Here is a 72,089-nt window from a genome sequence, read left to right as displayed (position 1 = left end):
CACCCCAGGAGGACACCCAAGGATGGAGGGACCCACCCCAGGGACATTAAGGTAAGTTCAGGTAAGCATTTTTCAAAAAAAAAAATTGTGGCATAGGGGGGCCTGATTTGTGCCCCCCTACATGCCACTATGCCCAATGACCATGCCCAGGGGACAGAAGTCCCCTGGGCATGGTCATTGGGCAAGGGGGCATGACTCCGGTCTTTGCTAAGACAGGAGTCATTTCAATGGGGGTTGGGCGTCGTAAAAAAATGTCGCAAATCGGGTTGAGGCGATTTTTTTGCCTCAGCCTGACTTGCACCATTTGTGGACGCCCATACGCCATTTTCCCCCTACGCCGGCGCTGCCTGGTGTACGTTGTTTTTTTTAACGCACACCAGACAACGCCGGCTAACATCATTGAATAAATACGGCGCCCGCATGGCGCTTCAGAATGGCGTTAGCCGGCGCTAAATTTTTTGGCGCAAAACTGCGTTAGCGCAGTTTTGCGTCAAAAAGTATAAATATGGCCCCTTATGTGTCAGTCTCTGCAATCGCTTTGAAACAGCTGAAAAGTTTTGAATCAATTGGCGACAATATCCTACCATTCCCAAAAACATTCTCAACTCTTTTTGTGAACTTGGCAGTTTCATTTTCATTATCACCGCTATTCTTTCCCTTGAAATTCTCCTCGACCGTTTCTCAATCAAATGTCCCAAATATTTCACTTCTTGCTCACACTACTGGAACTTAGCAGGAGAGACCTTATGACCATTGTCTCACAGAAAATTCAACAATGCAATCGTACCCTCTCTACAACCTTCCTTTGTCTTTGATGCAATCAACAATTCATCAATGTACTGTACTAAGGTCGATTGGTAAGGCATTACCAATGACTCCAGGTTCTTTTTCAAAATCTAATTGAAAAATCGATGGTGATTCTGAAAACCCTTGAGGAATTCTACACCAACAGTGGACTCTGGTCATAAATTTGAAACAAAAGAGATATCTACTGTCCTCATGTAGCGGCATGGAAAAGAAAGCTTGGCACAACTCAATGACTGTGAACCATTCTGCATCACATGGAATATGATACAATATTATCACTGCTGGATTTGGCACAACTGGACAACACTTCACCACAATGTCATTTATTTTTCTCAAATCCTGGACCAGACGAATTTTCCCATTTGGCTTTTTCAAACCCATTATTGGTGAATTACATGGACTGGTCATCACCTCTTTTAAAACCCCTTACTCCAGGAATTGTTCTATCAAAGGTCCTGTCCCTTCAATTATTTCATTTGTCATCGGGTATTGTGCAGTTTGTGGAAACACCACATTTTCTTTCACTGCCACTTTGACACCTTCAACTCCTTTAATCAAACCAGTGTCCTTTCCTGAAAAGTCCCAAACTTTTAATTTAACTCTTTCCAGCAAATCGATCGGCAAATCTTTCTTTTTAAAGATTGGGAAGAAATTAATTAAATCTTCCAAATTGTAATCTTCATTTGCCTGCTCTTTGTCATCTGCCTGACCATCCTCAACATTCAGCGAAGCTAACTCACAAGACATCGTCCTTCTCCCATCACCAACTGACAAATCTTTCTCATCATCACTGTTGGTCTCAATTTTAATTCCCTCAGTTGAACACATGATCGAACAATTTATCTTGCACAGTAAGGCCCATATTTATACTTTTAAGCACCGCATTTGCGTCATTTTTTTACGCAAAAACAGTGCAAACTTGAAAAATGCAATTGTATTTTGCAAGTTTGCGCCATTTTTCTGTCAAAAAGCGGTGCAAATGCGGCGCTAAAAAAGTATAAATATGGGCCTAAGTCTCTTCCCAATAACGATACTGGACTGGAATCTCAAACAACAAACCTAGGGTAATCTCTAAAGTTTCCAATTTTCACAAGAACTGGTTCTGTAATGGTGTTGACCAAATGTTTATTTGCAACTCCTACTATCTGTCCTTTCTGAAACTGGTGTGTCTGGAAATTCTATTGTCCTTATTGCTGAGCGTGTCGCTCCTGTGTCGACCAGAAAACTAACCTCATGACCATGTACTTCACACTTCACATAAGGACCTCCCTGATCCACTTCTAATGATGCGGCCATTAAATACTCCTCCTCATCTGAACTATCCAACTGCCATTCAGCGTTTATTTCATTCTCACTGTGTAAAGGAAATTGTTTACTCTGATTCGTGACCACTTGCGAAAGCATAACCTGTTGCTGTTCCATTGGGTTCCATTGGGTTCTGTATCATGTGAACCTGTTTCGGCATGTGCATTTACTGTACAGGCACCACCTGCACCTGTGGCTGCATTTGTTGTATTTGCAGCTGTACCTGTTGTACCTGAGGTTGTACATTCTGCATCTGTTGCATTGGCTGTAAAGGCTGAAAACCTTGCATGTTATTCACGTTTTTCTGGGAATTTTGATTTTGACTTCCCATTCTAGGTCCTCTCATGCCCTGAAATGAATTGACACCATTTGTTGGCTGGACCATTCCTCCCTGATTTAACATTGGGCACTGTGTTTTCCAGTGTCCCACTAATCCACAAATGTGACAAGGTAACACCTTTCGCCTTTGCTGCTCATCTTGCATCACCACTGAACTCAAATCCACATTTCTACTGATTACCGGAATCATCATTCCACCTCGATCTCTGCCTTTGAACTTGACTCGGAAATAAACCATTTCCCTGTGGCAGTTGTTGAAAATTTATTTGCAATCCTGTCTGTGCAACCTTAATCTGCATCACCATCGCTTTCTCTTTCAGCTTTTTCTGCTTCAACTCAATTTCATCACTACAGTATTTAGCATACTGCAAAACTTCCTCAATCGGCCTTTATTGCCAGCAAATCAAATGATTCTTAATCGTTTGACTTACTTCTGGTTTCAACCCCTCAACAAATCTGAACACCAAATGATTCATGCTCTCCTTTTCAATTGTTTCTGCACCACTAGATTGTTGCCTTCAACAATCTTTTGTAATATGCATGAACTGATTCTTTCCCTTCCTGTGATGTTCTATCTATGCACTGCCAATCAACATTTCTCGGTGAAATTCTCGTTTTCAGAAACTCAATGACTTTATAGTAATGTTTAATTACTTCAGGAGATGGCGCACCTGTTTTTAAGTCCCTTTGCAGTTCGCTCATCGGTCAATCAACACTTCTCTTGCATTCAATCCACAAATCTGCTGGAACAACAATGTAAAAAATGCATTTACATCTTCCCACAGACACATGGAACATTTCACAAACCTATCTGTCTGCTGGTACCACTCCATTGGTTTCTCTCTCAGTTTTGGATAGTCACTTGTAAAACTTATAATATCACTCCTATTCCAAGGTACATGTATAAAATTCCCTCCTGGTGTTTCCCTCATTAGCAGCATTTTCATTGTGTCTCCTGTCTGTGTCACATCATCTTTCTTTGGTCTTTCTCTTTTCCTGTCTCTTCTGCTCTCCCATTTGTCTAATGCCCTCCAAACCTGCACTTTCTCAAGTAATTCTTTAAGATGTGTTCTCATTCCTGCAGATCTCATGTGAATACAATCTTCCTCCTCCAAGTTGAATCTCTAACTTCTTTTCAGAGTTTTCATTTTTGACAAGTCAATGTCATACTCGTCTGCTACTTGTAACTGCTGACAAACTCTGTCTGCTCCCTTTGTAATTATTTTACATAGGTTTCTCAACTGCTCTTCAGTATAGGACTCAAGTCTGTTCACTCCAATTTTCCCTTCTAAGAGTTCACTCCCTTCCATGTTCAATCTCACTCTGTTTATCGTTTCTTCCTCTTTATCTTTTCTCTCTTGTTGTTTTGAATTGATTGAATCTTCCAGCCATTTTTTTATTTCTTGTGCAGACAAGCCTTTAAATGACACTCCATTGGCTTGTGCACCTGCATCTCGCTCTTGCCCTGAACTCGCACATTGTTGTGGAACCATTGTTCCCAAATTCTCAACAGGTGACAAATCTATTAAAGAATGTGTCTCATTCAAACTTGGTCCTTGTCTATTCTGCACATTTATTAATGAATTCACTCCACTATTATCTATGCGAGCATATTATGGAGTTGCCGGACCCATCGTAATAAATACAGTAATTGAATCTGGATTAATCAAGGTACCAACTCTCTGTATCAGTCATGCACCCATGCTCTGCATCTGTGGAATCTGTATATGAACAGGTTCTCTTAAATTCATCCCTTGCTGACCTTGTGACAACACTAAATCAGTAGTTATTCTCACAATCTGAGCCTCTGGCTGTGTTTCAGCAATGTTCATTTCAAACTGTTGTCTGTTACTCAATGAGTCGTTAAAACTACTCTGCATCTTAACTCTCTCATTTCCTAGAATACTTTTTGCTGATTCTGAAATTTATGGTGCAGTAGGAATTGTATTACTAATTCTCCTCCCATTCGATCTATTATGATTCCGCTGACTCACATTTGGCAGAGATAGGTCTCTAAAATCTGAGAAATTATTTTGTCTTCCTCCATTTCATCATCATCATTTTTAGTCTTTCATTTTTTGTTCTTTAATGTCTGTTGAACCCTTTTTCTTTTTTTTTCCATCTTTTGTTTCAATCTCATCCTCCTTTGTTCTTGGAGGAAACAATCTAATCCAATGCAATGTTTCTACTCTCCATTGTTTCTGCTCTTCATCCCATATAGCTTCAGCTAATGTCTTTTCTACTCTTCTCATTTTCTTTTCAAATTTTGAAACCTGTTGCTGTTTTGCTACCAGCTCCCATATCGCTAGCGCTTCGTATTGTGCTGGCCTTGGTGAAGGTTTTAAACTGTACATCTTTGACCTCAAATTATCAAAAATTATCAAATTAAATGTACCATGTTCTGGAAAAGCCAGATAACCTTCTTTCTTTGTAATTTTGACCCAATGTTTCAACCAAAGACATGCTGCCACACTTCTCTCCTCAAACACAATATATGCTGGAGTGTTTTCTGGCAGAAAAACCTCTCCTTCGAGTGCCGGAATGTATTCATCACCCCTTAGCGCACTTCTCAAAACTTTGAAAAACGTCATTTTCGACTCAATTCATTCAACCCTGATGCCCACAATAAAAATTATTAACAATCTCAATTAAACTAAGCAAATACAAATAATAAACAAAATAAAGAAAGGACAACCAATCATGAAAAGTGACTATAATCCTACAATTCTCTTCAACCATCTCACCTTCCAATCGCGTTATTCTATTGTCGGACTGATTGATGAATCCGTGCGAGACTCCTTTTACCAATCAACCAATCCCAGCGCAGTACCAATCTTTCACAACCCACACGCAAAATCCATGCAATAGTAATTTGCGAGCTAACTTAAAATAAGAAAACAAATTTGCTCATTTACTACAGGTAGGGTACATACTCGATTTACCAATCACAATAGATCGGTCTATTAAATGAACGAATTACAACATAGACCAAGTGTCTCTCTACACTTATGAATATACTCCAGAGTCCCAGACCTCTCTCTTTAGGTCTGTCATCAACAACCACATGGATAATTTTTCCTGCATCAAACGCCACACTCAGATGAAGAACGCCGCTTCCCTACTCTCATGCCTATAGGAGTCCCCCACTCCATCTAATTAACTAATTTGTGTATCTCTACTCCTCTATATTAATATCCACCACAATCATCTGCAAATTAGCTAAAGCTGTGTAAGCGCAAAAACACTTCATTCAAATTCAACCAAACACCTCTAAGAACATACCCTTCAACCTAGGGGGGTCTCCAAGAATCGGGAAAAGTCACTTAAGGCAACTCATTTTGCTAAATCCGTATAACAACTTAGAAAAGAAAACAACAATCCAACAATTTTGTTCGCACCCAAACCTCACAACCTCATTATGGCATCATCAAAATGATGACGTAACTGTAATCTGCTACCAAAAACTGCTGCTGTGCCACAGAATCCTAGCTATTCTTTGCACTGAATAGTGGATTCTGCGCTAGAGGACGATGGATCGAAGCGACATAGGTTTGAGGGGATGTCAACAATGAGCAATGTGAGCATCAGCAAAAGTCAACACAATCTATAATACTAAACCTCACACAATAACCACACCAGTTTATTAAGAAGAATTATAGAATTTATTTCCCTAGATTAACAACACTAATGTCACGAAAATAACTCTCAAACACAAATGATAGGCATATAGGATCAATAGCGGTTGATTAGAGTGTCTTACATGTCTCATTTTGATTAAGACAACCAAACAAATTATCTCCAAAAGAATCACACTTATTAATAATACAAAAAACGGTAATAATGTCAAAGTATACATTAGCTCAGCATTCAAATGATCTCAAGATATGTCATGAGTATTTCAAATTAGTTCCCTCACTAACCACAAATTAACATCAACATGCTGGGCTTCATGTGAAAAGAAATTAGGGCCACATGTACAAATATTTGGAATAGCGATACCCTAATCGTGATTCCATGCAAATCGCAATTAGGGAATTGCAATGCCAAATGTAAGAAACTTCTTTGAGTTTCTTTTAAAGGAAAACAGGCTGCATTTAAAAAGAAAGAAAATGAAATATTTCAGTTTCATTTTTGAAGAGTAGGCAGTGGTCCGTGGGACGTTTTTGCATGCATTCACAAAGGGGAAGGGGTCCCTTAGGGAACCCTTCCCCTTTGCGAATGGGTTAGCACCAATTTGAAATTGGTGCTAACTGCGATTGTTTTGCGACCGCATTCACGGTCACAAAACAATCATGCAAACCATTTAGATTCGGTATCAGGAAGGGATGCCCTGAACATGCCCCTTCCTAATACCAAATCTCAAAAACCAAATTGAGATTCAGTAATAAGTTACCAAATCGCAGTTTGGATCTTGTATATTATAAAAAGCATTTTTCTAGTCGCAAACGGGCCGATTCTGCGAATCGTCCCATTTGCGACTAGAAAAATGTTTTGTACATGTGGCCCTTAGTAGCACAAATTTAGAAAAAACTCTTTAACTTAGTTAATAAAAAATATTATTAATGTGCAGTGATTTAATAATTAATTGCAGCTGGTACCTGAAAACCAAAAGAGACACGTCATACAATACAACGACATACATTACCAATAATAAACAGCAAATAGCTTGCTTCAGCCAGGGGGCACCATCAGTTATGTCATCAGAAGATTTGGGCCTTACGATAGTTAAACCCACTCAGCCAATAAGTCTCAAACCACTACTCTCCTCTCTTCTCCTCGTTCTCCTCAAACTCCAACTCTCAACTAACTTCCCACAAGGAATCCTACCCAGTTGTTATGCTGAATCCTAATAAGTTTATGACTGGTCAATCTATGGGGTGGTTATGCGTCAGCCAATCAACAACTAAATTGATGACCTAAAACACATCAATTCTACATTAACTAGAACATTTTCTTCAATGGTATGGTTTCCTCTTCCGTCTCGTCTGTAGCTCATCGCCTCTCAAATGCCTCGTCTCAGAAAGAAACTTTTAGAGTTTCTCTTTACTTCCATCCTCGAGGAAAGACCAAGACTCAAACAATAGAACATTTCAACTTATGCAATGCTAGGTTAAAACATGTAAGAGAAGAAAACACCACGGCACATCCCAGGATCAAGGTGAGAAAATTTTATTCATTGGTGTTAAATCAGGGTGGAAATCCTCTGATATCATGAAATGCACTGGATACGTAGTATGAAAGCACTGTACAATTTTCATGTTTGTGAAAAAACAGCCAACACTTGTTTCGTCATCCTTGACTTTTTCAAGGCTTGTAGTATACGAACTAAATGGTTAATCTTGATACAATTCCAAGAAATGGCGTCGTCCCATACACACACGGCATACACACATCATTGACACCTTGAAGCCTTACCATGGTCTCGGGCATTGAACTACATTTATACTACAACTTGTACACTATGCTGTACGGTTCAGATTTCTTGGAATTGTATCTACGAAAGTAATAACTGGCACTGATGTTAATGCCAATGCTGTTTGTTTCTAATAAGAGTGGGCAACAGGATAAAAGGAAAAGTAAAGGAAAATTTGTTGCAGGCAATAGTAGAAAAAGAGTATGTTACAAATGCAGTTCTAGATAACATCTAGGAAACAATCCTAACTTTTCTGCAGTGAACTAAAAGTGTAATACATGTAACATACAGGGTCAAAATGTGTAGATGTCTAACACTAAACAGTTTACATCTGTGAGAGTCAACACAGTGGAACCAGTCATGGATGTGTTGCAGGAAGACATGATTAACAATCTAGTATTAACAATTGAGGCAAAATTACTTCTACTTCTTTCAAAGCTCCACTGGTAACCACGTAAATTGGGGACAAAACATTAGAAGTCATGTCTGACTCTGGTTCACTCATAACGATACTGTCTGATGGGACATTTTTCTCTAAAAATGTTAACAAGAATCTTACTGATTCTGATGTACATCCCACATCCCAAAGCATTCAGAAGTCAGAACATTGATATGCTGGGTTATTTTGAAGATATGCTGAATGTATTAGGATGACAAATTATAACCTAAATTTATGTTGTTGTAAGAGGATGTGACATAATTGGCTGGAGAGACTTAAGAAAGATATGTTATATTCAAACCTGGAAGTAACAAACCTCTCGCTTTAGGTGAAATCCATTGCATCCATCGAAGTTGTTAATAAAAAGCTTTTAGAGAATCTCAAAAGCATTATTGGTAAGTATCCAGAAGTTTTTAGTCGATAAGAAGGTTATGTAAAAATGTGTGATTCACGATATTAAGTTAAAATCAAATGGAATCCCAGTGAAACAAAAAGTTAGATTGGTTCCCAATAGTGTGAGAGAATAATTGAAAACACTCTTGGATGAATTATGTAAGGACTATGTTATTCAACCTACAGATTCATAAGAGTGGATTTCGGCTATTGTTTTAACAAAGAAGAAAAAATGGCAAGTTGTGTCTATGTGCCGATTTGTGTTCACTCAACAGTAACATTGTGGTGGGCTGTCACTGGTTACCTAAGATTCTAGAAATGTTATTGGCAATTAGTGATGCTGAATATTTCTCCACCATGAACTTCAGATCGGCATATCATCAGGTAGCTTTGTCACCACATTCACAAGACCTGACTACATTTGCTACACTCTTCGGTGGCTTTACATTTATGAGATTACCATTTAGACTAACATGGCCTGCTAGTGTATTTCAGAAATTAATCAAAGGTGAGAAGCAAAGAAAGGCATCAAAGGTGTGCAAGCATTTCAAGATGATATTATTATCTATGGTAAGAGTGCTGCAAAACATAATACCATACTGGATAAAGTGCTGAGTGTGCTTAATGATAAGGGCATTGCTGTTTCCACTGAGAAAAGCTAATTTCTTGTTAAAGAGCTTGATTCTATGGGGCATACTATCCTTGCTGATGGCATAAGACCAAAAAAAGGTTGGATTAATGCAATCATAAAAGCACCTGCTTCTACAGATAAGGATTTGTTGTGGTCTTTTTTAAATATAAGCAAATATTATGCTTGTTTTGTCAAGGGTTATGCTATTTATGCAGAGTAATTGAGCAGAGAGTCCAGGTGTTGGCAGGGGAAGTCTTTGATGGCCCTGAGACTTCAAAATAGGAGGCAAGCTCAGTTCAAGCCCTTGGAGATTCTTCTTCCAGCAGGAATACACAACAAAGTCCAGTCTTTGTCCCTGTCCACAGGCAGAAGCAGCAACTACAGGATAGCCCACAAAGCACAGTTACAAGCAGGGGCAGCACTTCTCCTCAGGTCTTCAGTTCTTCTCTTTGGCAGAGGTTCCTCTTGGTTCCAGAAATGATCTAGAAGTCTGGAGTTTTGGGACCACTACTTATACCCCTTTCTGCCTTTCAAGTAGGCAAAAGTAAAAGGAAAGTCTCTGCTGTTCACAAGATCCTGCCTTGCCCAGGCCAGGGCCTAGACACACACCAGGGGGTTGTAGACTGCATTGTGTGAGGGCAGGCACAGCCCACTCAGGTGTAAGTGACCACTCCTCCCTCCACTCCAGCTCAGATGGCTCATCAGGATATGCTGGCTACTCCCCAGCTCCCTTTGTGTCACTGTCTAAAGGGACTTCAAAATAGCACAGCTGTCAGTCTGACCCAGACAGGGAGTCCACAAATGGCAGAGTCACAGAATGGTTTAAGCAAGGAAATGCCTACTTTCTAAAAAGTGGCATTTTCAAACTAACAATCTAAAAACCAACTTCACTAAAATATGTATTTTACAATTGTGAGTTCAGAGACACCAAACTCCAGGTTTCTATCTGCTCTCAAAGGGAATCTGTACGTTAAGCATATTTAAAGGCAGTCCACATGTTAACCTATGACAGAGATGGGCCTTGCAACAGTGGAAACCGAATTTGGCAGTATTTCACTGTTAGGACACGTAAAACACATCACTACATACCCCACCTTTAACATACACCGCACCCTGCCCATGGGGCTACCTAGGGCCTACCTTAGGGGTGCCTTACATGTATAAAAAGGGAAGGCTTGGGCCTGGCAAGGGGTTACACCTGCCAGGTCGAATTGGCAGGTTACACCTGCACACACAGATACTGCAGTGGGAGTAGGAAAAGTGTACTTCCTTCAAAGTACAGTGAATATTGCATTCATTGAGATTTGTAGTTGCTTTCATCTTTGTATTTTTGTTTAAGTTGATGAAAGGAAGATGTTGTATTGGTGTTTATAACTTTATTGTAGTAGTTGAGTATTTATGGTAACAAATGCTTCTCTAATGTTGTTTGTTTTCTTTTGACCTTGTGTGGCAATCTGTCTTGTTGCTATGGTTTTAGCTGTTGTCTGGTGGGCGTTCTATTTGGACTGCTTGTCAGGACAACAGCTACTGCCTGAGGCTTCTGCCTGTGCTTCATGGCCCTATTTATGAAACTTAATCAAATTCTTATCTGAACAACTTTAAACTTCTCTTGGCACATTCTTGGGTTGTCCTGTGCCAGTTTCTTCTCTAAAGGACACAGCACCCTGTAAACTGAGTTCTCTGATGAGCCACACACCTTACCAATTCAGAGACATCCAGGTAATACTGACATTTCTCCATCAGATTATCTTTAGGCATCCTGTTCTGCTGCAGGGTTTGTTATGCTTAGCTATTAAAGGCAAGCAAAATTGATTAACTGAGATTTTATTCATATCCTCAATCTGAACATGACATCAATGATGACGTTCTTTGATATAATCCATTATATCACCAAAACAATCACTAGCAACAGCATCTAAAGGAGTAAATACTCTGCCTTTGATCATGCACAGAGTGGGTTAGCCACAGTACTTAATCCTGTGCCCAGCTCTGTGAGCAACCGACCTCTACTGCACACCACCTTTCATTTAGAGATTTCAACTGTTGAAAACAGCTAACATCTTTGCGTGATAGTACAGGGAAAAATAAAACAATTCTAGTGGAATCAAACCTGGAATAACCAATTTACCTGTTAATTCCTCTTATTTTAGGGGACCACCAGGATCCACTTCATAAAGGATTTCCCCCACCTCACCCCTAGAGCTACTGGTACCGTTAGGATCAGGAACTCTGGAAATTGGTAAAACCCAGTACAATTACCCAGCCATTCATAATGAGAGACTAGGTATTTTAGATTTGTTAGCAGCTGCTGCAGTTGTTTTAGTAATTTCCTAATCATAAATGTTCCATTTTTGAAAGATCAGGCTCTCTGCTCACATTGGGCTTTATGATCACGATTGTGCAGGTGTTTGAGTATTGTAAGCATTTTATCATATCTACTTCTATATTTACTCTTCACTTACCAGTTGCACATGTAAGATGAGCCATTGCATTTCATACTCATGTGCACCTGAATAGCTTTATGGGATACCCAACTCCCTCATCGTCAGTAGCCCAAACAAGTATTGGCCATGAGGTCTCTACTTTATCAAACTTGCATTGCCAAAGTCAATAAGTCTGACTCCCAGTTTAGGAAGCCCCATAAGCTTTGATAATTGTTGCTCATAATGCATAGTCAGTCACACTAATTCCAGTGGGAACCTAACCTTCCAGATATACATAATTTAAATAAACAGAGCACACACAAAAAACAGATGACTGTGCCATTCACCTTTTCTCAGAGGTTTGAAAAGCTGAAATCAGCACTTTCCTGATGTAGGTAGCAGTACCTTAGGGAATTATTTGAGGTTTTACACAACTGCATACTGTAGCAGGCTGCAGTTACTTTGGCCTTTAATAGAGGTCCTGCAAGTCAAGCACATGTCCTTATTGGAGGCAGGCAGCAAGTATGTAGGTCATTGCTAGAAGTTTCAAGGAGTCTTCAACTTCCCTCTCAACAGCAGGATTTCAGAGAATCCTGAACAGAGTAGAACAGAGTATTTTCCCTTGGACATCGCACAATGTTGAAAATGTAAAGCAGCAATGGCAAGAAACTTGCTTTTGCTCAGAAGACACCATATCACTCAGAGAGAGCAGCTTAAAAAAATAATTTGAATATTTACTTTTGCACATCTAATACTTGTTGCTTGTTTTCTACATTCTAAATAAACAAGGCAATGCTGTGTTATGATGGAGGTAGTCAATACAATGTTAGGATGACAACTCCTGTATGCACAGGAAGAGGTTACACTAATATTGATAGGTATTGCATGTCACTTACATGCAGAAACTACATATATATGTAGAACAGCTATTTAGTTGCTTTACAGAAGGTATTTTCAATTTATATCAGTGAATCCCAAGTAGAGCAGCAACCAGTACAGAAGGCCAGGAAGCAGGGGATCATTGTCTGAGGGGAAAGTGATATGTGAGAGCAGGGAGGGAAAGCACATGAGGACACTCAGTCAATGTGGAGTGGGAAAATAAAGGGCAGATTGGCAATGTGGACATGAAAGTAAAGTGAGAAGGTAGGCTGGAGCATTGATGGGGCAGGCATTGTGAAACAGTAAGTGAGCCAATTGAGGATGAGGCTAGAGCAGTAACAAGGAGTGATGATGGAAACAAGTGGCGATGGGAAAGAGCTGGGTAGGAGGTTGGAGAGTAAGTGACTGGGAGTTAATGAAAGCTATGGAGCAAGCAAGGTAGGTGAGGAGCAAGGAATCAAGGTGTATATGACTACTTATTCTAACTCAACATCAATACCTATTGGGAACAGTAATAGGATGCAGTAATCTTGGCAATAGGCTGACTAGTCAGACCATTCAAGAAATGACAAGCAATGGCAAAATATGAAAAACTATTCACAATATGAAATCCCCAGCCTGCTGAAGGTGTCACTAACAAGTACAAATTCTACTTTAGTAAAGACCACTTTTATTTGGTCATATGTAACATGTCATCAAAATGATCCAATCCCCTTTCTGTAAAATCTGTTGTTGAATAGATTGGCAATAGCACTAGAATTCCCTTTTATCTTCAGTTTAACTTTGATAACCGTTCACTTTTTCTTTATGTCATTAATGAGGACTAGTGCTGAGATACAACTGAATGTAATAGGAGCTGCAAAGGTTTTTATTCAGCTGACTAAGGGCCTGGTTTAGATCTTGGCCATAACGGTCCCACAGCTGTTTTTCCTTCGGAAAACTCATCTGCTGCTTTGGTGCTCTCCCCGTCCAATGTAGATGTTGGCGGTACAATAGGTGAAACACCGCCCAAGTCCTGCTGACTCCGCCAGGAATCTCCAGCCATGTTGACAGCAGTTGTGGAAATAGGGGCTGACAGTAAGACTCCACCAACTCTTCCTACCAAGCTAACTGTGGTGGTATTCTCGCCACACCTGAGCTGCCAGATCGGAGGGGAAAGGAGGCCATACGTACCTTTTTTCATGTTTCTGCTTCCAGTTTGGACTGGACACCTGGCCATCACCTGTCATCGCTGCTGCTACTGGACCATGGAGGAATCACAATCCTACTGTCACTGGACTTGAAGGTAGGGATTCTGCATTACCTGTGCTGTGTAAGTTGTGTGGTCACTACACATGGACTCATGACCACTACAGTCATACACATGTCACACTACATCTTTCAGGAGCTGTGACATGCATGTCGGACAAACATCTGTGTCAGATGTTGGCCGGGACACACTGGTACAAGGCACATATCGATCACATATTCAATTGTTATTTTGCTGTCGGTATTCGTTGGCAAATTGATGCTGGCACCACAATAACCATAACATCACACTTGGTAACTATGGCCCTTATTATGACCCTGGCAGACGGGAAGAAGTGGAGGTAAAACCGTCAACAGGCCGGCGGAAAAAGAAAATGGAATTATGACCATGGCAGTTACCGCCATGGTCATTCGCCACTTCTCCATTTCACCGCCAGGGTGGTGATGACCGTTGGGCTGGAGACTTCGTTCCCCAGCCCAGCGGCCGTCACCAGACCGCCGGCGGTATCAGGACCCTGCATACCGCCATGGATTTCAGGTGGTTTGGAACCGCCATGAAATCCATGGTGGTAGGCACTGTCAGTGCCAGGGAATTCCTTCCATGGCACTGATAGGGGTCCAGGGAACCCCCCTCCCCTACCCCTAGTCCTCCCCCACACCCTTCACCCCCTGCCACCCCCCCAAATGTGGCAGGACCCCCTCCCCACCCCTACCCCCAACATGCACAGATACACCCCCTCCCCACCCCCACCCCCAACATGCACAGACACACACCCCTACAAGCACACATACCCTACAAAAACACATACCCGCACACATACAAACAGACATGCACACAGACCGACCTGCACACATTTCCCATACACACAACACACCCCCCGCATGCATACATGCACTCACACACCTCCGCTACATACTCACAAGCACACCCCCATGCACGCACACAACACCCCCCACCCCCTCCCCTAACGGACAATCAACTTACCTTGTCCGTTGATGCTCCGGGAGGGGACGGGATCCATGGGGGCTGCTCCGCCGCCAGCTCCCTGTCACCAGAACACTGCCACACCGAATCATGGAACGTGATTCGGTGGGTGGTGTTCTTATGACGGGGTGGTGGAGGTGGAGCAGCCTCCACTTCCCCGCCGACCGCCAGTATGGCTGCTGGCGGCTTACCATCCGAAAAAGGACGGAGGGCTGCCAGCAGTCATAATACGCCACGCAGAAAACCACCTGTACTGGCGGTCTTCAGCACAGCGGTACCTCAGCGGTCTTTGAAAAAGACCGCCGAGGTCGAAATGAGGGCCAATGTCCCGATGTGTACATTGCAAGGGGACCAGTACCTGTGATGTTGTGCTTCCAGTTCTGTATGTGAGTCAGTACGTGTATGTGTGTGTGAATGGATTGGCTGGTTGAGGTAGAGGGAGCTGCAGTGGGGGATGTGGTTGTCAGTATGGGTGCCACATGCATGTGGGTCTGATGTTTTTTATGTATGTTGGATTGTGTGTTGTGTTGCTGTGTGCAACATTCAGGTGTGTGTTGTTGTGTTGTGGTCATTGTCATGATGTGTGCAAATGTGCTTTGTGTGAGTGTGTTGATAAGTGTCTCATTGTGTTGGTTGCAGTGGTTGTGTGTATGTGGGTGTAGTGTCAATAATGTGTGTATGTTGTGTCATGGATGTATGGCAATGTGCGTTTTCCACATGTATGTATTGTGGGAGAATGGCAAAGGATAATAGTGTATATGTAGAGTGTTGTGCAGTGTGTTGTGTAACCGAACACATTTGGCTAGGGTACGGTGTGTGTGTGTCACTTACCTCCATTCCATGCCCGATGCCATTGTACACTGTCTATTGTCTCCCACGACCATCTCCCTCCATCAGCAATCCACCGCCAGTACGGCCTGCAGACTGTAACATTTAAATATTTCGGTCGGAACACAGTTGACTTGATGGAGCACTCAGGTCCATTGCCACAGAGGTTCACTGGTAATACCACCAAGATCTGAAGCAGGCCCTAAGTTATTTTTTGCTTTCTATTTTTGTACTTATGAAGATGTCACTGGAGGTGAGGAAATAGAGGAGGCTAGATTTTTCTTCTCACACTAAAAATTAAGAGCCTTTTTCACAAACTGCATGTTATAGTACATAATGTAGTACTACAGTAGTGTTATATGGTTGCTATGAATTAAGTAGGACTGCGTATTAGGTCAGTATGAACTTGGGAATATAGGGACTCATTCCACCTATACCATCAGTACGTGCCGACATGATTCCTAGATAGCTCACAGTGCCCCATCTGAACTCCTAACCTTACCAGGGTACCAGTTGGTATCACCAACCTTGAATATAACCACTCTGACTCCCAAAGAAGTTGTGGAGACAGATATACCCTTTCGTTGTTACTTTGCATGCCCAAGATAGAAACAAGAAAAATACAAAAAATGCCTTTTAAGACATTTACTGAAACAATTGTATTTTTGTATAGAAAGCATGAGCTGAGAATATTAGGCAGATGAAACAAAGCATTGTAACCAGCACTATAAGAATTTAAAAAAAAGATAAACAATTCAACCATGTTCAAGTTACTACTTTGTTGCACTCCTATCTGCCACTAACACTATCAAGAGCATACTGGGTGTACCCTCTGCCAGATCTATTGAGATAGCCCAACCCCATCCCCCCATACCTTGTAAAATGTGCCAGATAACTGATCTGATGAGGTGCAGCCTTTGAAGGATGGAGGTGAGAGTCAGCAGGGCTGCATCTCAGTCACAGGGCACCATGTTCCATGATAATCCCAGCAGAAGTTCTTCTCTGGTAAATGTAGCATAAAGGCTGTTTTGGATAATAAAAGCACTATACATATCACACTGTGTCAAAGGTGCAGAGCTGATGGGATGGTGTTTCTGGAAGCTTAGAGCTGTCTCCACTGGACAATACAGATAATAAAGATACAAGAGTATATTCTTCTAAATACCTAGCCTTGGACAGATCGTGCAGCTTACATGGCAGTTATGTTTACTAGGATTAAGTTGCATGTTCAGTGCCCTTACAGTACTTTACTGTGTAAGTGTAAAAGTGTGTAAAACGTCACCATTAAAAAAAAGATATCAAGCTAAAATATGCATTCTAAAATGGAAACTAATCACGGGCCCTATAGTACTTCACCACACCCTCCCATTAGCCATGGGAGATTCAACTCAAATTAGTAACCTAAAATGCTAGCCTAAAATGTTGAATACAATGAATATAAATTACACTTTAATAATTAAAGCAGATGAAAGCTAATAAAAATGCTGCTAACAAAAACAAATAAAAATCCATTGCTTAAAGACAAAGGGGCTGAATTAAAAGTCTAGGAGGCTCACAAAATGTTCCCTATGTTCATAGAGTCAGTGGGATTTATAGTTGCAGATGATACATCCACAGTGGACTGAAGAGCAAGTTCCAGGGAACAAACATGGTCATATCCAGCCCAATCAGCAGATGCTGAAGGTGTGGCAGCAAGTGGCACAACCACAGTAGAGGAGCAAGAAGCCAGGAGTCCAGGAATCCAGGAACCACAGCATCCATATTGATAGGTAACAATGGCTCTTAATAAGCTTCCAACTGCAAAGGTAACCTCATACAGATTGGAGATCCATTTCCGCACATGAAACCAATTACATAGCCAGACACAAGTCTAGTGCAGCCTCTAAAAGAACACCATAAACATTTCAGCACAGACTGTGCACAATGTTTTCAAATGGGTCTAAGTACAAAGACCAGTTCATGTTCAATTCCTTTGGCAGAGACTCTCCAAAGTACTGCATTATGCATTCACGAAGGACGTAAGGCAAGTCACCTTATGGCCTTCAGGTGGAACATCGATTGTAGAGCAATAAAAATAGAACAAAATAGCAATGACGAGGAATAGCACAACCGATATGCCTCCAAATACACTGGAAACCATAGAGTTAAAAAGGGAAGGTATCACTTCGAAAACAGTCTGAAATGTGCTCACAAAAGCCAGATCCAATCACTTTGACAAAATATACCACTCCGATGGTATTTGAAGTATTAAGGGGCATATTTATACTTTGTTTGCGCCGGATTTGCGTCATTTTTTTTACGCAAATCCGACGCAAAACTAACTCCATATTTATACTTTGGCGTTAGACCCATCTAGCGCCAAAGATTTTGGAGTTTGCGTCATTTTTTAGCGTGACACCTTCCTTGCGTTAATGATATGCAAGGAAGGTGTTCCCATCTAAAAAATGACTCCGAGGCATGTGCGCCGTATTTATACTCCCGGGCAAAAATGAAGCCCGGGAGTGTGCGGGTCCAAAAAAATGACGTCCCATGCCCCCAGGGACACCCCCTGCCACCCTTGCCCACCCCAAGAGGACACCCAAGGATGGAGGGACCCATCCCAGGGAACTTAAGGTAAGTTCAGGTAAGTTTTTTTTTTTTTTTTTTTTTTTGTGGCATAGGGGGGCCTGATTTGTGCCCCCTACATGCCACTATGCCCAATGACCATGCCCAGGGGACAGAAGTCCCCTCGGCATGGCCATTGGGCAAGGGGGCATGACTCCTGTCTTTGCTAAGACAGGAGTCATGTCAATGGAGGGTGGGAGTCAAAAAAAATGGCGCAAATCGGGTTGAGGCAGATTTTTTGCCTCAGACCGACTTGCCCCATTCTTTGACGCCCAAGCTCCATTTTCGCCTACGCCGGCGCTGCCTGGTGTGGGTTATTTGTTTTGACGCACACCAGTCAGCTCCGCCGGCTAACGTCATTCCATAAATAAGGCGCCCGCATGGCGCTTTGGAATGGCGTTAGCCGACGTTAAATCTTTTGACGCACAACTGCGTTGGCGCAGTTGTGCGCCAAAAAGTATAAATACGGAACTACATATTTTGTGAACAAATTCACCAAAATGCTGCAGCAAGTTTGTGTGCAATAGTGACTGGACTTCAAAGGAAGACCTCGCAACTTGGAGATCAAAGGTTTGTTGAGCTGATGTTAATGCTACGTCCTTTTGAAATAATAAGGCTTTTAATCGGCTTAGCATGCAAAGTTAATGTAAAAAGATGGAATGGAAGGATACCTAAGTAACTTCCCTAACCATAGGCTTAAGGGGAAACAACACATTATTTCAGCAAGTCACAACCCTGGAACTGTCACCACATATGGCAATCGGGGTTTCATCCCACATCAACTTTGGTTGCTCAGAAACAAATAACTTCCATTTGAAAGTAATCGAAATACTGGCCGAATCAAGAAGACTGGGATGCCCTTCAGAAAACATGCCAAGTTGGCCATTGAAACATTACACACCACATGTAGTGTCATCTCTTCACAAATTCATGAATGGCTGAACAAAGTTTCACATTTATTTCCACTAAGGAAGACTTTAGTTTCCCCACTTAGACACTTGTAATCGAAAGGCAAACCCCAGGGGCCATATTTACAAGGCCTATGGCATAGTGCAGCGCAGGAAGTGTATTGTTGCACCACCCTGTCCACCAGGGAAGGGCAGAAATGCTCTGTATTTACAAGATATAGTGCATTTCTGTCCTCTCCCCTTGCACTGATGCAAAAATTGGTGCGATGCGTCAATGCAGGCATCCCTGCATTGTAGAGATGATTATTTTTGTGCAGGAGGAGACTCCTTCCTGCACAAAAACATACAAGAGAAGCATTTTTTTCCTTCTATGTGTGCTGCAGAATTGGGAAAACACAGGGAGAAATAATGTTATTTCTCCTTGTTGCACCACTCTTACAACACCCCTTGGGAGGTGTAGGCTTTTGATGCATTCTAAGGCTTCCGAAACTTTGTAAATCTGGGAATGCGTCAACATTTGTGAGTGTTGCATGGGAACACCCATGCAACACCCATGGAAATACCTCCCTGGCACAAAGTAAGGCAACACAGAAACTGTGTTGCCTTACTCCATATCTACAAAGCCATGTAAAGCCACACTTTACATTCTTGCAAAGCTTTGCATGACCTTGTAGATATGTGCATACTGCCTGTACCGCTGGTCATCATGAAAAGTGACACACCGGTGGCGCAGGCCACTTGTAAGTAAGGGTCCAGGTTTTGCAAATAAAACTCTCCTCTATATATTTATATCTGCCTACCTGGAAATGTTCCAAACAGGAAGTGAATTTAAATATTTAAATTGGCATTGAAATAAGCTCATTTATCAACCAAACAGATTGAAAGGTGTCTTAACTACTGTAAAGGGCAATTTTAATTTGTTTATGTGCTCTATATTCAACATTTTATAAGTTGCCTCTTTGTTGCTATTAATCTTTGTGTACATGTTAAATTATAAGGCAAAAATAACTCTGTTGCATTCAGATATTTCAATATGACATGGTTTAATTTTAAAACCTGCAATGTCCAACTCAGGTGCATAATCAAACTTAACTGACTTTACCAATGCTGACGAAGAGACATGCAATTCTGTATTGTATCGAATGCAGATGATACAATAATATTCAAAGAATAAATGCAAGTCGGCAATGTGGTTGTGCCAACATCCACAACAGCCAATGTGTTTTCCAATTTAGCCCTGTCAATTTGTCTTACTTGCTGAGACACTTTCCAGATGTAAATGGTGAATAGGAAGCATTTAAAATGTGGTGTTCCTTGACTCAGCAAGAAATCTTCTAAACCTATGTCATCGGAAAGGAGAGATACATGTTTCTTAATTGCAGTTAAGGTGGAATATTGTAACCATTTCTAGCATAACCTTCCGACACTATAGGTAGTAACCACCCCTGAATGATTTGACTGTGTGCACCTGAGGATATAGTCTGCTAGCTTTAAAACCCATTGAGGAGTTTAAAAAACATGCATGACAGCTATTAGTGTTAACTGGCCACACTAACCACCCATCTGAATCTGAAATTGAAGAGCCAAAAGCACCATTATGTACTGTATTATTGAGCTGTTTTTCTATTAAGTTTGCAAAACATTGCCACTTGTCAAAATGTGTAATCAAGAGAATGTTAGGTGTGTTCATGTCTTTAATTTTAGCTAGACCCAGATAAGTAGTTTTTTCTGCTGTTTTGTTCAGAAAGTTCATTTGTTTAGGGATCAGACAGGCTCATAATAAAGCACCTATGCCCTGGACTTGTTAGTGTCATATTTCCCAAAATGATGTCATATCAATGTTTCCTTTCTGGTATTCATAGACCTGTAGGGTCAATTGGAAAATAATTAAATCAGAATAAATTAATTTCACTTGGGTCAACATATTGTTTGCTGGGGAAAGGGTAAGCCTATAATAATAACAAGTTGGATCTAAAGGCTTGTGAATGGAAAACTATTCAAACTTTTAAAATAATGTTTTTGAACTACCCACTGGTGGTGTTGGGCAATGTTCCTATTGTGTGTAATGGAAAACTACACATGAAGTACTAGATCTGTTTAAATAATGATGAGCACAGTGATAACAAAACATTTCACAATAACTAGCAGAATGTATATATAAATCTTCAGTTTAGAATACTGTATAAGATTCTATTTCAGAAAGCATACTTTCGTCGGTTTCTACGTCCTATTCACCAGAAATGGCACAAGGAGTGATAGTATCATCGATAGCAACTATACACACAAGACATTTGTGAAATTTCTGTAGGACCAAATGAATCACATGGGACCTTATACCAAACAACTCCATCAGACACAGTAAACACAGAAATTTTCACAAGAGACAGGTCTCTTCACACTTTATTTGAAGCACAATGCTGGTTCAGCATCCCATCTACCAGTTCTGGAGCAGAGGGTTCTGGAAGGTAATGTCCATTCAGAAGCAAGTAAAATACATTAACAAATCCAACCCATACCAATAGGAAAAGCAGAGAAATTACAATCAAAAGAGAGGACCATGGAGGAATCAGATAAGTATGTTTCAGCAAAAGAAAAAACGCGCATATCCCATGCAGTGAAGTATGCAATGAATTTTAAGAGAAATCATCAATGTCGACAAAGTAACCAAACAGGGACTGCACATGGTAAATGAGAACTGGTAGGCATCTCCAACGGTGGTTAGTAATAAAAACTTTCATTGTTAAAGCAGAGGTTGATAACTGGAAATTCACATCTGATGTGTGTCCTGTATTAGCTGTAGCTACAGGAACAAATGGAAGTTCAGCATCCAAAGACCCTAACCGAGGAGCAACAATACTTGTGTTACTTAATGCTTGTAGAGGAATCCCCTGTAGGGTAGTAAGAAGAGGCAGGTAACTACCAAAGAGTTCTTGTGGTCTACTAGGTAGGACTGGCCACATGATGTATCTTAATCAAATTAATGGCATCATTTGTTTCTACAACTAGAAAGCATTGGCAACATCACAGTGCTGGTACTTTGAATGCCAAGGATGCTCGAATAGCTTCATATCTTGATGCCTTATACTTTGAATGCTATATGTGCTTGTTATGATGGACCACATTCTTACTTCTCAGTAGTCTTCTCTCAGACTTGCTTCCCAACTTTAGGAATCTATCCAGAAGATGTTGGTTGCTCCTTCTCTTTATCAGTGGCAGAACCTTTGGAACTTTCATTTGAGTGTTCATCCCAGACGTCTTTGAGTTCCTGTAGGACAATGAAACATTCATTGATGTTGAAAAGTGTTACGAATTAGATAGATCAGAGGGTAGTAGGTCCAAAGTAAACGAGAAAATTAAGGGTTAGATTCGGGTAATGAAGTCCCAATGGGGGTTATATGATGTTTGGAGGGATAAAAAGGGGTCAGAGAGAGGTTATTCTTATTATAATAAGAAGTATCGGCATCAGTCCAGAATTGACTATTTCCTGTTGGATATGGGTTTGAGGGATTTGGTTGAATCAGTTGTACATATTGGAGCCAATTTATCAGTTCACTCGGCAGTTAGTTTAGTTCTTAGGTTGTCAACAAAAAGGAGGGAGCATAGGTGGACACTAGATAGAACCTTGCTTCTGGAGAATGAGGTGGTTAAGGAATTGCGGGCGGATTCAGAGAAATTGTTTAGGATAAATTTGGGTTCAGCTCCCTTATCGATAGTTGGGGATACATTTAAGGCCTTTTTGAGGGGATGTCTGATTAGGATTGCTGCATATAGGAGGAAATTATATAATGAAGAAATAAGTAGGTTGGAGACTCAAATACGATAATGTGAGCAGGGAATGTTAAGTAAGGAGCAGGGTGAAGAGTTGGACAACTTTGTTAAGCAACGTCAGACAGCTAGTTTGGAGTTGGCAGCTCTTTTGGATCGCAGGGTTTAGATTGAGATGTGAGGCTAATAGGGTGATGCATTTCGAGTGTAGTGAGAATAGCATTATATTGTTGGCTTTGAAGATAAAATCAGATAGGGTCAGGAATCGGGTGACAGAAATTCGAGATGAGGACTCGGTGAGATTAGTAAAGGTACTGAGCAGGTGGAAGAGGGTTTTTTAAAATTTCTTTAAGGATTTATATACGGAAGATTTGAAGCCGTCGGAGGAGAAATTGAAGGAGTGGCTTGGGGAATTAGAGATACCGACTCTGGATGAAGAGGAGAGAAGGATGGTTAATGAACCGATACAGCTCAGTGAGGTAGAAAGGGTCATCTCAGCTGGTAAATTGGGGAAGGCAGTAGGACCAGATGGGTTACCGATGGAGGTTTATCGAGCTCTGGGTAGCAGCATTTTTAAAATCCTGAAGCAATTATGTAACAAGATTATGGGGAGAGATGAGAATCTTCCTCCTTCTTGGAAAGAGGCGATTATTACGCTAATTTTAAAGCCCGGTAAGGACCCTAGGAAGTGTGATTCATACCACCCAATATCACTGTTAAGCTATAAAACCTTTGCTAAACTCCTGGCTGATAGGTTAGCGATGGTGATGGGGAAGCTCATACACACAGACCAGAGAGGGTTCCTGAAAGGTAGGCATATGCATGAATTGACAAGGGATTGGTAGGGTTGATTGATTTAGCTACATCATTGCAAATGCCTTTGGCGGTGGTAATGGTGGATGCAACAAAAGCATTCGATAGGGTTAACTGGAGTTACTTGATGACTGTTTGTGAATCATATAAAATCGGAGGCCAATTTATTAGAATATTGAAGAAAATCTATCAGGACCCAAGCGCAAGAATTTTGGTTAACGGTACACTCACTCCTTTAATAAAGATAGAAAGAGGGACGAGACAGGGGTGCCCATTATCCCCTCTATTATTTGATCTTTATATTGAACCAATAGCCTGTAGAATTAGGAGAGATAAGAGAATACCGCCGTTTCCGTGTGGAGACCTGGTTAAGAAGGTCTCTTTATATGCGGATGATCTAATGATTTATACAGCGAACCTAAGTCAGGCTAATTCAGTTCTACAAGTGTTAACGGAGGATTTTGGGTGGATCTCTGGTTATGCGGTTAACAATCAAAAGACCAAAATTATGGCATGGAACATGGAACTAAATGATGAGGTAGCAAATGTAAAATAGAAGTCAAATATTTGGGGATTACGGTGACACAGGATATATGTAAAATGGCGGAAATAAATCTTGCTCGTGTTACGAAGGAGGTGGACCTTTTACTGAGGAAATGGCTAAATCATCCACTAAATATAATAGGTCGGATTAATGTGGTAAAAATGGTGATAGTCCCTAAATAAATTTTTATTTTCAATGCACTGCCATTAATGTTTAACAAGGTTGCTTTAAAGAAATTGCAGGGGAAAATTAGTAGTTTTATTTGGGCATCAAAAGGTGTTCGTATATCATGGAAAAAGCTCAGGAGAAAGAAAGAAAAAGGTGGTCTGGCAGCTCCTGATATACAGTACTATGCATGGGCATATCTGTTAAAAAATGTAAGACAGAGATTTGTTGCATGTCATCGTTCTGAGCTGGGGCAGGTGTTAACTGTTATGATGGAAGGCCAGGAGGTTCAGAGAAGTTTTTTGTACAAGTTTGGGGATCCGAAGTTCTTAAAAAAAAATCGATTTAAGATATTATATGATTGGGCAGTGTTGTGGTATGAGGTGAGGAAGATTACGAAGTTGTCATATTATAATGAATATGCACCGATTTGGGACTCTCCTGGTTCCCCGGAGTGGACTAAAGCCACCCTGGCTATTCCCCCGAAAGAGGCAGGTTTGTTGCAATGGAAACATCTTTGTTATAATGGTGAACTTAGAGGCTTTGATAATCTTAATATTGAGGTAGGAGGAGGGCTGTCTAAGTTCAAATACCTTCAGATGAAGTCCTGGGCTAGGAATGTAACAGAGGAAGTGGGAAGTACTAATGGACTGGTGGACCAGAAGCAGCTGGATTCCTCGATGAAGAAGGAAGTGGCAAAATGGTACTGGCTGATGTTGGATTTTGTGGATGGGGAATTTAACCTCCCGGAAGAAGTCTGGAGGGTCTGATTGCCAGAGCTGCAGCTTAAAGACCTTTGGCAAGTATCTACTACACTTTTGTATAACACTGTTAAACCTGCTGCGTTAAGGAGAAATCATCTATTCTCTATCCACAGAACCTTCAAGACTCCCCAAAAATTGTCCAGGCTGAGACAAGATAACATGGTGAGGTGTAAGAAGTGTGGTTCTGCATCAGCTGATGATTTACATATGTTTATTGACTGCCCTTTACTTCGTACATTTTGGCAAGAGGTGGGGGATGCAGTTAATGACATTCTTCCCTCAAGCCCAAAGGTAAGACCATCGATTGTGATGTTTGGCTGCTCATATGAGACACGGAAGATGTGTAGAGATGGACCTAAACTGTTGTTTTATATGATGCTTGAGGCGAGAAGGGAGATTTGTAGGAAATGGATCAGCCCTGCCCCCCCTACTTTCATTGAATGGAAAAACTCTCTAATTTACTATTATAAGTTTGATTGTTATAAAGTTTGTAAGAGGATCAGATTTTGGAATCTGTTGAAGCAATGGTTGGGAAGTGGGGAGGTATAAATAGATAAGAGGTGATCTTATGATTATATCCTTCCCTCTGCTTTCCGCACCAGAGCTTTGGATGGAAGGTCTGTCCCGGACAGGGGTGACGAGATCAGGGAGCGGAGGAGTGCAGGTGGGCGAGAACCTCTTCTGCCCCCTCCACCTCTCTCCCCCCCTATTGGTCATGTGAGGGAGATTTGGAAGATATATGAGGATCAAAAAAAAAAAAAAGGAAAGTGTTTCTGCTTTTCTGCTGCCACAGTGCAAGGGGTAATCAAGATCGGGAACTTACATCTAGACACCAAATAATACTTAATAATGGGACGAGCCTCCGAAAGATCTTCTAGACAAATTATTTAAAGCTGTTTGGACTCCATACAGGTGGTGAATCCAAATACAACCTGAACCTAATACTCTTGCTCTTAAGGACTGCTTTAAGTCACAGTTCTTCCTTTCTAGTATGGAACTTCCCTCAGGATGATAGGGGGAGGAATAATGCACAGTAACACCCATGGTTCCCATAGTGTCCCAAAAATCCTTAGTGAAAAAGCCAGTCCCTGGTCCGAGTGGAATGCTGCTGCTGCATGTGCACCGATAAAGTTCCTGATTTAGATTTTGGGTTACTCCATCACAATGGTGACGGATGTCTCATTTGCAGAAATATAACCCCCATTATGTCATATGGGATTTATATTACAGCGGACAGGATATCTGTCACTGTTGTGACAAAGTAATCAGTACGCCAAACTCTAAATCAGTCCCAAACACCTACAGATCTTTAATAACATTTAGAGTGTCAGTGGATCACAGTGGCCACACCAAAAGAAAGCTAGAACACACATTAATTGCCAATAGAATACATTTGAAGACACTATTTGCACCCTCAGAGGTTCACAATGATCCAAATAAAAACATCAAAAAGATTTGTTTGAAATTTAGGGGGGGGGAGGGGGTCTGCCATGGGCATGGTGGGTGGAACTTTTAATTTGTTAACTAATGTCACAAATAAGAGCATATTGTTTAGTCTGTTTATACAGACCACAACACCAGTAAGTAGCTTTCTGTACTAAGAAAAGTGTCGCCGCAACACTTGGCATGGGCAGACACTAATTCCTCATGAGCAGCTATTATTTATTCTAGCCTGCGATTTTGGTTGGATATCAACCGATCACCCATTCTGGGAATGGAAGCAAAGGAAATGTTTTGGGAACTCAACAGAATATTTTGCTGGATATTTTTTAGGTTTGGAGTGCCACTGTGCGAAGCAGAGAAAGCTGACATAATGTCATTGCCCACCTTCATGTGAGAACAAATAATCACAGCCAGGACAGCAGTCTAAACTGCTGCATTTGCAGCTTCATTTGCCAGTGAATTCCGTGCAACGTGTACTCCAACACGTTGATGACTCATGAGCAATAGAGTAAATTGTGCCAATTTCCAATTCAGGCCCATAGTTTACATCAGTACCTGTTAAGGAGGTGGCCCATTTTATCCATTGTGGATGTAAGGCTTTCGTGTTAGGAACACTTGCCTTACTGACAACATCTGAAGCTGGAATTGGCGTTGCAACAATTATGCGTTTCCCCTGAGGCAATGGTCTCTCCCCTTTGTAACAGCTGTCTGAACTGCAGTCAGTATTTTTTCTGTTGATGCACAACACATTTCAGCATTGGAATGTAAATGTGATTTATATGCAATAGGCACACTGTCACCGTCATCAAATGTGACTTATTTATATCCAGTGGACCCTGCAATTATGTCGATAACCATGTTAGTTGTGTTAACATGAGTATGTAAGTGTCTAGATGCAATCATATCATTTTGCAATGTTTTGAGAATCTATGTTTGTTCTGATGTCCAATGTGTAGACAGATGCAAGCATATTATTTTGCAGCGTTTTGAGAATCTGTGTATGTTCTGATGTCCAATGTGTACTTCAGAAATCAGGACAAATTAAATCATACAACGGTTTAACCCATTGAGTATAGTCTGATATGTATGGTCTATTAAAATTCGGAAAGCCCAAAAGTGATTTGTAGCTTTTTTATGGTGCTTGGTGGTTGCAAGTAAGCACATTTCTCCAAGAAATGTGGTGCAAGGGTTTTGCCTTTGTTGGATAACTCATTTCCCAAAACAGGACACTGAGAGATGCATTTTTTTAAATTGAATTTAAAGCCATGTTCAGCGAACCCCAAAATTAAGCGATCTACTCTGGCTAAGTGTATGTTTAAGTTATCATCCATTAGGTATGTCTTCAACATATGACAATGCTTCTGAGACAATTTCTAGTATAATTGATGTTATTTGGTCATCTAACAGCCCTGGGTTGTTCTTATACCCCTGTGGGAGTCAGCAGAATTTTCTCTGAACTCCTAAAGCCCTGAATGTGGTCAGATCTCTGCTTTCAGTCGCTATGTTTTGGCAGAAAAATCCATTTGAAATGTTGAATGTTGTATTATATTTCTTATGAACAATGTTGTTCATTAAAGCGGGACTGTGGAAATTATTAATTGTGAAAGTGCATTAATAACTGCTTAAATGTTTAAATGTATATTTTCTAAGACTGTATGATAGAAATGATCTGATTTCATTACTGGAAAAGTAGATTATTCATGGGAGATACACAGGGCTCAATTATACCTTGGTTCTCTAATTGTGGGAGGATCTCTCCCACCAGTGCTTTAGCTTCATGTTTAATTGGTTATTGTGGTTGTACTTGTGGGCTAGACTTTATAGATATTACAAGATAAGGAGAATCCTTATTCTAGCCTACATGATTACAGTACAATGGTGGGCCTTGAGCAAGAGCCTATTCTGTGACATATGCTTGTTTAACAGCTTCTGGGACAAGAACAGAGAAGGAAGGAATAATTACATCTTCTCCTTGTGGAACTTTCCTAACAAAGCACTTAGGGCCAGATGTAGGAAAGGATTTGCAACTCGCAAACGGCAAAAACTGCCGTTTGCGAGTTGCAAATCGCATTTTCCTATGCAGAAATGCATTCTGCGAGTCGGACCGACTCGCAAAATGCATTTCAGAATCGCAAATAGGAAGGGGTGTTCCCTTCCTATTTGCGATTCCTAGTGGTATGCAATACCATTTGCGACCGCATATGCGGTCGCAAATGGTGTTGCAGTTACCATCCACTTCAAGTGGATGGTAACCCACTCGCAAATTGGAAGGGGTCCCCATGGGACCCCTTCCAGTTTGTGAATGGACCCAAAAACATTTTTTCAGGGCAGGGAGTGGTCCAAGGGACCACTCCCTGCCCTGAAAAAATGCCGAAACTAAAGGTTTCGTTTTTTTTTTTAAGTGCAGCTCGTTTTCCTTTAAGGAAAACGGGCTACACTTAAAAAAAAAGAAACTGCTTTATTTAAAGCAGTCACGAACACGGAGGTCTGCTGACTACAGCAGGCCTCCATGTTTGCGAGTGCCCATAGTCGGTATGGGGCCGCAATTTGCGACCCACCTCATTAATATTAATGAGGTGGGTCATTGCGACCCCATACCGACTCGCAGACGGTGTCTGAGACACCGTTCTGCATTACATTTTGCGAGTTGCAAATAGCGAGTCGCTAAGACTCGCTATTTGCAACTCGCAAAATGCTTCTTTACTACATCTGGCCCTTGGACCCTCATTATGACATTGGAGGTAAATCCCACTTACTGCCACGCTGACTGCTGCCAACTTACCGCCGCGGATATCCTTTCATCATATTATGACACACACACACCAATCCGTCAGTATTCAGCCACATACACAAATCCACCAGACCAAAAGTCAGTGATAAACTAGCAGTATCAAAACCCACACTGTTATGCCAACAGAACAACGCGCATCACATTATGACCCACGAATCACCACGGCGGACATTCAACTGCAGTAAACCATTGGTGGTACATACCACAGCGCTCAAAATGGACGCACACAAACAAACACCACCACATTGGACAGTTCAAACAACATGCACCTGACACCCATACACATACCACACCCACACACCCACACCACTATAAAACACACACCCACATTATCCACAACCCTTTACCATTTCACACCATTCCCAGCAGAGAGACATCAAGACCACTGACACAACTAAAGCCACACACTATTCACACCTATACACCACTCACGCACCTCACATCACACACCCCAACATATTACCCAACACACCATCACCTACACACCTCACACAACACCCATGGCACCACAAAGACACCCACGTTTAACAGAGGAGGAGCTAAGGGTCATGGTGGAGTAAATTATCAGGGTAGAACCACAGTTATTTGGAGCACAGGTGCAGCAGATATCAATAGCTAGGACGATGGAGCTATGGCGGAGAATCGTGGACAGGGTCAATGCCGTGGGACAGCACCCAAGAACAAAGGATGACATCAGGAAGAGGTGGAACAACCTACGGGGAAGGTACGTTCCATTGCAGCAAGACACCAAATAGCAGTACAGAGGACTAGCGGTGGACCCCCACCTCATCCCCCACAGCTAACGGCATGGGATTAGCAAGTCTTGGCAATCCTGCATCCTGAGGGCCTGGCTGGAGTAGGAGGAGGACTGAACTTTGGTATGTCAACTTTCTACTACTACTACCCCCCTACCTGCAAGCCATCACATACCCCAACCCGTACTCCCATCACTCCACTCCATCCCACCCACCCCACCATCACATCTCACTCATCCCAATGCCAAGCCCTGTATGCTGTACCAATGTATGGGCACACCACACAGCCTTGCATGGGCACTCATCACTAAAGCATGCACACTATAGAGAACTGTCCCACCATTCACCAACAAACATAGGTGAAAGCTGCCAGGAGAAATACAACCAAAGAGAGCAAGCCATGGATGCACAATATATAAGACACAGAAACCAAAACACATCATTTACATCCCCACACGTACCCCAGCCAATGTCAGCAGAGAGGAGGTGCCAGCATTATCTAGTCCCCCAACTGAAGAGGCCCACAGTGATGACAGCAACTCTGGTTCTCAGGATCTGGATGACCTACCTGGCCCATCAGGGACCTCTGGACAGCTGGTTACCCATTCACACACCACCACAGAGCCTTCCCCATCAGGAAACACTACCATAGCACCCACTCCAGCATACCCACATATCTGTCCCCAGGACACGTCAATAAGAAGTGTGTCCACCTCTACAGGGACCCAGGCCGCACCTCACACCGAAGACAATCAGGGACCTGGGGTCAGTGGCAGAGGGCACACAGTTCAGGGGACAGAGGCACAGGCCAAGAGGGAAACTGGGAGGACTGCTGTGCGCCAGGGGGAGGACAGGACCAGGGAACCGACTCTCCAGGAGCCACTTGCAGAGATCCTGGGAGCCTAGCAACATTCCCAGGACACAATGGGCCAGATCCTGGACAATGTGCAGGAGAACAGGCGGCTGCAGGAGGGACAGTACCAGGGGATTAGGGAGGACTTGCAGGCCATCAACAACACCCTGATCTCCATAGCAGGGGTGCTGGCAGACATGGCCAATATCATGAGGGAGGCAGTCTCACAACAGCGGGCCCCTGCCACTATCCAGACATCTGAACAGCCTTCCACTTCTGCTACTGCTAGTGGACAGGAGGCCCCGCCACAGGACTCACAGGCCACCGGCACCTCTCCCCCTGCAGAAGGAGAACCACCCTGCAAACGTTCCCTGTGATCCAGACAGAAGCCAGAGACACTTGCCAAGACCCCTGCCAGGAAATGAGACTCTCCTGATTGTCACCCTGTTGACCTTGAACTGCCATTGCTCCCCTTCCTAGGCCCCCGTGGACAATGCACTTGTGCTACAAACAGACTGGAACAATACCCTGGACTTTCCTCCATCATCACCCCATCCCATTGCACTCACCCCTCCATATTTTAGAACTTCAATAAACACCCTTTGGAAATAAAAGAATTTTGGAGTATGTCATGTATATCAAATACGTATTATTTGAAACAGGTACAAATATTGCAAATCAACTGTACAGAAAATGAGCATATATTAATGACCTGCAGCTAGCTGCAGTGATCAGACCAGGAGTATATGTCAGGTCACCAACATCTGCAAAATTAATTTCCAGAGGGAACAGTAAGTGGGCATAGAAGTGGGCAATATCAGCATGCCAGTGGCACAGAAATTCAAGCAAATATTAATGAAATGGGAAGTAACACTGTCCTACCTGTGTGTCATTGGAAGTATTGTCTGATCATAGATGTTCTGTTTCCCTCATCCTCATTTCTGCCTCTTCATCCTCGCTGTCCACAGGGTCCACTGCTGCCACAGGGGCATCTCCAGCCTCCTCCTCCTGGAGGAATGGGACATGGCGTCCGAGGGCCAAGTTATGCGACATGCAGCATGCCACCACTATCTGGCAGACCTTCTTGGATGAGTAGCACAGGGATCCACCTGTCAGATGGAGGCACCGGAACCTGGCCTTCAGGAGGCCAAAGGTCCTTTCAATTATCCTTCTGGTTCGCCCATGTGCCTCATTATAACGTTCTTCTGTCCTTGTCCTGGTATTCCTCACAGGGGTCAGCAGCCATGATAGGTTGGGGTAACCAGAGTCACCTCAAATATTGAGGGACAGCATTTAGCCACACACTATCCCATTTTGCCCACACCATATCTATACACCAACATATACTGGGTAGGAACTTGAGCTCATCTATTAGCCACACCCTGTGCCTCTGTAGTTGGGACATCACATTTGGGATGCAGCTATTCCTCTGGACAAAGGCATCAAGCACCGACCCAGGATACTTAGCATTGTCGTGGGAGATGTACTGGTCCGCAAGGCACACCATCTGTACATTCATAGAGTGGAAACTCTTCTGAATCCTGAACACCTGTTCATTCTGGCGGGGGGGACAAATGCAATATGTGTTCAATAATTCACACCAATTATGTTGGGGATATGTCTCATTGCATAAAACTCGGCCTTCAGTGTGGCCAAATCTTCAACCTGGGGAAAACAATGTAGCTGCACATGTGTTTAATCAGGGCAGACAACACTCTTGTCAGCACTATCCCCTTCGCTGCCAGGCCTTTTCCCCCTCCTGTGCCGAGCCTTTTTTTTGGCTATTTGGGGCAGTTTGTGCTTAGGCCCTCATAACTTTTTGTTTACATAAGCTACCCACGCCAAATTTGCGTCCTTTTTTTCCAACATCCTAGGGATTCTAGAGGCACCCAGACTTTGTGGGTTCCCCTGAAGGAGACCAAGAAATTAGCCAAAATACAGTGAAAGTTTTGTTTTTTTCAAAAAAATTGGAAAAAAGGCTGCAGGAGGCATCTTGTGTTTTTTTCCCTGAAAATGGCATCAACAAAGGGTTTGCGGTGGCAAGATCACCATCTTCCCAGCTTTCAGGAACAGGCAGACTTGAATTGGAAAACCAAATTTTTCAATACAATTTTGACATTTTACTGGGACATACCCCATTTTTCTATTTTTTTCTACTTTCAGCCTCCTTCCAGTTAGTGACCAAAATGGGTAAGAAACCAATGCTGGATCCCAAAATTCTGAATTCAGCAAGGGGTCATTTGTGTACATCCTACAAGTGTTTCCTACAGAAAATAACAGCTGAAATAAAAAAATATTGAAATTAAGGTGAAAAAAACAGCCATTTTTCTCCACGTTTTACTCTGTAACTTTTTCCTGCGATGTCAGATTTTTGAAAGCAATATACCAGTACGTCAGCTGGACTCTTCTGGTTGTGGGGATATATAGGGCTTGTAGGTTCATCAAGAACTCTAGGTACCCAGAGCCAATAAATGAGCTCCACCTTGCAATGGGTTTTTATTCTATACCGGGTATACAGCAAATCATTTGCTGAAATATAAAAAGTGAAAAATAGGTATCAAGAAAACCTTTGTATTTCCAAAATGGCCACAAGATAAGGTGTTGAGAAGCAGTGGTTATTTGCACATCTCTGAATTCCGGGGTGCCCATACTAGCATGTGAATTACAGGGCATTTCTCAAATAGACGTCTTTTTTACACACTGCCTTACATTTGGAAGGAAAAAATGTAGAGAAAGACAAGGGGCAATAACACTTGTTTTGCTATTCTGTGTTCCCCCAAGTCTCCCGATAAAAATGGTACCTCACTTGTGTGGGTAGGCCTAGTGCCCACGAAAGGAAATGGCTCAAAACACAACGTGGACACATCACATTTTTTCACATGAAATAGAGGTGTTTTTTGCAAAGTGCCTACCTGTGGATTTTGGCCTCTAGCTCAGCCGGCACCTGGGAAAACCTAGCAAACCAGTGCATTTTTGAAAACTAGACACCTAGGGAATCCAAGAAGGTGTGACTTGTGGGGCTCTGACCAGGTTCTGTTACCCAGAATCCTTTGCAAACCTCATAATTTGACCAAAAAACACTTTTTCCTCTCATTTCGTTGACAGAAAGTTCTGGAATCTGAGAGGAGCCACAAATCCACCCAACGTCCCTCCAAGTCTCCCGATAAAAATGGTACCTCACTTGTGTGGGTAGGCCTAGCGCCCACAAAAGGAAATGGCCCAAAACACAACGTGGACACATCACATTTTTTCACAGAAAACAGAGGTGTTTTTTGCAAAGTGCCTAACTGTGGATTTTGGCCTCTAGCTCAGCCGGCCCCAGGGGGGACAGAAATGGTCTAAAATAAATTTGCCTCCCCACGGGGAGCGACCCTTGCCTACGGGGTCGCTCCCCTTGCGTGACGTTGGCGCAAAAAAAAAGATCCCTGGTGCCTAGTGGTTTCTGCCCCCTTGGGAGCCGATTGACCCAAAATCCGCCGGGTCTAAATACAATTTGCCCCCCAGGGGAGCGACCCTTGCCTAATGGATCGCTCCCCATCTCTAAAAAAAATAAAATAAAAATAAATATATGCCCTGGCGCCTAGAGGTTTCTGCCCCCCCTGGAGGCAGATCGGCCTAATTACAATAGGCCGATCTGCCCCCAGTGGGGGCAGAAAGGGCCTAAAATACATTTGCCCCCCGCCCCCCACCCCCTTGGGGAGCAACCCTTGCCTATGGGGTCGCTCCCCTTGCGTGACGTTGGCGCAAAAAAAAAAGAACCCCGGTGCCTAGTGGACCTAAAATCGGCCGATCTGCCCCCAAAGGGGGCAGAAATGGCCTAAATACAATTTGCCCCTCCAGGGGAGCGACCCTTGCCTAAGGGGTCGCTCCCCATCTGTAAAACACCAACAACAACAAAATCCCTGGTGCCTAGTAGTTTCTGCCTCCCTTGGGGGCAGATCGGCCTAATTAAAATAGGCTGATCTGCCCCCCAGGGGGGGCAGAAATGGACTAAATATAATTTGTCCCCTAGGGGAGCGCCCCTTGCCTAAGGGGTCGTTCCCCACCTCAAAAATACAAAACAAAACAAAAACACCCCCCAAAAAATGCTCCCTGGTGCCTAGAGGTTTCTGCCCATCCCCTGGGGGCAGAAAAGGCCTTTAAGAAAAATGTGCCCCCCCTAGGAGCGACCCTTGCCCAAGGGGTCGCTCCCCTTGCGTGAAATTCACAAAAAAAAAAAACTCCCTGGTGTTTAGTGGTTTCTGTCCTCCTTGGGGGCAGATTGGCCTCATAAAAATAGGCCAATCTGCCCCCAAGGGGGGCAGAAATGGCCTAAATATAATTTGCCACCTAGGGGAGCGACCCTTGCCTAAGGGGTCGCTCCCCACCTCAAAAATACAAAACAAAAACAACAACAACAAAAAATGCTCCCTGGGGGCAGAAAAGGCCTTTAAAAAAAATGCCCCCCCTGGGAGCGACCCTTGCCCAAGGGGTCGCTCCCTCATGCCAATTTCATTTAAAAAAAAATCCCTGGTGTCTAGTGGGCGTTTTAGCAGCTGGATTGCTTGCAATCCAGCTGCTAAAATGCTGAGAGAGACTTCAAAGGGAAGGAAATAATTTTCCTTCCCTTTGAAGTCTCTCGGCCTCCTCCACGTGATCGGAAGAGAAATGCTTTTGCATCGCACGCTGACATCACAGGGAGGGGGGGTCAGGGGTATAAGGGGAAGGGCTTCCCCTTCCATCCCTGCCTTGGTTGGGTGGGGGGAACCCCACAGAGGGAGCGCTAGCGCTCCCTCTGGGCTCTGTGCCCAGGACGTAATGGTTATGTCCTGTGCACACGAGCACTGTGCCTCAGGACGTAACCATTACGTCCTGGGCACAGAAGGGGCTATTGAGAACATCGGCTGTGAGATTCCTGCTGCCAAGCCCACTGTCACTTGAAAAGAACCAGTTGCCAGGAAATGGAGCCCTGATAACACTTGCACAAGAGGGGGGATCCCAGTGGGGTACGGATAGCAGATATCAGGTCAGGCTCCAATTGGGCACAGAGCTCTGTGATTGTGGCCCTGTCCAGTCTATCGGTGAGGATAATGTGCCTGTCCTCCAGTGTTGCCAAGTTCACCAGGGGTCTGTACACGGGGGTATGTCTCCATCTTCTATTCATCCACAGCGGTAGGAATCTAAGGGACACAAGAGTGAGGAGCCAGTCACAAACTGAACAATGGAGCTAAAATAGAACTTTGCATCCTGTAAACTTGTAATGGGTTAGTGTGATTTGTCCAGTATGTCCTAATATCTCCAGTGACACAGCATTATTCCAGGGCCTGCCCCCCCCTTGAAATGGCATTCTGTTCTGTGTGGAGGGACAGGTGGAAGTGAGGTAATTCCGCTGACGTTGTGTGCCGTTGCGGGAGGCAGTCGGGAACCGCCATGCAACTCCTCATGGGTTATAATTGGGCCCTATGGGGTACAGTGGCCAATGGTGATCTACGCCGGCGGTCACGGTATGCTCTGCCGCGGACGCCACAGCCGTTTTCTAGCTGATTCCTCACCTGTTACCTGACCTTCAACAGGAGAGGTCCTACACTGCATGTGCTGCTTTGACCTGTGTCTGGAACCTACCATGGCCCGTGTGACCGGGGAAAGGGCCCCAGCCTTCACTTCGGAGGAGTTGGAGAGACTTGTGGATGGGACTGATGTATGAGCCTCCAGACCAACAGGTGAGTACACTGTGGGCACAATGCATGTGGCATGAATGCATGGAGTGGTGTGTGTGTGAAGGCCTTGTGTAAGGGGGGTGGGTGGATGTCCTCTGGGCAACGTACAGGTTGTGTGCTGGGCCATGTGTATGTACATAGTGATGGATGGAAACGGGTATGGTCGGCCATATGTTTAACAGGCAGGACTGTTTGTCTAAATCTATTTTCCTGTGTGTATTGCCTCTCCAGGTCAGCGCCCATCAAAAGAAGGGTATATGGTGTGCCATCGCCAAGGAGGTGTGGACCCTGGGAGTCTATGGCAGGTGGAGCACCCACTGTCGCAAATGGTGGGAGGACCTGAGACGCTGGGCACGGGAGACAGCGGAGGCCCAGCTGTAGATGGCTTCCCATCGAGGAAGGGGCGCCTGTCTAACCCTGACCCCCCTGATGGCCTGCATACTGGCGGTGGCCTATCCTGAGCTAGATGGGTGCTTGAGGGCATCACAGCAGCCACAAGGGGTGAGTACAATGCCCATCATTACAACTTACGTATGGTAGGGTGGTATCCGGGTGGGGGATGTGTGTCAGAGGGTGCCTCTAGGCCAGGCCTGACATTGCAGCGTAGGTCCCCTGGTGGCTAGGGTTCAGAAAGGAAAATCTTGCAACCTAGCTCGTAGGTATCCACTACTGGTCAGGGCTGCGTGTGTCCCAGGTGTGCTGCATTTGGCGGTGTGTGCCCCTCCCCATGCCTTGGCCGCTAACTATTTCTCTGGTAGTGCAATGCCATATTGCGTAGGCCTGTTCCCTGTGTGTGAGGGTGCTGTGTACGTCAATGGTGGCAATGGTGCAGCCATTGACCAAGTGTGTCCTTTGTCTCTTCCCCCCCCATTTTTGTTTTGTCATCCTGTCCTTATGTGCATTAGCATCATCTGGCAGAGAAGCAGAGGCACCGCCGGCAGAGGGAGGTTCATCCCACAGGACCCAGGAGGCAGAGTCCACCGACGGTGAGGGCATCAGTGGGATGGAGGGTGACAGGAGCACCACAACGGAGACTGGAAGGGACAGTTCTGACACAGATACCTCCTCCGATGAAAGCTCCCTGGTGGTGGTGGACACTTCTCGGACCACCCCAGCTGCAGGTACATCCGCCACCCTTGTACCAGCACTGCCCCGCCAGCAGCCCCTTATCAAGTTGCCTGTGCCCGCTCACCCAGGAGTGTGGGCATCTCCTTCACCCCAGGCACCTCAGGCCCTGCCCCAGTTAACCCTGCTGCCCTGAGTGAGGAGGCTACTGACCTCCTGAGATCCATCTCTGTAGGGCAGTCAACCATTGTGAATGCCATCCAGGGGCTGGCAGCCCAGATGCAACAATCTAATGCATTCCTGGAGGGCATTCACACTGGATTGGCGGCCCAACAGAGATCGATTCAGGCTCTGGCCTCCTCTCTGATGGCACCCATTGAACCTGTTTCCATCGTCCCCTCTCCAACTTCCACTTCCCAGTCCCATTCTCCTCAACCCCAACCCATCCCAAGAACACAGGCACATGAGCATGCACACAAGACAACACCCAAGAATGGGACAAGCAAACACAAGCACCACACTTTATCCCACAGGCACTCACACAAATACCATCCAGTTGGAGACACAACAACATCCACTATTTCCACTGTCTCCCCCTCCTCCTCCTCCACCACCTCCCGCCCAGTTCTGTCCACACTCACACCTACATGCACTACATCATCATCCACTAACAGCATCACCACACCAAGCAGAACACACACCTCACTGGCAGACACCTCCACAACAGCCATGCACACGTCCCCTGTGTCCTCTCCCAGTGTGTCTGTCCCCACTCCTAAATTACACAAATGCAAGCACTCAGACACTTAACAGCCATCCACCTCACAACAGCATACAGCCCATGCACCTGCACCTAAATCCAGCAGACAGACACCTCCAACAACCACTCCCTCATCCTCCACTCCCATTCCTTCTCCCTCTTCCCACCCCGAAGTCCCTAAAAACTGTTCCATCCACCATTGACTTCTTCCCTACCCCTCCCCCCGTCCTGCAGCATGGGCAGGGTAGGAAGAACCCAGGCAAGCACCTCAGCCACACAGTCAATAGGCCCATCATCACCACATCCCACTCGTAGTGGGAAGGGATCCAGGCCACATGTCCTGAAGGTGAAGGAGCCTGCACCAGGCTGCCTAAAGGGAAAGGAGCCTGCACCAGCAGGCAGGAAGACCAAGGAGCCTGCACCAGGCAGGCTAAAGGGAAAGGAGCCTGCACCATCAGGAAGGAAGACTACGGAGCCTGCCCCAGCAGGCAGGAAGACCAAGGAGCCTGCCCCAGAAGGCAAGAAGGGAAAGGAGCCTGCTCCAGCAGCCAGGAAGACCAAGGAGCCTGCACCAGCAGGGAGGAAGATCCAGGGGCCTGGGCCAGGAACTGTGACTGAGCCCCCACCACTAACCATGGTTGTGCAGCTGTCCGAGGTTGCAGGGGATGGGCAGGAGCCTCAGCCCACCAGCAGCACCACCACTGTGCAGCCATCTGAGGTTGCAGGGGATGGGCAGGTACCTCCCCCAACCAGCAGCACCACCACTGTGCACTTGTCCGAGGTTGCAGGGGATGGGCAGGAGCCTCCCCCACCAGCAGCACCCCCACTGTGCAGCCGTCCGAGGTTGCAGGGGATAGGCAGGTGCCTCCCCTCACCAGCAGCACCACCACTGTGCATCTGTCAGAGGTTGCAGGGGATGGGCAGGAGCCTCCTCCCACCAGCAGCACCACCACTGTGCAGCCATCACCGCCAGCGGACGGTATGTCATCTTGCCTCCATGGGCTGCGGTGCAGCCTGCCCCCTCCAAAGTCAGTGGGTATGACATCTATCTGAGAGACTGTGGCCTTGCACTCCCCAGCACCAAGCACAGGGAATGTTGCCCACTCCAGAACCAGTGGGTATGACACCCACCTGAGAGACTGTGGCCTTGCACTACGCAGGATCAAGCACAGGGCATGTTGCCCCCTCCAGAACCAGTGGGTACGACACCCAGCTGAGAGACTGTGGCCTATCACTCCCCAGAACCAAGCACAGGGCATGTTGCCCCCTCCAGAACCAGTGGGTATGACACCGAGCTGAGAGACTGTGAGCTATCACTCCCCAGGACCAAGCACAGGGCATGTTGCCCCCTCCAGAACCAGTGGGTATGACACCCAGCTGAAAGACTGTGGCCTTGCACTCCCCAGGACCAAGCACAGGGCATGTTGCCTCCTCCAGAACCAGTGGGTATGACACCCACCTGAGAAACCGTGGCCTTGGACTCCCCAGGACCAAGCACAGGTCATGTTACCCCCTCCAGAACCAGTGGGCAAGCAACCCACCTGAGAGTCTGTGGCCTTGCACTCCCCAGCATCAAGCACAGGGCATGTTGCCCCCTCCAGAACCAGTGGGTATGACACCCAGCTGAGAGACTGTGACCTCTCACTACCCAGGACCAAGCACAGGGCATGTTGCCCCATCCAGAACCAGTGGGTATGACACCCAGCTGAGAGACTGTGGCCCATCACTCCCCAGGATCAAGCACAGGGCATGTTGCCCCCTCCAGAACCAGTGGTCTTGTTACAGCTCCCGGCTGAGGTGCCCCTCGTCCCCCTGAGGGGCCTGCCTGTTTACCAACTGATGCCCCTGCAGTGTTCTCTCCGTGTTGAAGCAGGTGACATGTGTGGCCGTGGACTTTGGCCTGTGGACATGTGGCCTACGAACATTGTGGACTGGGCAGTGTCCCTTTTCTGTAAATATGTATATATCTATTATCTCACCTAACTTATTTTTCATACTGCGTTGATCTCATTACATTCACTTTTGCGAAATCGTTTTGTCCTTGCATTAATCAGCAGAGTGACGGGGTAAAATCATTTTTATAATGCATCTGGCTGTGTGTATGGTGTGTGTGTGGGGTGTGTGTTGTGTGTATGTCACTCTCATTTTCCTCCCCCCCTCCCTTGTGTGCCAGATGGCTGTACTCACCGTTGTCTTCTTCACGGGCGTTGGTGTTCGAGGTGGAGCAGAACATAGAAGATCATCTGGAAGGCATGCAGTTCAGGTTCCTTGGTGGCGTGGTTCCTCCCTGTGTCTCCAATGGTGAGTCCTTTGACTTCTGAGCTCTGTTTCCACCAGATTTTTGATGTTGTTGGTAATGCCCCGGAAAAGGTGGTGGTTTGGCATGTCATAATATGGTGGGCGGAACATGAACTTCCGCCTGGCTGTAGGCGGCTACTGCCATGGTAGCTGTTGTTTCTGCCCTGGCGGTCGGTGTGGTACAATGGTTGTCTATCGGAGATCTTTCCGCCATGGTCGTAATTTGGCGGTAGTTAACTCCAGCCTGTTGGCGGTATTACCGCAACTTTATCACCGACCACCAGGGTCGTAATGAGGGCCTTAATTGTGAATTAAATAATTAATTGATGAAAATAAATATTATGTTTTCAAAGATTTTGTTTAAAAAAATCCCACTTCAAGTAAAATGCTTATATTTATACATATATGCACAGAAATAATTTAAATTAATTTATTAATTTAAATATTTTATTTAAAAATGAGTTATATTTATTTTGACAAAGTTTAATAAAGTATTTATCATAAAATTAATGTGTATTTGTAAAATATTTTTTGAACACTTCATAATGATATATATATATATATATATATACATATGCATATGTATATAAGTGTATCTATATTTGTATATGTATATATATATATATATATCATTTTAAAGTGTTCAAATATAACACTATATTCATTCAAATACATATATTCACTGAAAAAAACAAAGGTTACAGTGATTTTATAGTTAGGTTCTGAATTTATTCGTACAAAACCATAGAAATTCAGCAGTTATAGTAGGGTTATTTTAAGTAACAATAACTTGCGGCCTAAGGTAACTATAACTCATGCTCCCACCATGCGCAGTTTTTTCTTCATTAATTTGACTGCTAATACTTCATTTATATTTTTAACAATGTTATTGAAGTTGTCATGAGTACTGTAATATCTGGGGTAATTAGCAGTGAATGTGAGGGTGTAAGTTATAGTTAGTTACCTCTGTGATTTTCAATGAATTTATTTACTTTTTAGTTCTGTTTCCTAACTATAAAGTACCTGAAACCTTTGTTGTTCCACTGAATTACAATGTTTTTTTAATGTTAAGTAATTAAAATTACTATACGTTAACTCTGTCACCTCTTTTACCAATCATGCCCCTGAAATGTATAAAAAAGAAAGGTCCTCAAGTTCCAATGTAATAGTCTTTAGGCCTCATTATGAGTTTGGCAGAGGGGATTACTCCATCCCAAAAGTTACGGATAGCCGTCCGCTGTAGTACAAGTGCCATTATATCCTACGGAACTTGTAAAACGGTGGACAGGATATCCGTCTCTTTTGGGACGGAGTAATCCCCTCACCCAAACTCATAATGAGGCCATTTGTCTCTTCCACATGGCTTACAATTACCCACAGCTCCCCTATTGTATAGCTCTAAATGTAGAGAACATGGAAGGATGGAAATCTCAATTAGCCTTGCCACAGCTCAAACATGTGACTGACCTAAAGATCACAGCAGATATCAGGGATGAGTGTTCACCTCACTGAGCCATCTTACCAGGATTTGATAAGTGTTGGGACCAGCCTGCATGATGGAATCAGTTAATGCTCACTTTGCATATGAAGTATCAGCTAGCTAACCTTGCTCAATTTACCCAACTAAAAAATATAGATAAAGTTGTTCCTTTGGGTTGTTGTGTGACTAAACACATATATACATATAATGTTAAATGTAACCCATTTGCCTAGAATTTAGTAAGTGCATAGGGTTCATATGCAGAAGTATCATCAGCCCTACCTTGTCAGAGTTGTATTACCTTGCACATTAACCTTACATATTCATAGAATGGGAGGAAGATTGAGGAGGTGAAAGGAAGTCAGCAGTACATAACAAACTATACATGGAGGGAGAAAATAAAATTTTAAAGGGACAACATAGGCACAGGGTTTGCTGAGATTTCAGCAAAAAGAGTGTTGGCACGATTGGAAGGAGAGATGCGGTGCATGGTATTGCACTGAACTGCAGCATTCGTAAAGCTCTTCATGATCTACTCTGATTTCTGCCAGAGTGTTAGATGGTGCATGTCCTATGTCTGAGATGTTGGTTGAGGTGTGCGAGGTTCAGAGACGTCCTGCAAAACTGCTGCAGTATACGTCACAGAGTGCAACGTGATGGGTTGCGGAGAGTGTGAAGACAGACAAAGCCAGAAACATCTTCTATGTACTTTGTGTCGTAAACATTTACATTATTTGATTATAATCATGGTTATAATCATGAGCAGAGGCAGGTTTTCTATGCTTTCTAGAAATGGAAAGGCTTGTCAGATCTCCTTATTCAACCAGGTATTGAGTTTCATAGTGCGGTTGACTTCATAGAGAAGGAAGTTCTACTGATTCAAGTCTTTCAGATGGGAGATACTGTCAGTAGTGAAGCAAGCCTCAAGGGCATATGTGAAATAGATGGTGACATCGATTTTCAATGGTCTTAGGCCTTTTATTCAGTGGAACCTAAGATCATAGACCCACAGCCCACTACATTTTATGTGGTATACCACCATTAAGAAGACAATCCTACATTTAAGACTGATAATAGAAGAATTGATGTCTTCCTCCAATAAATGCTAGGGTACCTTAACTTGCACTGAGTGGTTACAGTGGCATGGCTATTCTACAGCTCTGCTCTTTTCAATTATTTTGCCAAAGGAGGTATTTCAAAAACAGATGTCCCTACACCTGTCAACTATGATTCTATATCTAAATTTCAATAATAGAAATATTGTGCTACCAAAATATCATGGCAAATATATAGATGGCCAAAATATCAAGAAGGTAAGAGCTTATAATATGTATAGATCTACAATTTTTTACTACACTTACACATACAATGAAGATATATATACATATATATATTGTCAAAGTACACAAATGTGGACTTAAGTAGCACATACTTGTTTATAAAAAGAACTTACCTTTGTGATATTTCAGTCCTCAATATTTTGTCCACACTATTCTTTAGCACAATGTTCCAGAGTCGATATTAGGGTGGAATGACATCAACTGGTTGGATTATTACAATCGTCTTGTGTACCTCTGACTATTCATCAACTGAAAATGGCGTAAGATGAGATAGACTTGCCCATCTAAGCATCAAGATTTTCCACTAATTTTTAATCTATGTCCACAGAGTGGGATAGCAGCTCACTTGCAGGTCCTTACAATGAAACTATACTATAGATCATGGATTGCATATAAAAAATAGAAATATGTCCACTGATGTAGGAGGCTAGCCTGGTTTGTAGTGGGTACCAAAGGTACTTGCACATTTTACCAGGTCCAGTTATCCTTTATGAGTGAAATGTAGTCAGTGTCTAGAAGCCAGGCTGTCTAGTGGTAGCTGTAGGCCAAGGCTGAACTAGGAGGAATGCAAAGCTCTTGCAATACCACTGTAGTCACACAGTACTTTCACACATGAAGGACAGTACTCCCTTAGGAGGTAAGTGAATCACACAATATATACACTAGAAACCAGAAACAGGTAAGTACTCAATAGGAAAATAGTGCAAATATTGAAAAACACCATATGTTGCAATGGGCCTAGGGGGAACACAAACCAAATACTAAAATGGTGGAATGCAAAAGTCGGTTTCCAACCTAGGCAAGTGTAGTGAGTAGAGGGGCGCTGGGAGTGTAAGAAAACACCAAAGGTAAGTAATTTACCCCAACCCAGAGCACAGGAAAGCAGGAGTATAACACATCACGTTTCCTAAAAACAGACTAGGAGTTGTGATAGAAGATAAGGCAAGAACCAGAAGAGATTGCAAGACAATAATGATGGATTCCTGGACCTGAAGACCTGTGGAAGAAGGGGAACCAAGTCCAAGAAGCAATGAAGAGTCCAGGGAGAACAGGAGCCCCTGCTAACCCGGATGAAGGTGCAAAAGTGGAACCACCGGTGAGAAGACAAAGTCAGAATTGCACCAAAGAAGACAGATGCGGGTTCCTGGTTGGTGCAGAAGATGTCCCATGCCAGAAGGATGAATGCAGTCTTGATTGCATCGCTGGATTTCACAAACAGGCCTTGGTAATTGCAAAGCTCATGGTTAGCGGAAAATGGCACTGACCCAGGAGGGGGAGACAGAGAGGGCACTCATCAACTCAGAGAGCCCTCGGAAGACCAGGCAGCATGCACAGGAGTCCCACAGCACGGGGACAAAGAAGGTGCAAATGGAGGCCCACGCAGCACAACACAAAGGATTCCCACGCCGCCAGAGAACCACTCAGGAAGCTGTGCATTGCAGGATGGAGCGCTGGGGGGCTAGCTGAGCTGTGCATGAAGAACGTCTGGGAAGTACGCACATAAGCCTTGGCAACTGCAAGTCACACAGTGCACGGGGTGCTGTCTTGCATGGGGATGCAAGCTCTTACCGCCACCAAAATTGGACAGCTGGACGTTGGGACTGCCGGAGTCACTTTAGTCCACTACCCGTGTCACTGGATCCATGCCTGTTGTCTGGAGAGGGGATCCAAGCCACCGGTTGTCGCTGCAGAGAAGTGCCTGCTGAAGCACGGAAGTGACTCCGTCAATCCACAGGAGATTCCTTGCAGTCCTCGGAGGATGTATTACATGGAAACTGTTGCAGTTGCTGGCAGGAGCTGAAGTTACAAGGTTGCAGAAGTCATCTTAGCTTCTTTGTTGCAGTTTTGTTGAGTTCTTGGAGCAGTCAGTGATTGATCCTTCGGTAGAAGATGAAGTAAAGGATGCAGAGGATTCCTGCTGGAGTCTTGCATTCCAAATCTGAAGAAACACCCAGAGTAGAGACCCTAAATTGCCCTGAGAAGGGGATTGGTCACCTTACCAGGTAAGCACCTTTCAAGAGGGGTCTCTGATGTCACCTGCAGCACTGGCCACTCAGATGCTCCCAGGGTTCTCTGATCATCCTGAATAAAAGATGGCAGAACCCAGGGACACTCTGGAGCTCTGGGCACCACCTCAGGGGTGGTGATGGACAGGGTAGTGGTCTCTCCCCTTTCCTTTGTCCCGTTTCACGCCAGAGCAGGGACTGGGGGTCAGTATTGGTGTACAATTCCTAATTGTTAGCATTGTGTTACCATTGTGAAACTACATATATGTATTGACCTATATGCAGTGCACACTTATAATGGTATTCCCACACTCATGATGTCCGGGAAAATGGGCCTGGACGATGTGGGGGCACCTCTGCTAGTGCAGGGGTGCCCTCACACACAGGTACTATGCACCTAGCCTTCAGATTCTGAAGATTACACATGTAGGTGACTTATAAGTGACCTGGTGCAGTGAAAATGGCTTTGAAATAGTGCATGCACTATTTCACACAGGCTGCAATGGCAGTCCTGAAGAAGTGTTTGTGTGTTCTCCCCATGGGTGGCAAAAGAAATGTGTGCCCCTGAGGATTCCATGGAACCCCAATGCCCTGGGTACCTATGTACCATATACTAGGAACTTATAATTAGGGTCCAGTGTGCCAATTTGGAGTGAAATATGGAGTCACTAAACTGTAGTGACAAATTTGGAAAGAGAGAGAGCATGTGCACTGTAGTTCTGATTAGCAGGACTCCCGTGACAATTTAGAAAACAGTGAAACACACTGACAAGCAGGCCATAAACCATAAGCACCGGGGTTCTGGCTAGCAGAATCTCAGTGATACAGTCAAAAAACTCACTGACATCAGGCAGAAATAGGGGTTAAAAAGCCAAAAAGAGGGTACTTTCCTACAACTGATATTAATAAAACCTGATTAAAAAAAGGAAATCCTTCAGAACGTGAAATGCTTAAGGTTCCAGCCTCTGTAAACCCTGAAATATTGTACACCAAATATCAAAAATATATGGAAATTTGTGAATTTACAACAGCAATAACACCAAAAAGTTTGTGGCACATTCTGTCAATTCTTCAAGAAAGTCAAAAAAATACAATTTTTACTCACTCACCCTACAAATGATCCAGTATATCACTAAGCAGTTCAGAAAGAAACTAATAACTAAACAGCATTAAGTAAGGTTAAACAAACTGATTAGTATTGCTAAGCTCAGACCATCTAAGACTTTCACTGATCTGAATCCTGCTACTCTGTTAAAAGCAACTGCACTTTTCCCGCACCTTACAGGAACAGTTTCATAAATGCCTTGTGAATACAAGGGGAGTTTATTGATGATTAAAAATAAGCATAATTACTCAATTACTTTAAAACCTTCTGGTGATGATACTAAAAACATAAACACAGTTTCCTCCACATGAAATTTGCCAGGCCACTAATCTTCAAATAGTTTATGCCGCACTAGGGGCCAGATGTAGCAAATAAAAAATTTGCGAGTTGCAAAGTGCGAGTCCATGCGACTCGCAATTTGCAACTCGCAAATTGGTATGCAGTACGGTGTCTCAGACACCGACTGCAACTCGCTATGGGGTCGCAATGACCCACCTCATCAATATTCATGAGGTGGGTCGCAAATTGCGGCCCCATAGCGAGTATAGGCACTCGCAAACATGGAGGCCTGCTGTCGTCAGCAGACCTCCATGTTCGTGACTGCTTTCAATAAAGCAGTTTTTTTTTTTTAAGTGTAGCCCGTTTTCCTTAAAGGAAAACGAGCTGCACTTAAAAAAAAAAACGAAACCTTTAGTTTCGGTATTTTTTCAGGGCAGGGAGTGGTCCCTGGGACCACTCCCTGCCCTGAAAAAATATTTTTGGGTCCATTCACAAAGTGGAAGGGGTCCCATGGGGACCACTTCCAATTTGCGAGTGCGTTACCATCCACTTGAAGTGGATGGTAACTGCGATACGATTTGCGACCGCGTACGCGGTCGCAAATGGTATTGCATACCACTCAGACTCGCAAATAGGAAGGGAACACCCCTTCCTATTTGCGAGTCGGAAATGCATTTTGCGAGTTGGTTCCGACTCGCAAAATGCATTTCTGCATAGCAAAGAGGCATTTGCGCCTCGCAAACGGCGATTTTCGCCATTTGCGACGCGCAAATCCTTTGCTACATCTGGCCCTAGGTGTCTTAGACAAAAATGACTGAGGCCTTCTCATCTTGCGGGACATATTAAAAAAATTTGATATGGTAATTCACCTCACTTAACTAAGAACCCTAAAATAATTAATATGTATGAATTGGGCACCCATTAATTGGTTCAATTCTTACCTTGTAAAGTGATATCAGCTAATAAACATGCCCAACACTCTTTTCACTCATCTTTCACTTCGGCAACAGAATAAGCAAAGCTCTGTACTTTCGCTCTTCTCAGTTTTTAAAAAAGAACGCTTCTCAGACAATCTAAACTTTCATTGCTGAGCTGCATAGGAAGGGTTCCTATCTCAAACACGTCCATTGTCTAAAAATTATCGGTCTTCTCAGGAGATCTTTGCTGTATTGAGATTTCTACTGCCCAGATCTTGGAATAAAAAGCTTAAAAAACAAAACGTTCACAGAAGCCTTCTCAGGAAGCGAATCCAAGATCTGACACTGCACCCATCGGAACTGATCTGGTTAAATCCCTCCTATGAAGTTGTCAAATATTACCTTTAATGTCTACTGTTCCATAGGCATTGTCAGGTGTGACGTGCTACCTGATTACTGTTCTCTTGAATTAATTTAACAGTGTGTAGTATAATTGTTACGTGGACTTCGCTATTCACTGATAAACACTCAAACATATGTTGCAACATTTGGTTGTGTTTTATTTGTATCTTTTGTTTAATTTGTTACACTGTTACCTTTTGTGTCTTCCTTGCAGCCATTAAAACTGCTAATAACGAAATGTATAAATTAATTCCAGATGGAGGTAGTTGATTATTTATCTTCAGGAACTACTCTCACAGCACCCCGAGACTCACTGAAACGTGTACTATTATTTAGGTACTATTAGTAACCGTTAATGTTCATACGTAAAGGAGAAAGTAGGAGCAATCTTAATATAAGAAAACTCCCTACTGTCAGATTTCTGAAATACAATCGATTATTTCTGAAAGTGGATCCTTGCACAGAGTTTCCAGTTTACCTTAGTCCTGTCTCTAACTGGGATTTCACCACTGGAAGGCAAATTTCACAAGCATTTGCATGTGAGTTGTGTAGTTGGATGTTAGACACGTAACAAAAAACATCTAGCGACTTGTTAACATCAGTATGTGGGAACAAAGAAACAGGAATGGTGATCCAACTTTGAAGGCAGTATGATGTGAGGTTGCATAGGAAGACTGCAGAGATGTGCTTGTCTCACAAAACACTGATAGAGATTGCATAGGGAAGGAGGCTATTTAGAAATGTCTAATAGAAATTAGCTAATCAGATTGCAGTTCATGTATAATCTGTATTTGACTGATTAAAAGTTTAAGGTAAAAGATTATTTTTCTCCTACTTATACTCCAAAACGCTTGAAAACAAATTATTAGTTGTAGTTCTTGTCATATTTTCTGCATTAAACTCACATACGAAAAGAAAGTGTATTACTTTTGTATTAATTCTTGGTGTTCGAGGTTAGCGTGTTGACCTCTCCTGCCTGTCGTAGTTCTGTGGGTGCCACTGAGGCAGTATCAAAAGCAGGTGCTGCTTCCACGGTGTGTAGAAATTGTGGCTAGAGCTCCACCTATTCACATGATTTCAGGCAAGAGGACATCATATTGTACTCGTGTCTTTTCTATGGTACTTGGGGGCAGATTTATTAAATGTGGCGCTGCACCAAGTGCAGCGCCACTTTCCTTGAGCCCATTAGCGAACCCCCTAATGCCACCATGTGTGCGCTGTATGTAAAATACGGTGCACCATGGCGGTAGTCAGGGGTACTAGCGTCATAATTTTTTATGCTAGTCCTGCGCTTTGCAGGATTAGCATAAAAAATGTTGACACTTATCCTTCAAAGTACCCAGATGCCCATTTAAAACAATGGAAGCCCTCGTTTAATGCCCGCTCTTCGCAGGCATTAAAAATGCTGACAAAAATGAAGCAGAGAAGTCTCTTAGATTTCTTTGTGCCATTTTTCCAGCCCCCCTAGCTCCAGAATTCCCCCCTTGCATACATTATGCCTGGTGCAGGCATAATGTGGGACAAGGGGTTATAAAGTGGCACAATGCAAACATTGCACCACTTTATACATATGGCGCTGTGTTTTTGGCCTGCCAATGCCACATTAGCGTAAAGAAATGATGCTAATGTGGTGTTGGAATGGCGCTAGGCCCTCTTAAATCTTAGCATTAATACCACAGTTTCGCAGTGTATAAGCTGTTTATGTAAATTGGTTGACAATTAGTCAACCTAAGCTCTCATTTCAAGTAGTCTGCACTCAAGGAGCCAATTGCTTATCTTGTAACCAACAATACCAGCAAGGATGGTATTTGCCAGGTATGCAAATTGCACAGAATTCTGACTGTACAGTCTCAGAAGGGGAGAAAGGTCTCTAACTGCAGACTTGGAAAAAAAAATATATAAAAATGTATGACTTTTTTATTACTTGAAGGGACTTAAGAGAAAGACTTACATGAGGATAGTGATTTAATTGAAAGCACGTTAGAAAACTATTAACTCAGCTACGTCATCTTTACTGCCACACCTGTGACTTCTAATGTCACTCTTCCAGAAGATCACACAGGTCCCTAAAGTAGAGGCCAAAACATGGATGAAAACAGCCCTCTCACCTGTTACCAGTTTTTATTTCCTACTTCCAATGGATTTGCCCCTCTAGTTTGAGAATCTCCTCACATGATAGTGAATACTGATTCAGCGGGGTATGGTATTTATTTAGTCAGTAATGTGTGGAGAATTTTGAGTATCAGATCTGGCAACAGCGTGCTGTATGTGCAGGTGGCAAAACTCAAAATACATACTGTAAGAAATGTGGTTATTAGTTCAAATGGATGTGAGTCCTTCAGCTGTAAGTTGTCTCCTGTTGTCTATTTACTAGGAACCAATTGTAGCACTTGGCTCTAATAGGGGAGTGATGCAAAGCAGTCCAAAGCCTGCTCAGGGAAGGAGGGATGGACAAATAACCCCAGCTCGCTGGTACACTACAACAACACTCAATAAATCATTGATCTTTCTTTTAAAAAGGGAAACTGCTTTTATTACTCATATTACTGAATACTACACATTAAATCACAAATATTCACAATAGATAGAAATACCTTGGGTGACCCTCATATCACTTTATGCCCCTGGTGGGCCATGAACCCAATAACTACACTACTGCCCAAACCTACACTAAATGCAACATCACAATATCAGGGGACGTCTTTAGAAATAAGGTAGGCCTACTTGCATTGTCCATGTTTACACATTTGTAAAAGTAACCACATGTCATAATGTAGCATTACAACACTAATAGAATTGAAGGGGGAAATATCAATATTAAATGGCATTCATTATAATTGGAATCATTGCATTGTCAAATCTGATATTATCAATAAAACATCAAATGTCAAAACATGTGTTTTTGAGTCTTTTGTTAAACAGGCTTCTAGTGCAGTAATAGGTACTGGCAATAGGAGATCCTCACTTCCTAAAACCCAAGATGAAAAGCTCCAGAAGTGCTTGAAATAAAGACAAACCTTTCCAAAGTTGAGGGTGAGGTATTTGTAGCCTTAAAGAAGAATTCTGGGGGCTGCAGCACACTCTGCAACTCCAAAAACATGCTTAAACTATGTTGGTGGTGCCCCTGCCTCTCCTTGGGGCACCACAACAGAGGAATACACAAATGGCCTTGCTGTAGCTGACCATTATGGTGTGCTCCCAGCTGGAGCAGTGAATATTTAATGAGAGGCTTCTCACTCGCTCAAGGCAGGAAGCTGCAATACTTTCTCTCTCTTTTTATTTCTTTTGTTTTTGCGTGCCCCGGTACCATAAGGGGCACTCACAGCCTTTGGGGTCACAGGGGCAATCCGGACATTATCGAGGTCCCAGTGGCCACAGCTAACTCACCGCACATCCTGTGAAGCGCACGGGAGCTGGCATCTGTCTTTTTGCTCCCACCACAGAGGGAATAAGCTGTTTCTTCTTCTTCCTCCAATGGGTGGGAAATATTCATTTTTCCCCTACCTGCTTGGGCATCAGGACAAGAGGCTGTAGCTGAAGACACAAGCCCCACCCACAGACACAAGCATCTGGAGGGTGATGTACCTGGCCCAGAAATGTTCCTTTTTGGTCACAGAGAGGATGGAGCATCCAGGACCTAACTGTATGGATAGTAGAGCCCCTGGGTAGATGTAGGCCCCCAAGGGACAATAGTGATTTGTGGGGGAGGGCCTTATGCATGTCTCTTCTTCTAGAGAATGTTAAATTAAATGTTGCACTTCCCTTAGGCCATAACCCACTACAGGGGTAGTTTATTGAAATCTGTGAAGCATCAGAGGCTTCTTCTCTGCTCAGTTCCCCAGGTGGCCAGGCTGTATCTCGGGCCCGTAGTGTGTATTTTCTCAAAGAAGATGTCCTTTTACTTCTGCCAGCACTAGCCATCAGGCACCTCCTTTTCAGGTCTCCTGACCTCTAAAGGTAATTTTCATGGGGAAGTTGGTCTTCTAAGGCTTTCCCTGTCATGTTTGTCATCTGTCTGGCTGCTGGTTCTCTTTTCCTACTGGTGGGGCATCTTGAACAACCCCTCTACAGACTCCTGACTACTCGCAGGGCACCTGCATGTCAGCAGAGCCAAGGGCCAGTCCACAGGGGGTTCAGGGGAGTCATCCAGGGTTCCACAGCAGGTCTCTTCCTTACTGTTCCTCAGGGGACATAAGTGGGCCAGCCCTTTTGGCCCTTGAGAGACTTGCCCTAGTCCTCGGGTCAGCTGGATTCCAAGTCCCAAAGTCCATACTTGCAGAGCATTATGTGGCTTCTCCTTCCAGTTGGACATTCTTTCAGCATCATCACTCCCAGGACCATTGTCTTCTCAACTGTCTTTCCCTTGTGCAGGGGCCTTTAAGTATGGGTGGAATGTTCTAGCAGCCAGGCATCCCTCCCCGTACCCAGAGTGCCACAACAACACTCCACCTCCATACCCACCCTCCTTCACAACATTCTGGGACACTCTAATATTGCAACTTCAAGTTGCCTGTGGAAAGAGCTACCATGAGAGCATCAACTCCACATTAGCTAACACAACGTCCTGCCCATTTCCCACCAAAACCTCAAAGGTGAGCCTCTTGTGAGTTAGTTTCACAGGCCTGGCCCTCCTCCTTTGTTCCAGTGAGCCTGAGCTGTTCCAGCCCAGGTGCAGTACGGAAAGATAATTATCAGATGAAGATTTTCTCCCCACCCCTTCCTTTCCCATGAATCAGGTCAAGCACTTGTAATTGCTCTATTGGGTCAGGGGCTCTGATCCCTCTGCTGAGGAGCAGACTAATTAACTGGACCCAGTTGGAAAGAAAGGCCTGGAACCTAATTCTGAGTTGAGCTAGAGAAGTATGACAGTTCTTAAAATACAATAATAAGTGTAGTTTATTCACATTATAGGCCAAACCCAGGACAATACCAATTCCTAAAAAGCCTGTGTCAGGAAACTTGTGCACAGATACCAGGATGCACAATATAGAACCTTCATACATGCAGCCCGCATATGAGCGCACATGTGTGTGCTCATATATTTGCGTGTAGCCTGCCAGAGCCTCTCACTTCAGCTGCACAATAGTGGCCTTATCTTAACAGGCAGACATTGGTGGATAGCAATCACAGTCAAATTATTGTGAATTTACAGATGGTGAGGCTCAGAAGGAGAGACTCATTCACAGGAGAGGTCCAAAAACTGGGTAACCATTTTCGAAAAATCCAAGGGGACAAAATAGACAGAACCCATTTGCTATATGCTCAATTTTCACACACAATATATGTCAGGTTTTACCTGCAGTTTGCAGCATAAAATACTTTTGTACTGTCAGTGGAAGCAAGGTCAGGCCTGGTCAACAGGCTCCACACATCCAATGCCCTAGAATGTGTGTCTGTACTATCTAGATTTGCTTTGTGTGGTCAGGGAAGCTTGGGATGTTGTCTTTGCTCTACATGGTCTGTGAGAATGAGGGGAGCTGTATTGTGACAGCCTATATTATTCATCATCTGTATGACTCAAGGAAGATTGTAAAGGTTATTGTGCCAGTGTATGTGGGCTGTCCTGCCACTGGAGTCTGTACTTGGGCATATAGGGCTTTAAATTGAATTGCCTGACTGTAAAGCATACTATGGATGCCCTGGCAACTTTCTAATGTGATCGGCACAGGAGCGGTTGTGGTTGCAGTCAGAGGATTGCCTATCGAGAATATTTTCTACTCAAGCGGCAGCAAAATCAACTGTTGTCATTTGCCTTGATTTTCCAGTGTGGAACTTGTTACCAGCACTAAATAGCAGCATCAGAAATGCAACATGTAAATTTTCTTCCCATCTGCGAGTTCTGCCCACTCCTAACATCAACACATTCTGTTACATTTCCAGGGAAAAAGAATATTCCTTTACATTTTAGGAGACAAACAAACAACCATTTACCTCTGTTTAGGTGATGAAACACTACTTCATCAGCTGTTCTACTATTTAAGAAATCAGTAAGCTCACAACACTGACAGAGACCTGTCTTAAGTTAGTTAGCACTGCCACTGCTCAATTTGGTCTGCATTACAAGATATTTTTGGCTTGTCCTAGGTAGTTAGTTAAGGCAAAGTTTGTTACAAAGACCTTTTACCCATGCATTATTAAGGCAAGTTTCTGGAGATGGTAATGAATAACAAGAACATGTGTGTGAAAGTGGAATTATGTTTGTGGTGGTGATGCATTATATTGCTTTTGAGCTGCTGTGTTTTTGTGCTGCATTATAGCAATGTGGTGTTGTTAAGTGGCACTGCTGTTTTGTATTGGGTTATGTTTGGACTGTTTCATTGCGTTGTGCTCTGTTATGCTTTGATTGTGTTCTTATGCTGTTTTCTGTATGATACTGTTTACTTTAGATGTGTAAATATATGACGCTGCATTTAACAGGGCAATCTGTCTGTAATTTTGAAGATCCTTTCTAGATGCACTCACCATTTTAGCACTGAGACAATAATATCAGTAGCAGAATTATTAGTAGAGCATGCTCTGATTAAAATAAATATTTTCTCTGAGCCACGAATGAAACATCTTTCTGAGGCAGGGTAAATCTTCAGAAACTTTGCATATAACATTTTAGATGGGCAGCTGTCTATAAATGGTTGATTTCACCAAAGGTATTAAAGCAAAAACAATGCACAGGCAACTTTAACTGTGGTGCAGCGGAGAATTGGCTGCCACCCCAGACATCATAAATATGACCCATATGTACTCATGACAAAACAAAACTGTTGGTTTAACTGTCATCTAACGTAAAGTAGTGCATTCAAATTTAATATTAAAGTACATTCAAAGCTTTAGGAGAAATTGTATCTTGAATGCCTTTAACCTTATTAATTTAAATATAATCATTTTTCTACCGCCAAATGCATCTCTGGCACAAATATGTTTGGATTTAGGGTTAGTAAACCAGATAGTAGCTAGAAAGGGGGTCTAAGCAAAGACCTAGTAGAGGATAAAAACTGATAAGAGGAATGATCTGTGCCAGGTGTTGTGGCAAGAACTTCAAGGAAATAGCAGGTCTCCTGCCTTGCTTTATTTAGATCTGGCAATAAATGATTTGAGGTTGCATGAAATCTGGAAAGGTGATGTATAGGTAGCATGATTTAAAAGAGTAGTAAACAATAATATAAGGAGGCTGCCCTTTATTCAAAGATAAAGAAGCATTTTCAAAAAGATCCCATTCATTTGGGGTGCTGAATGATTATAAGTTCCTTCGACATCAGCTGTATTTTGAAATTGTCTGGTCCCTTCTTTTAAAATAAGGTTTTTTATATTATCAATTAGGGAAGTTCCCAGGTGATAAGAGTGACTCCTTAAGAGAAAGGCCGCACAAGAAGGAGAGTTGTAGGTTATGAATGTATGGGCACATAACCTGATACACGTCTTATGTTTTTGCCCAACCCTAGTACAAGAAAGATGTTTGTTAAAATCTCTTTTTAATCAACGTGGTATACAAACATGTAGAGAAGCAGAAATAGCATGTCTAAAACCACATGATTGGGCACATAACCTGATACACGTCTTATGTTTTTGCCCAACCCTAGTACAAGAAAGATGTTTGTTAAAATCTCTTTTTAATCAACGTGGTATACAAACATGTAGAGAAGCAGAAATAGCATGTCTAAAACCACATGATCCAATCTTGAACTCCCCCGGTATGGTTAAATTCTCAAAGGAGGCAAATAAGAAAATCCCAGTAAGTCAGAGTATACACTACCTGTCATAGTAGAAGGATGGACACTAAGAGATATGAGAAGTACTTGCCTTATGAGGCTCGCAAAAGGTTGAGTTCAAGTTAGGACTTCAGAGGAATTGACAATTTTGAATTTAATTTTATTTTATTTTTTTGAAAATGTGTCTATGTATTTTATATTGTGCTATTGTGATTTTATTACAATAAAATATAGCATATTTTTGTAATGGTTTTTATTAACTGTACAATAAACGTATTCATTCATTCATATTCATTCATTCCTTTGATGTATCTTTAAAACCATTCTCATGTAATTTGAATTATTTGCATTTAAAATGATAGTTTATGCAATATGTGCCCTAATATTGAAGTTTAATATTTAAATGCATGTCTTCATCATACCTATTCCTATGTATTAGTAAAGTCTGCATTCATATTAACTGTATCATGTAATTATGATTTAGAAAATGAAATTCGTATTCATATTGGTGTAGAATTAAATGTTTGCATAGGGCAACATGAAATTAAATGTGCATTGCTGAACATTAGCTTGACTAGGCCAGACATTTCTCAGATGTGGGAAATTGTTTATCATTTTCTGCTAACGTGTCATTTCAGTGCAGGTATTTTTTCATTAAGTGTTAGTTTGAAAATAGATGTGCTGTTGTTTTACTAATAGAGTCTGGTCAAACAACCATGGAGACGGTACATGGAGAGACCAGGGATGAGAAAACTGTGGGGGTCATTACAACATTGGCGGTAAAAGCCGCTTACCGCCATGCAGAAGACCGCCAACACACCGCCGCGGCCGCGGAATTCTGCCACAACTATTATGACCCACATCTCGGAATCCGACAAAATTCAGACACCCACACGAGTCTGCCACAGCAAAGGTCAGTGATAAACTGGCGAAAACAAAACCTCCACCGTCACGCCCAACAGAAATACACCCACTCTATCACGACACACGAATCCACTCCAAGCGGCGGTCTTTCAACCGCGGTATTCCATCGGCGGTACACACCGCCGCGCTCAAAATACACACACATCTCCAAAACACCACCACATTGGACAATTCGAAATACACACACCTGATACACATACACACACCACTCACACACACACCCAATACAATATAAAACACACACTCACATCACCCACAAACCCCTACGACCACAATTACAGAGAGAAGGCCAGAGAGAGACACCACCATCAACAAACTAGCATCCACAGGCACACAACACCATCACCCACAAAACTTCCACGCACAAAACACCACACACCACTACATATCACCACACTTATCACCAGACACACCACCCCACACATCACCTACACCACCCCATGGCACGGCAAAGACACCCCAGGTTCTCGGAGGAGGAGCTCAGGGTCATGGTGGAGGAAATCGTCCGGGTAGAGCCACAGCTATTTGGATCACAGGTGCAGCACACCTCAATTGCAAGGAAGATGGAGCTATGGCGAAGAATAGTCGACAGGGCCAACGCAGTGGGACAACACCCAAGAAATCGGGAGGACATCAGGAAGAGGTGGAACGACCTACGGGGGAAGGTGCGTTCCGTGGTCTCAAGACACCACCAGGCGGTTCAGCGGACTGGCGGCAGACCCCCATCTCCTCCCCCACAACTAACAACATGAGAGGAGCAGGTCTTGGCGATTCTGCATCCTGAGGGCCTCGCTGGAGTCGGTGGAGGAATGGACTCTGGTAAGTCAAATCTTAACTATTACATCCCTCATCCTACCTACATGCTATCACATACCCCCACCCTCGCCCCCACCCCTATCACTCCAACTCCTCACAAATGTACCAATATCGCAAACCACACATCCCAACACCAAGCCCTGCATGCAACAACAACGCATGGACACCCATCACTAAAGCATGCCCACTGCACATACCCATAGACCCCCTAAACCATCATCACACAAGCTCACACACAAGAATGCCAGCACTGGGGTACACGGTTACCCACCCATTGCACACCATGACACACACAAATGCAATAATCATGCCTTTCCACCCCTGCAGGACCACTACCCAACGTCACCAGACAGGAGGGTCCAGACATGTCCACTCCACCCACAGAAGAGGCCCACAGTGATGACAGCACCTCTGTCCACCTGGATCTAGATGACCAGCCTGGACCATCGGGGGCCTCAGGACAGTCGGTTCCCCTCACACAGGCACAGTCCACCACAGAACTTCCCCCCTCAGGAAACACCAGCAAAGCACCCACCCAGCTGGCCCATACCTCCGTCCCCAGGACACGTCAATCAGCTGTGTGTCCACCACTACAGGGAACCCAGGATAACCCACTACCCCAGCAACAACAGGGACCTGGGGGCAGTGGCAGTGGGCACACGGTCCAGGGGACGGAGGCCCAGGAACACAGAGGAACTGGGAGGGCTGCTGTGCGACAGGGGGCGGACAGGCCAAGGGAACCCACTCTCCACGAGGCTCTCTCCCCCATCATGGTAGCCTACCACCACTCTCAGGAGACAATGGCAACGGTACTGGCCAAGTTTCAGGAGACCCAGCGGATGCAGAAGGAACAGTATTTGGGGTTCAGGGAGGAACTCAGAACCATCAGCTCTGCCCTGGGCACCATCGTAGGGGTGCTGAAGGAAGTACTCAACACCAGGAGGGACACTGTGGCACTACAAGGGGCCCCTGACACTAGCATGGACGATGAACTGCCCACCACCTCCGCCGGTGCTAGTGGACAGGAGGCACCGCCACAGGACCACCACACCAGCACCCCACCCCCTGCAGATGGAGAACCACCCCGCAAACGGTCCCTGAGATCCAGGAACAAGACAGAGCACAATGCCAAGACACCCGCCAAGAAATGAGACCACCCTGATTGTCATCCCACTGTCCCACTTTGTCACCCTGTCCATATTGAAACTGCCCCAGCTCCACTTCCTATGCCCATATGGGCAATGCACCTGTGAGATTAATAGACTGGACTCTACCATGGACACTCCTCCGCCATCACCCCTCACCATTTAACTTCCCCCTCCAATATTTTGTATTTAAATAAACACACCTAAAGCACCAAAAGATCTGGACTCTGTCTGTGATTTCGAAATAGTGTATTTGCAATTACAGTGACAAATGGTTCTTGATATAGTAATGTCAACATACCTATGTCACACAGCTCTAGTCCAAGAGGAATCTAAGCAGATGACACACGTTGGGACCCACACCTGTGAAACCGTAAGGGAAAGTGACAACTCAGTGACCATACACTGGATGAAACCGACAGACAGGATAGTGGTAGAAGTGTAAAAGTACATGTAGTAGGCAGGAATGTATTCTCACCTGTGTTTCACTGGAAATATTGCTGGATCACTGAGTCCCTGTTCTGCATGTCTTCATCCTCTGCTTCATCCTCATCACTGTCCACAGGCTCCACAGCTGCCACAACACCGCCATCTGGACCATCCTCCTGCAGTAAAGGCACCTGTCGTCGCAAAGCCAAGTTGTGAAGCATACAGCAGGCCACGGTGATCTGGCACACCTTCTTTGGTGAGTAGAATAGGGATCCACCTGTCATATGCAGACACCTGAACCTGGCCTTCAGGAGGCCGAAGGTCCGCTCGATCACCCTCCTAGTTCGCCCATGGGCCTCATTGTAGCGTTCCTCTGCCCTTGTCCTGGGATTCCTCACTGGGCTCAGTAGCCATGACAGGTTGGGGTAACCAGAGTCACCTAATAGCCACACACAGTGCCTCTGGAGTTGACCCATCACATAAGGGATACTGCTATTCCGCAGAATGTAGGCGTCATGCACTGAGCCAGGGAACATGGCATTCACATGGGAGATGTACTGGTCTGCCAAACATACCATCTGTAAATTCATGGAATGATAACTCTTCCGGTTCCTGTACACTTGTTCACTCCTGTGGGGGAGGGGGGGGCAAAGCCACATGGGTCCCATCAATGACACCTATGATGTTGGGGATTTGTCCAAGGGCATAGAAGTCACCTTTCACTGTAGGCAAATCCTTCACCTGAGGGAAAACGATGTAGCTCCGCATGTGTTTCAGCAGGGCAGACAACACTCTGGACAATATGTTGGAAAACATAGGCTGGGACATCCCTGATGCCATGGCCACAGTTGTTTGAAAAGACCCACTTGCAAGGAAATGGAGCACTGATAGCACCTGCATTTGAGGGGGGATTCCTGTGGGATGGCGGATTGCTGACATCAGGTCAGGCTCCAACTGGGTACACAGTTCCTGGATTGTGGCGCGGTCAAACCTGTAGGTGATAATCAAATATCTTTCCTCCATTGTCGACAGGTCCACCAGCGGTCAGTACACTGGAGGATTCTGCCATCTCCTCGCATGTCCCAGCGGACGGTGCCTATGAAGGACAAAAGCGAGCACAGAGTTAAACAACTCAGAGGCAGGTACCCACAGTCTACACAGAACACCAATCATACACAAAATGTGGCCTGTAGGTGTGTTGAGACTAGGCCTAGGTATGTGTGACGCAGTTGGTAATTAGGGCATGTGGGCCCCTAAAATGGCGGCTGCCTGACCTGTAAAGTGGAACAATGGGATGTGGGGTAACTGCGCTGGCGTTGTACACCGTCGCAGTAGGTGGTCGAAGACCGCAGCTCAATGCTGCATTGGTTAACATTGGACCCTATGGGTCCCAGGAGCCAATGACAATGTATGCCGGCGGTGATGGTACGCACTGCCGTGGACGTGACCGCCGCGGACCTGACCGCCATTTTCTATCTGCATAATCACACCATACCTGATCTTCAACAGGAGAGGACCTACACTGCAAGTGCTGCTGTGACCTCGGTCTGGAAGAGACAATGGCTCGTGCGTCTGGGGAAAGGGCCCCTGCCTTCACATTGGAGGAGTTGGAGAAGCTCGTCGATGGGATCCTCCCCCAGTACACGCTACTCTACGGTCCTCCAGACCAACAGGTAAGTACACTGGGAGCATGTTGTCTGGGCTATGCCTGTGTGGAGAGGGCTAGTTGTAAGAAGGAAGGGGGCAGAGTTCTGCATGCATGAAAGACGGTGGGTGCATGTACAACATGGCAAGGGTAGGGATGGGGGCCACTCCCTTTGATGGCGCAGTTGGTAATGACTTCTCTTCTTCCCCTGTATATTTCATGCAGGTCAGCGCCCACCAGAAGAAGGATATTTGGCGTGCCATCGCCAAGGACGTCCGGACCCTGGGGGTCCACCACAGACGGAGCACCCACTGCTGTAAAATATGGGAGGACATTCGCCGCGGGAGCAAGAAGACGGCGGAGGCTCAGCTGGGGATGGCCTCCCAACGTGGGAGCGGTGCCCGTCGAACCATGACCCCCCTGATGTTCAGGATCCTGGCGGTGGCCTACCCGGAGTTGGATGGGCGCTTGAGGGCATCACAGCAGACACAAGGGGGTGAGTACACTCTCATTCAGCTGACTTTGCACGCAGTGGAGGTGTCTGGGTGGGGGAGGAGGGCTGTGGGTTTCCCTAGGCCAGGGCGAGTTCCGTAGGCTATGCCCCTCCGTAAGGCATGGCCCTGTGGCCCACCCACCCCACCTCTGTAGAGTGCCAAGTACAGCTATTCATGCACCTGTGTCATCTATGTGTGCAGATGTCGTCCATCACCTTGTAGGCCATTTCCCATGAATTGCACTGTAGAGCCCAACAGCGCAATGTAGTGCAGGGGGCTTCTGTGTCTGTCATGTCCGCCAACGGTAGCGGTAATCCATGCACTCAACATGTCTTTCTTCTGTTCCACCCCCCCCCTTTTTTGTGGTCTCCCTGTTCTTGTGTGCATTAGCATCATCAGGCGGAGGAGCAGTGGCTCCAGAGCATGAGGGAGCTGCATCCCACATGGCCATGGAGGGCCACACTACGGACTCAGAATACACCAGTGGGACTGAGGGGAGCACCACGGCGGGGCCAGGAGCTGAAACCAGTGACACAGGCTCATTCTCCAATGGGAGCTCCTTTGTGGCAACATCTGTGCCCCCCGCATCTACAGGTACAGCCGCCACCCCCCTACCAGCGCCGCCCTCCCAGCAGCCACTCAGCCTTCGCCCCGTGCCCACTCATCCAGGAGGGTGGGCATCACCTTCACCCCAGGCACCTCAGGCACTGCCTTAGTCACCCCTGCTGCCCTCAGTGAGGAGGCCATTGACCTCCTCAGGTCCCTCACTGTTGGTCAGTCTACCATTTTGAATGCCATCCAGGGTGTAGAAAGGCAGTTGCAATAAACCAATGCATTCCTGGAGGACCTCTGTCTATCCCAAGTACACCATCAGACCAGCCTGCACACACCTCACCACACAAGGGAAGCTCAGGCAAACATAAGCACCACACATCCCACAGGCACTCACACAAGCATCACACACATACAGACACAACAACATCCACTGCCTCCACTGTGTCCCCCTCCTCGTCGTCTCCCTCCTCCCTCCCAGTCTCATCTACACACCTGCATGCACTACCTCTAAAGCCACTACGTCCCTCACCAGCACACCCACCAGCACACCCCGCTCACGTGCAGTCACCACCCCCACTACCATACACACGTCCCCTGTGTCCTCTCCCAGTGTGTCTGTGATGCCCCCTCCGAAGATACACAAACGCAGACAAACACCCACCCAACAGCCATCCACCTCATGACATCCTCCAGGGCATGCACCTGCACTCAAAGCCACAAAATGTACACCTCCTACATCCTCGCTGCTCAGGAGGCCACCGCCAGCCCCATCCTCGCTGCCCAGGAGGGCCCACCAGCCACAGCCCAGGTGCCCAGGAGGCCACTGCCAGCCCCATCCTCGCTGCCCAGGAGGCCACCGCCAGCCCCACCCTCGCTGCACAGGAGGCCACCGCCCGCCCCATCCTCGCTGCCCAGGAGGCCAGCCACAGCCCAGCTGCCCAGGAGGCCACCGCCAGCCCCATCCTCGCTGCCCAGGAGGCCACCGCCAGCCACAGCCCAGCTGCCCAGGAGGGCCCCACCAGCCACAGCTCAGCTGCCCAGGAGGGCCCCGCCAGCCACAGCCCAGCTGCCAAGCAGGGCCCGCCAGCCACAGCCCAGATGCCCAGGAGGGCACCGCCAGCCACAGCCCAGCTGCCCAATGAAGGACCGCCAGCCCCAGCCCAGCTGCCCAATGAAGGACCGCCAACTCAGGCACCGCTGAACAGGGCACCGCCAACTCAAGCACTGCTGAACAGGGCACCGCCAACTCAAGCACAGCTGAACAGGGCACCGCCAACTCAAGCACCGCTAGCCCATGAGCGGCAGGGGCACCGACACAACTGGGATCGTCACGGGGTGCGTGATGCACTCTGGGCACCAGTCCCCCTCCAGAACCAGTGGAGACATGCATCCACTACCTCTGTCCTTCACAGGATGAAGCACTCTGGGCACCAGTCCCCCTCCAGAACCAGTGGAGACATGCATCCACTACCTCTGTCCTTGGCAGGATGAAGCACTCTGGGCACCAGTCCCCCTTCAGAACCAGTGGAGACATGCATCCACTACCTCTGTCCTTCACAGGATGAAGCACTCTGGGCACCAGTCCCCCTCCAGAACCAGTGGAGACATGCATCCACTACCTCTGTCCTTGGCAGGATGAAGCACTCTGGGCACCAGTCCCCCTCCAGAACCAGTGGAGAAAGGCATCTACCTGAGAGACTGTGGCTTTGCACTCCCCAGGATGAAGCAGTGGGCAAACCACCCACTGTAGAGACTTGAGAGACTGCGGCTTTGCACTTCCCAGGATTGAACAGTGGGCAACCCACCCACTGTAGAGACTTGAGAGACTGTGGCTTTGCACTCCCCAGGATTGAACAGTTGGCAAACCACCCACTGTATGGACTTGAGAGACTGTGGCTTTGCACTCCCCAGGATACATCATTGGGCATGGAGCCCCCTTGTGGATATGGCGTTGTGCACTCATCTGGCTGAGGTGCCCCCCCTTCCCCATGAGGTGCCTGTTGTATTTCTATCTGATGCCCCTGCAGTGTTCTCTCTTTTTTGATCTGGTATCGTGTGTGGGCCTCGCCCATGCATTTTGGGCCCAGTGGTCCACGGACTATAAATGGTGCAATACCTGGACTACTATTCTTGGTGTATATTTTGTAAATAGTGTTTATATTTATATTTTTGAGTACTGTATTTTTATATATTACAATGGTTACACTCATTTCCTTTTGTCTTTGCATTCTTCCGGGGGTGTTGGGGGGTGTAACTATAATGTATCAAATTGTAGTGGGTGAGGGTGGGGGTGGGGGTGTTGTGTGTGTGTGTCCCGGTTTTTTGCCTCCCCCTCCCCTGTGTCGTAGGTGCAGTACTCACCGTGGTCTTCGCCGCCGGCGTTGGTGTTCCTGGTACAGGAGCAGGAAGAGTATCGCGGGTAGGATTTGGAGTTCTGGTCCATGGTGTCGTCGTTCCTCGTGGAGTGTGTAGATGTGAGTGTTTTCCCTTTGAAATTCCTGTTTCCGCCGTGTTTTTATCTGCGGTGAATCTGCCCCGGAAAAAGTGGCGGATTGGTAGGTTGTGATACTGTGGGCGGTACTTTGCCTGTCTGTTTGCGGTGACCGCCAAGCTGTTTGTCTGTACCGCGGTTGCGGTCGGAGTGTTAAAGTGGCTGTCTTTGTTGCCGGTTTTCGCCACAGTCGTAATTCCAATTTTTTTACCGCCAGCCTGTTGGTGGTCTTACCGCCGCTTTAACACCGACCGCCAGGGTTGTAATGACCACCTATGCCTTATTCACACATGTTGCAAATGATGTCCAGAAGACTAAGGACAGCAACATGCTCAGGCTTGCTGTGGGATTGTGAAGTGTTGTAGAAAGTGTCACTGTGGGACAGAAGAATTATGAAGCATGTGATGAGGTGATTGAGAGGTCTTACCTAATAGACTTTTTGTAGTTTTAACTAGGACTTACACTGGTTGACAGCAGAGCAGATTCCTTTGGACTTTGAGAGGCACAGACATCCAACTTTCCCATGTGCCCCGTCTTTTGGTAAGTGTGGCTTAGGTTTCCACTTAACTCCCAAAGAAGACTCTTGGCTGAGCTTCTGAAATTGTATCACCTTCTCCTTTACCTTCTTTTCCAATTTCTTTTTAATTTTTCAAAATCTTTTTTGCCCTATTCTTGTTTCTCGACTTTTGCCCTCATGTCCTTTAGTTAGGTTCTAAATTTTTGATAGTTTAGGCTTTAAAGAACTTATCTAAGTTTAACAGGGCTGCCCTCTTTCTCCATTATTATTTGTCCTTTCCTGTATTTGTTCTAATGCATCTATATCTCGCTTTCACTAAGGTGACATCACATAAAACGAACAGCCTGTGCAGATGACATACTTCTATTTCTTTCATCCTCAGAAATATGCTTACCAGCACTACTTAATGAAATAACTCTTTTCTCTGCAGTTTCAGGCTATAAGATAAATAGGGATAAAACAAAAATTCTTCCTCTTAATAAATAGACTAATAAACATATTTTTTACAGTCTGTTTTTCAGTAGACATCAACTTCCAAAATTAAATATTTAGGTATTTGGGCCCATATTTATACTTTTTGACGCAAAACTGCGCAAATTCAATTTTGCATCAAAAAGTATAGTGCCGGCTTGCGGCATTTCAGAGCGCCAGCCAGACGCCAAATTTATGGAACCCCGCAAGCTGACATTAGCCAGGTGGGGGTGGCAGTATGGGGAAAGTAGGTCTTCCACCAAAGAATTACTTTAGGCTGGTTAGAGACAAAAAATGCCTTTAACCAGCCTAGCGTAATTTCATGATGTAAAACCATCCATACCATGACCCCTGTCTTACAGAGTCATGCCCACCACCCCAATGGCCAGCACCAGGGACAAGGCTCCCCTGGGCGTCGCCATTGCACCCAGTGCCATGTAGGGGGGCCCATTTCAGGAACCCCAATGTCCCTTTGAAAAAAAATATTAAAATACTTACCTCTACTTACCCTACCTACCTGGGATGGGGACCCCCCAATCCTCTCCTATCCCTCTGGTGTGGGTGGAGGTGTTCCTGGGGCTTGGGGTGGCCATATGTGGGCTCTTTCCACAGTGTTTGACCATGGAAATGGGCCCACAGGTTCCCTAACTCTTGCTCTGAACCAGGCATTAAATAATGGCGCAAAGCAGGCTTTGCAAGGGAGGATAAATGAGGCGCTAGGGGCTTTGAGTAATTTTTTGGAACGGAATGCCTATCTTGCAACTCATTGACGAAAGGTGGGTTCCCACTTCCAAAAAATGACTTCAACTCCAATATTTTGGAGCTAAGTGGGTCTAGCGTCAAAATCTAAATATGGAGTTAAGTTTGCGCTGAATTAGCGTACAAAAATCACGCTAATTCAGTGCAAAGAAAGTATACACATGCCCCTTGGTTTGCAAAATCAGTGCAGGATTCGATCTCAATTCATTTTAAAGAATTAATTGTGAAAATTGATGACTTACTTTCTGCTTGTAATACCTTGTTTTTGTCTTGGTTGGGCCGCTTAGACTCCATTAAAATGATGATTTCCCCTCTAGCACTCCATTACATTTCTATGATGCCGGTTCCTATCCCCATACTAATTTTAGCACCCAAAACTCTAAACTTAGAACATTTTTGTGGAATGATAAAAAAGCAAGAGCCTCCTTAACTATTCTACAGAAATCAAAACTTGAGGGTGGAGTAAACTTTCCAGATTTTAATTGTTATCACACAGCCTTTGTCTTGCATCAGACCACCGACTGGATTACAGACGCAACCTTACCTTTTTCTTCCTTATGTGTCATTGTAGAAAGGGCCCTTCTTCAAACTTCCGCTCCAAAATAAGTTATTTTTCTTCTAAAATTTCTCTTATCATATCATTTAATATACCATGTCCTTAATAAAATCCTCCGATATGCAAATTATGTTAACACCTTCTATTTATTTTAATATGTTGGAAATCTAGAGCTAATATGTGGATTGCACAACTATTTCAGAATGATACCCCTATTTTGTTTCCTTACTTTAAGAGTACATTCCAATGCCCCCAATATTCACAAATATTTCTCACGCCCCTCTTTCCATAGCATATATTTCAGACCTTTGTAAGCTTCTCACTGCTTGTTCTAAAGCATTTATCATTTATAAAATTATTTCACCATCATCTCCTTCTCTATGAACTCCTTTGGAAAAGGGATCTTGAGGTTACCTGGCTTACTTCCTTTTGGAGCAAGATCCGGTCACTTATTTCTAAAATTTCTAAAACAGCTCGCTTATATTTATTTGTTCCTTATCACAGACTTTTCCTTACTCCCGCTCAATGTTAGAATTTTTCTTCAAAGACCTCGTCCCCAATGCTGGTCTTCTGGGTTTCACAAATGTGGGACCTTATGCATATTTCATTTAAATGTCCTAATACACTTTCCTTTTGGCATAAAGTATGGGCCAAAAATTTCACAAACATACTTTTGACACTCTCCACCTCTTTTTAGGGATCTTAACTACTGAGTTTCCCTCTCCTTCCCTAACTGTAAGCTACTTGATATGTTCTTAGCAATTGCTTTACAACAAGTTACTTTTAAATGGAAGTGTTTCTTCAAATTATCATATATGACTTGATGGAATGTGTTTGTTCACACCATAACCTGGATACTTTGTATATCTCCCAGTGTTCTAATAATCATAATGCTCACTTGTTATGGTTACCTTTATTCTCTTTTTTTAATAATGCTGTGAATTGTGATTCATCAGACAGTTCTACTTTGTCTGAAAATTTCGAGCCACCATGAATGTATTATCTATGATTTCCTAGTTCTACAGTTTGTGAGGACATACTTTCTCTCTTTTACTGCAATAATGAATGTTCCTCTCCTCATCTCTCTCTGTCTTCCTCTCCTACTTAAAATCACAAAGATTTTAGCTGTTTATTAGATATTCACATATGATGTAATTGATGCTTACCGCATGTATATTGCTGATCCTGTTTGTTCATCTTACTACTCAACTAAAGGCTTTTAAACGTAAAATACTTAACCTGCTGCCCACCATGCATATCCACTGCACCATCTGAGACATCGAATACCATTGGGATAGAGAGATATGTTGCAGAAATGTATACCAGGACATAAGTCACACATAAGCCAAACCCATGATTACAACATCTGGAGCCCTAATCCCTTTAAGGTAATGCTCTGTTATCTGGCCCCACATCTCCCTCTGCAGAGCTAGTGTCTGTACCAAACCCATTGTGGGTGAGTGAGATCGACCAAACCCATTGTGGGTGGGTGAGATCGACCCTGAGGGCTATTTACAGGATTGTTATGAGGTGCCATCTCTCCCCTATCCTAGGAGCTCACCTGGCACCTGTGATGACCCCGGTGCAGTTGGCAATGTACACCATACCTCTTGTCCAGTATTTTCCAGCTTTGCGCATTGTAAAAACTGCCCAGATCCCACCTTAAATGTATCTTGTATCTTGGGCTCCTGAAAAAAACTCCCCAGTGTAAAGGTCACTGGCCAATAATCAGCCACCACTCCTCAAGCGCTCCATGGACATGCCTGCATCCATGGCATAAAATGGGGCAAGGTCCCACAGTTTTAGCTTCCAATCAAATGGCTTCCTTCAGACCACATTAGTAACCACCTCCTCCCAGACAGCTGTTATCTGTCATACCAGATAGGGAACAGGGAAGTCTGCCTGCCCCCCCCCCCCCATAAGGAGTCATGGAGATCTCTCACTGCCAATTGTGCCATTTAGCAAGTTTTTCTCCAAGTTGTCTGAGACAGTGAGCCGCTATGCAACATACTGCAAGGGGCTGCATAGTAGCAGTGTTGAATAACTGGCAGGGCCAGCCCCATGTCAACCACCTGTAGAGCTACTCTGCTACACTGACTGGCCCATACCAAGGACAGTAGCAGTCTGTCTTGTCTCCTGAAGACCCCTCAAGGAGTCAGACACAAGGAATTCTGCACAATATACAGGCAGAGAGGAAGAAAAATCATTTTGGCTATAGCCAACCTACCCATGACAGACAGGGGAAGCATGCTCTAGAACTAAATGGACCTGCAGAGACCCTGAAGCACCCGTTCTATGTTACAGATTTTGTTGTGTTTCTGTATGGACCACCATGGACCCCAGGTAACTGGAAAATCTCAGGGCCAGATTTAAAAGAAAAGGATGGTGTGTGTCGCTGTGCCAAATTTAGCAGGGTCGTGCACCATCAATTTCAGAACCCAGGGATGTGCAGTATTTAGTAGAATATGGCACACCCTTTTGTTGTTCCCTGCAACAGCGCTGAATGTGCTGCCATGCGCCAATGCAGCAGTCCTTGCTCCATAGTACAAGGATGGCTGCATTGAGGAGAAGATATTTTATGTGCAGGAAGGAGCACCTTCCTGCAAAAAAAAATCTCAAATGGTGATTTGCTCTTTCTATGTGTGCTGCAGAAAACAGCACACATAGAAATAGCAAAAAACGAGGCAAAATTAAAGCATTTCTCCTCATTGCGCCATGCTAAAGTCACCCCGGGGGTGACATTAGATTTTGGTGCTGCCTCAGATTCATGAAAACTCGTAAATCTGGGGCAGCGTCAAAATGCAATGGGTGTTACAATACTCCCCTGCCTAGCGATCATTCGCGCCTCACCAGAGACAGCCTGAACACTTTACCCCCCATACAGAAGAGTGTAGCCGCGCACACCATGTACATGGGACACTACTTAGGATTCGTCCCGCTTTTAAACGGATTACCCACTTCAAGGTTTGAATCGCTTCCAAATGACTAACCACCCAAGCTATCTGGTGATATATATCTGGTAGCTAGACTGTGCCCAATCCGTGGGCATATGCATTACTATACCCCCGTATACCAAACATGGGTAAATTAATCCACCCCACACGTTCTGCAACCTGTACAAATGATATTATTGTGGCGCAGTTTATAGTTCATTGTTATGTATGTTTCCACAGTACATTAATATGCGTATTGCACTATATAGGTTCACATATGTGTAAATATTTAATCCGCTCTAATGGATGAATGTACTGATGTTCTTCATTACTTTTAATAAACAGATTTTTTTTTTTAATGAGTCATGTAAGCCCCATTCCTTGATGGTCAGATGGCTCAATGATATCAGTCTCCCTCCATGTGTCATGGTGCAAAAAAGGACAATGAACAGCAACCCAATTCCGAGGAACACCCCAAACCAAACTAAACAAAAAACAAACTTTTCCCCCTTCCCCAGCAAACAATCTAGCAAAAAACAATCATGTTTATCCATCTATGTAAAACTGTGAGGACCTACAGCATCAACCCAAAACAAAAAGAACAAGGCCTACTGCTAATAAAGTGGAAGGAAACCCCTCCCCCTGTGCACATACAGATTCAAAAAGTATATACGATTTTAGCATCTTACCTACAGCCCAACAATCCAAAAATGAAGTACTACATTACACTTGTACCCTAATGTAACTATAACTCATGCCCTTGCCATGCACTGATAATTACAACACATAGAAGATTACTCATGGCATCTTCTATGACATCATTGATTATATCACTGTGACATTTGCAGTGAAATTATTGATGAGAAAACTGTGCATGGAAGGGGCGCAAGGTATGGTTACTGTAGAGCACTAGTTATAGTACCTTGACATAACTATAACTGCTGAATTTCTTTGGTTCTATTGTTTTGTCTGTGTAAAATCTGAGCCTAACTATAAAGTTCTAATAATAACATTTGTTTTTTCAGTGAATACATATATATAAATATTTTCACTAAAAAAAACTAAAGGTTACAGGGATGTTATAGTTATGTAACCCTCCGCCTAACCCTACATAACCTGTGAACAACCCCATGCAGGGTTGGTGAGTGAGTGTCTGAGTGAATGTATTTTTTTTGGGCTCAGGATCCATGGGTCTGTCACAAATTTACACTAGGGGGGGTCGCACTGAGACCTGAGGTGGATCCCTGGATCCATGGATCCATGGTTTGGCCTAAAAAAAAAATTGCCCAATTGGGCTCCTCCATCACTCCAATGAAGTGACCCCTTATGTCAGTATTTTTTTTTCCTCCCCTGGGCCGATGTGGAAAACAAAATAGCACACCACAACTTCATTCCCCGGTTGGAGCCAGCCAATCAGGGCCTTACTTTTCCCCGAGATTCGTAGATCCATCTGTGTCCCTAGATATCTATATTTATTCCTTTAATAACTCCAAAACTGCTGAACGGATTTACACAAAATCACAAAAAGAGATCTTTCTTGACCATGATCTAGCAAATTTGGTGTAATTCTGTTCAGCAGTTTGGACTGTAGTTGTGTTCAAAATCCCTATGGGAACTTACACAGGGTATGCACATTATAGGACCACCCTTTTTTTCTGACCTTGCTTGACAAATCACTCTGAAACTTTCAAGACAGCAGCTGAAGTCAGTGGCAAACTACTGTTGAAAATGTTGTGCCAAACTTATTGGCAAAACTAAAAACACTTAGGCCCTCATTACAACCCTGGCGGTAAATCCCGCTTTCCGTTGTGCAGAAGACCGCCAACACACGACTGCGGAATTCCGCTACAGGTATTACGACCTACAGCTCGGAATCCGCCACAATACAGACACCCACACAAGTCCGCCACACCAAAGGTCAGTGATTAACTGGCTATACCAAAACCGACACTGTCACGCCAACAGGAATATGCCCACACTATCACGACCCACGAATCAACGTGGCGGTCTTTCAACCGTGGTATTCCATTGGCGGTACACACCCCGCACTCAAAATACACACACATTTACAAAACACAACCACATTGGACAATTCAAAATACACACACCTGATACACATATACACACCATACCCACACACCCAATCCAATATAAAGCACACACCCACATCACCTACAAACCCGTACTACCAACATTTTGAAAGAAGGC

Source organism: Pleurodeles waltl, chromosome 2_2 (genome assembly GCF_031143425.1).
Source record: "Pleurodeles waltl isolate 20211129_DDA chromosome 2_2, aPleWal1.hap1.20221129, whole genome shotgun sequence".
In the NCBI taxonomy this organism is placed as follows: domain Eukaryota; kingdom Metazoa; phylum Chordata; class Amphibia; order Caudata; family Salamandridae; genus Pleurodeles; species Pleurodeles waltl.
The sequence above is the reverse complement of the archived record's forward strand: the minus strand, read 5'-3'. Positions refer to the sequence as shown.